This window comes from Ascidiella aspersa, chromosome 5 (assembly GCF_963924565.1).
Source record: "Ascidiella aspersa chromosome 5, kaAscAspe10.2, whole genome shotgun sequence".
Classification (NCBI taxonomy): Eukaryota; Metazoa; Chordata; class Ascidiacea; order Phlebobranchia; family Ascidiidae; genus Ascidiella; species Ascidiella aspersa.
In genome coordinates this window covers 24,455,041-24,512,188 of record NC_139451.1, presented here as the reverse complement: position 1 = coordinate 24,512,188, position 57,148 = coordinate 24,455,041, and the positions used below count along the sequence as shown (strand labels likewise).

The following is a 57,148-nucleotide window of genomic DNA, read 5'->3' as shown; positions in this document are numbered from 1 at the left end:
TAATCGTGTTGAACTCGGGTCGGACATCTGGCGCGATTTTTGACTAAGTGTCGCCGAAGAGAGACCGAGCGTTTTCTTAAAGCAAGAACCGCGGTATATCAAGTTCTCATACAAGAGTGTCAATATTTTTTCATATGAAAATATTAACAAAAGAGTGAGAAGTTTTTCTTTTTATGGAAATATTGCTTAACCAATTCAAAACATTTCATGCGAAAGTTCAATTTTATTCCTAATCAGGTCCGGTAAAGAACGCAATTTTTAGCAAGGTAAATTTTCAAGACGATAAAAATGGAGAATCAGGATTTTAATTAAAGACAAGACGTTTCGATTTCAATTTAATTACTGTTTTAGGAAATTTTAACCAAAACGAATAAAATATAGATTTGGGTATTCCTACAGCACTTTATTTTTGTTTTAAATGTAAGCAATTTACAATATTTTTTCGGTAAATGCTTAATTTGTGATGACTTGACGCAATACAACGAATTTTTTATTTAATACAAGTTACATCCAATCACACATGCTTTAAGAAACATCCACACTAAAAAAGGTCCGTAGCTATAGCTTTTATTTTAGTAATGTTCAACAAATTTAGCATCGCTAATGGATTACAATCAAAGCACATCACATTATACATTTGCGACGCTTTTCGACGATTTTGCGACAAATATTTATTACTTAAACCAGTGCTTCTCAACCTTTTTTCGCGGCGACCCAAATATTAGGCGTAAGTATGACAGCTAAGCTTTGGCGACCCAATTGTTTTTTTCTTGTAAGCGAAATAAAAACTAGCTTCTTGTAAGCGAACAAAAAATAGGCATTAGCACAAAGTAATTAATTGTAAGACATTATCTGTATTGCTTCCTTAATTTTCTTAATTGAGAAATATTTCTCAGAACCAATCTCAATAAACGTATGAACTACTGCGGTTGGCGACCCAACTAAATCAAACAACGACCCAATTTCGGGTCGCGACCCATAGGTTGAGAAGCACTGACTTACACTAAAGCACAATAGTTTTAAAGGCGTCGCTATGCTTTCAATTTATTTTTTAATTAGAAAAGCTTTTACAGCGCTTTATCCAAACTTCCCACACCATACCACTCGAGAATATTCGTCGTTCTCTGACGGCATATTCAAACTTTCATGTAACGCTACGAGCATTGATTTTGCTTAGGCCAAAGAAGGAAACGAAACAAACAATCCCGCCAGCGATTTCGGAATATCGATACCGGGACAACTTCACGAGCGATTTGTGACGACTTTTGACGTGTTAAAGGCAGTGCCGGGATAATGGCAAGTGTTCATTTCCTGTGAGGCAAATAGCATATGTGGCCAACATCAGGTGATTAATCGACGCACAAAAGAAAGCCGCGCAACTTAGCAGCGAAAATAAAAACACACACAAGCCAAATCAAACGGCCGGAGAATCCTAAAACAAACAAAGGCCGGCTAATTGACACCGGGGGAACGGCTGATTACCACTTTCGGGCGTGTGCCACTTTGTTTGGGCAGGAGTTGTCTGTTGTAAGAGTAGAACGCGCACAGTCGAGGGGTATATGCACCAATTGCACACTGTTGGTACAGCGAAAATGCTTCCCGCTGCGCTGCTGGGCGCTTTTACAAAGCGGGCGGGAGGACAATGAGATTCGCGATCTGAGTCGCGCGCGCTCCGCAATTGTGACGTAACAATGGAGATGCATCTCGACATATGTCGGTTGAGGCCGAACAGAACCAAGCACCGCGGGTAGGAAGTGTGTTCGGGAACCGTGAAGATGCACGCCAAGTTAAGGCACATAAATATATGACTCTTTTGTTCAGTTAGGTGACTTGTAGAAAACACTTACAAAATAACGACTAACATGTATTAACCTAAATAGTATAACCACTAACCAGGTATCGCCTTTAGGCTGAATTGAACAAATAAGTAGTAGTTTAAAACAATATCATATCTACGCGACACGATGTGCTTCAAATTGAAGATACACGCAACGCACAAACGTGTCCCTGTTGTTCAGTTTGGCGTAACACTTAACCAAAATAACGACTTATATGTATTCAACTGATTAAATAGTTTAACCGGGCATCAACTTTAGGGGGAATTAAACAAATAAGTAGTTTAAAACAATAATGTAAGCGACACGATTCGCTTCAAAAAAAGATTCACGCTATGTAAGGCACACAAAAAAATCGCTTTTATTCAGTTTAACATTTCAGCAAAATAACGATTGACATGTACTAATTGAATAGTTTAACCTGGCATCAAATTGAAGGTGAAGTAAACAAATAGGTAGGTAAAACAATATAATGTTTGCAACACAATTTGCTCAAAATTCACACGCGTATTGTTAACGTAAATTCAAACCGCAACCCCTATACTTGAAAGGTACACTCAGATCAACTAAGTAAGTACAACTTTCGGAAAAAAACAATGAAAATGTTTGTAATTTTGGTCTATTTTCGGAACGGATGTCTTTTGTATACTCAGCGGGTATATCTATGCGCAAAATGGACGAACATTGATATGTGAGTAAAAACACGTCCTAATTTTGTTAGCCGCTTAAGTGTTAGGAGCCACACGAACGAATTCTAAAGCTTTTGTTTTCAAGTAAAACGCAGGATTTTTTTTTCGATTTCGAAAGTTTATTTAAGCAAACGCAACATTTTAATTGTTGATTGCGGCGGATTAAAAAGGTTGGTGAAAACCGGCGTAGAACGTAAGATGCACAAAGCAAATTTTCCTGTTTCATCAACCTTGAAGCGTAGTCGTCGTTTTTGCTCAATTTTTCAATACAAAGCACCCCGTCGCTTTTTCAGCGGCAGATGGATGACATCTTCGCCGCCGAACGCGCCGCAATAATTGAGGCCAGCAATACAACGGGAGACATATTTCAGGGCGCGTGTCGCAAGATTTTGTTCGCTCGTATGCGCGCACACTAAATCACGATTTTCGTCCCAGACTTGTAAACGGCATTTCGAATAGTCACGCGTCGTGTGTGCGTAATTTGCGGGAACATTTGAAGAATATTGTGGCGATTGTTAATTGCAAAACTGTGTATAAATTATGTATCTATTCATATACAATGGGTAAAATGATTGTAAAAGTAACAAAATCAGGTTAGGCTGTAACGCACTAGGTTTATGTCCATCGTTGTAACATATATTATATTAAAAGTTATATTTGAACAAGGGGTCAACGGCTTTATTTAATTTATGGAAAATAAAAAAAATGATGTGAGGAAATATTGAAGGTAAATTGCACACTAAGTAAATGTACTAATCATCGTTGTAACATATATTAGAAGTGATATTCAAACAATGGGCCAACAGCTTTATTTAATTTATGGAAAATTAAAAAAAATCATGGTGTAAAAATTGAAGATGAATTGTAACACCTGAAGTATATGTACTTACCATCGTTGTAACATATATTAGAAGTAATATTCGAACAAACGGGCCAACAGCTTTATTTAATTTAAGGAGAATTATTTTAATATTTAGTTAAGCTTTTAGATGTTCACAGCTAAAATACGGAGTCGGACAAAGTGATACCTCATTGAAGAACCTTAAACAACCAAAAGGCTGCGACAAAAAGCCGCAGTAAAATTTAGGAGTCTGTTTGTCAAAATCCGATCCAACACAAGACATGCAAACAGTAGCACGCGCGGCGAAATTGTCCAAGTAAGGGTATGTCGAAGCAGGTTTAACTCGTCTTAGCTTCTATATATAACATTTCTCTGCTCTCCCTTGATAGAAGAATCATCCATGGTGAAAACATGTCCTATCGATCGCCCATAGCGTGTGTTCTTGGTACGCCATGGGCATGATATATCACTGGAAATTACGGCTCTGTTCACAAGTCAAGGCATGGTCGCGGTTCTAACCAAATTGACGTCATACTGGTGATGTAAAACAGGCTGCTGGTCAATTCCCGCTATTTTTCAACGACAGCAGCGCGACACGCAATTTATTTCAATACAAACTGACCAGAATTGTACACATTTTTTATCGGATATTTGACGAATACTATAAGGAGCATAATGACTGGAGTTTTATAGTTAGAGATGTTGAATTGATATCAAAGCCCATACGAAAAGAAATTATTTGAAACGTTTCCTAATTTCGAAAGAATACTGAATATGACACTTCTACTTTGACCTAATGAAGCACGGTGGTGCGAAATCTCGCCAAGAATTATATACAACTTGTCTTTGTATAGAGCCACCTGATTACTCTATTTAGAATAAGACAAATAGGGCCATTTACAAAGATTGAATATGACAAGTGTTGTGTTTCAAGCTTCTGTTCGATTACTGTTAAAAATAATTTGCGGTTCGGAAAATCGCGAATGGAACTGGCAAAACAACGCCAGCGTCCAAATCAAAATAAAAGGGTCCCGGGAGCTTGCAGATGCAGCACCAGCGGCCGTTCGATTCCCTTACGGCGTCATTATCTCAATTGTTGGGGCATTACGCGTCATTGAAACAAGTCTAACGGGACCTCGTTAACGGAAAGTATACGGCGTGAGCGTCCGAAAACGACTAGGGCTTTTAGGGAAGGGCCATAGGGAGGGCGATCGGCCTGCGGTTTCCAAAGGTACATCCTGTTTGTTAGGAGTCCGCCGGGGCAGGATATTAAATTTAAATACCAACTCGCACAGTGGCGGCGCTCTGCCACAGAGGCGGCGTAAAGTCGCCGTCATATCGCCGAAATCCAGCCCTTTGAGACAAGTGGAAAGTTGGTCGGTGCGATGAAATGTACTTCCGAACGGCGCGCGGCGCGTCATAAGACAAAATGGCCGAATTTGAACCCGTTTGACTCGGGGTATTCCACAGCAGGAATTAGCTACTCCAACGTTTCCTGTACCGTAAGAGGGGCGGCTGAAATACATGTCCGCCGGGCGGGTTTCAATAATATGTTAAGCGAAAGTTGTAAGGGGCGCGGTTTTAAACTCTCTTGATATTGCGCGGAGTCTAAGACAGATACCTTGCCATGTTTGCCAGATGTGTTGAGACACACATCCGTGTAAAATGCGATCCAAAACGTGGCGCAGAAAACAATAAACTGAGCACCAAAGCTTTACCATAAAATAAAACGTTGTAAGGATTTTCTTTATATCAAATACAGCCTAAATGTGGAAATAAAAATTGAAAACGTTTTCACGAAAATTACTTCATTTTCAACAAAACAAACGTTAAAAAAAGTTTCAATTTTTTTTGTATTAGTGTAAAATAAATACAATAGATTGATTGACTTAACTCATTGCTCAAAGCAATACAGCAAATCGGTACTAAAACAACCAAAAAGGAACTAAAAAACAATTCTTGATTATTTTAGTCGAGTTTAAAAGCATTTGTAAAAGATTAAAATAAAAGGACAAGGCAGTAGAAATGCTGGGGTGATTCTGGTGACATGCGCGATACATATTGCACCATTACGGCTGTCAAAAGCAGGCAGGTGACAGAAGAACTGAAAGCAACACCCAGGGGACGGGAATCGTAAATGCAACTGTCGCAGTGATACCGCATCTGCCCGTTATTACTGCGTATATTGAAATTAAACGTTAACCGTGCACACAATTGTAACAGTTGTTTAAGTGCGATGGAAAGACATTTGCGCTAAGAACATCCGCGTGATAGAAAATTGTGAGCAAATTGAACTTATAAGTTAATCATACCCGTAATTTGCAACCGTTGTTAAAATGCGCTGTACCGACATTTTACAAACAGTATACACGTCCATTGCGTCATTACGAAAGAAAAATTTGCCGATTTTTCTATCTCCCCTTGAATTTTCCCCTCCCGTTCAATTTATTCGTTTTTAGACGCCTGCTGTGATTTGGCCGTCGTTTGAACTGCGCTAAACGCTATGGCTGCTGTCATACTCCGAAAACGGATTGCACTCTGAAACTAAAACCGTCACAATAGGAACATTTTGATAAGATTAGTAACAGCCTTTTGGTTTTTGACTTCGGAAGACATAAATTTTTATTTCGATATTATTTTTGTTTTTCATTTTTCATTTTTCATTGATTTAATTAAAACGCGTTGTTAGTAAATCAATTTTATTTTGCACCGAAACAACACTTTGTCGCTCTAGGCCCTTGAAGCATTTTGATACTATGCTAATCCACACAGCATTTCATAGATTAAATATCATCTTAACACAAATAAAATCAGGCACTAATATTTCTTTAAAACTTTACGTTTCATTTTAATTTGTGAAACATTTTTGTGTTTAAAAAAACGTCTCGAGTACTTTGTTTAAAAAATCCGTTTTGTGTCGTTTTTCGATTTTAATACGTCAAGACTCAATAATGTTGAGTAACGGTTTAGGCGACAATGTTTTACCTTTAACAATTAAGTACTAAGTTGAGGTACTTATAGTGGCCGCGGAATGCCGCCGTTTCGACTTCTCGAGACTTTCGTCGGACGAAACACAAAATTCCCACGAAGTGACCAAAACCGCGCCAGATTGAACCTGCGCAATCGCGTCAAATCAATACGCGGCAGTGACTTATTAAGTCGAAAAACAAACGACGGCCCGGCTAAACTGTTACTTTGTCGGCTTCGACGCCCGGCTCATCCCTTATCCCCGGCCGTAATCGCCTTATTTCCTTTGCCCGTCTTCCCCCTTCTTGTCTGTTTACAAACACAAAGGCACAAGACAAGGAAAGCGGCCAACTGTCGCGCGGCCTTGATTCGGCATGCTTCGGCGACGCGCAAATTTGCGCCCGGGATTTTCTGCCGCTTCCGCATATGGCGTCGGCCAAGTTAAATTAGGAAAAGGGAAGACGCGTGCCGATTTCGTTTTTTGTTTGGGGGGTGGGCTGCTTTGGGGCTGAAGCAAAATCTCGACGCGAAATCTCACATGCAGGTTTCGCATAAACACCAAAAATGGTAAAAACCATGCATTAGAACAGTGTTTTTCAGCCTTATATGGCTAGCGGCACCCCTAAGCGATATTAAATAGATTGCGGCACCCATACAAGATTTTTTGTAGGTAATTCACTATAATGTCGCAATAAATGGAACTGAAGCACCACACAACTCTATACAACATAGGAAGTTACAATTGGATTTATTCCACTCTAATCTTACACAAAGATTTGTAAGAGTTAAACAAAAATCAGATTCCTAAAGATTCTCAAATATCTTTCGGCGCTCTTTAGACATACAAATGGCACCAAGGTGCCACGGCACCCCGGTTGAGAACCACTGTATTAGGAGCTTATGTGTTATATCAGGTCGCTTTTATCAAGCACTCAAAACATGACCCACCAAACAACATCAAATGCGAATGGGATATTTCTCACGCGACAAACAAACTTTGATTTTACGCTTTCTTAAATTTTTACGAAGCAAAAATACAAAGCCAGTTAAATGGCTTTGCATTAAAAAAAAGCATTAGCATTAAAAAAAAAACGCAACCAGTTGTTTCTAAAGTACGAAGTGAAACGTGAAACAAAATGCGGGTCAGCGTCGCTGCTAAAGGTACGTAATGCTACTCGCGGCCCTGAGGGTCAACGCTAAAGGCGGAAATCTGGAGAAAGTCAGTAAAATAATGAGCTTCGTCGTCGCAAACAAAGTTCTCCGTTTTCCTGTCTTGGCAAATAACTCAAAGCTTTCGCTTATTTGAAAATTCTAGTATTTTAAATAGTGTTGGCTTCTCTGATTTTTCTAATAACAATTAGTAAAAAAAAAATTCGCGAAATGTTCTAATCTAACAAATTGGTCAATACTATGTGTCACGATAATTTAACAACAATCCAATATATTTTTTTAAGGTGGAAAACTCTGCGTTAAATTACGAAGCATGAAAATCAAAAGAACTGGTCCAATCGAAAAAATCAGACATTCCAATACTCCCGCTGGTCTGACTTCAATCCCAGCCATGGACGCCCGGAGCTACAGATTGGTCCTAACAATAATAATAAAAAATCTCTATTTATTGCTTGTTGGCTTGCCAAAGCATATATAGTTGCAATTTGTTTAAAAATCTCACTAAATTTTACTACGCCATGTATGGCCTGTAGGCCAGGGGCTTTCTACTCAGGGCGAAAACTCGAATCTTACTGGCATCCTGTTGAGCTTTCTTTTAATCAGTACAAATTCCTCAGAAACAGCGAGATTTTCTGGCGAGACTCAGGTGCGAGTGCAAAGTGGCCATTCCTTTGAAAACTTGCTCTGATAGGAAGCGGGGCGTTATAAGGCGACCACGGGGTCCGCCAGGCAGGATTTGCGGTGCCAGGGCCTGGTATGGAACCTGTCAGCGGATAATGGGCCTCAGCGGGCGGCCTATACGAAAAAACGATAGGCCAGAGCAATGAATCGTCGCGTTTCGGAAGTACATTGTCGGGGTACGCCCGGTGTGACATTAGACGGCATCGTCGGGGTTAGTTCTAAACAACATATAGTGACGTCAGAGTTTCTTTAAAAGAGTGATCCAGCCACGGGGGCAGTGGGTATGACGTCACACTAAGGTCAGGCCTGCCCCGAATAGCACTCCACCTCTCAGAAACGAGAGGTTTTCGACGGAAATATCGGCGGAAATATTCGTGTTATGCAACGGTTTCAATTTTTCTCCCGCGCGTTTCGGTAAACTTTGCCTTCCCCGGCGACGCAAACGGGAGAAACGCACGTCGTCGTGTTGTTTTGTGGCCCCTTCCCCCTCCGGCGCGAGGTTACGTAACAATGACGCAACGCAAAAAACAACGTGAAACGTCTAGTTGAGTTTTTTTGGGGTTAGGGTCGATTGTTAAAGGTTGCGTAGTTCATCGTAAAATGCTATTCCCGTAAGGATGCATAGGTGCTTTAACAGTTAAAGTAAAATCTCAACTGATGTAAAAGTTATCGCGTGGATTAGACCTTTAAAAAAATACAGTAGGGTACATCTATGAGTCAGTAATTTGTCAAAACAATAAAACACCTTGCAGCAAGCGGTCACCGAAAAATCTATTTCCAAAATTACCATTTTTCTGGGTCACCGAAAATTGCATTTGCAAAGAAAACGCGAAAAAATTGAAAGAACGCGGCAAACTCTACTTTGGGGATGAAAACTGCTCAAGAACACCAGAAAGTGTAGTGGCCGGAAGCCGAATTCCGCCGGGCATACACCAAGCACAAAATCGTCAAGCAGTTGCAGCAAAACGGCAAGAAATCTCCCAAGAAAAATACTAAATGCGGCATAAGATGGAGCACAGGCGGGCGCTGGTCGCATCTCATTTCGCAGCGGCGGCCAGTCGATATTTTTCATGTATAATTAATGCGCGCTTGAGTCGCCTATACGCGCGCCCATATGTCGCCATCTCGGCGGCGGCGGCGCGCGCGGCCAGGACGCCCCAAATGCCCCGCCCCGGAGCCCGGCGTGAAATCAGAGCCAGAGGGTTTGGGCCCGCCAAGGCGCTGCGTATTAATTAGCCCGATGTCACGCGAATTTCTATGGCGCATCCGCCGTTTTTTGCCTGTACGTGCCGCCAGGGCGTAGAAAGCGATGTTGGAGGAAAATCGCGTTATGGCGTTATGTGAATCGCGCCGCTCGCTTATGTTCTTCTTCCCCGGCAATTGTTAAGCGATCGAGCGCGCGCGCCTGAATTGGCCGCGGACCAAAATGGTGGCCGCCGGATGCGCGACTATACCATTTGTTGAGCCTTTTTTGTACGCAAAAAAACAGTTCTTTCACATTGATATCCAAATGGTGTTTTTGAACGTGACCTTCGTTAGTTTTTTTGGGTGTTTCTTAGAAGGTTTGAAGTAGACATTCACGATATGTTTGTTTAATAGATTCTATATGACGCGTAACGAGTATTCCGCAGTTTTTCGTCGAGTAGATGTCAAGATGTGACACGAAAGTTTATCTCTTGAATTTTATGGCCTGAAAGTTTCAGAATTTCTTGAGAAAACCCATGACCACTAGTTACGATAATAATGCATAGATGTGGCAAGGATCAATTTATTTAAGGTTGAGAAAATTGCTTTGATTATGTTTGGTTTAAAAGCGAACGTTATACTATGTAATTGTTGCTGATTTGTCTGCGGACATTTGTGGTCGTTTGAAATCTATGAGTTGCAGCAAACGTGTATTTTGTGTATGATGGCCTATATCGTATATTATTATTGATAAAAATGACCTTACGGTTCGCAATCGGTAAAATATAAACAGGGCGAAGTAAGAATAACATATTTTTTCTCAATGGTATGGCCTTAGGATGTAGGCGGTTCGCATTTACGACTGCAAATAGTTTGTTGTGTTGTCTAATAAAAAATAAGCAACACATTTGTGATGAAGTTTATTTGGTGTTAAGATGTCCTCCTCTTCAGACCTTATCTAACTCTAGTTTATACCGTTTCTTAGTTGCTACGGAGTCTATCATTGAAGTTACCGTAACTCTACATATTTTAAACTAAGATCCACAGAACACGGTGCTCTAAAATTGATACAAAATGGTTTAAAAGCAGTTCCCGGCTTCCAAAAAGGTTGCCAATCCCCTGTGTAAGCCGAATGCACCGGCGAGCCGCTTTTCGACTTGGGAGCGCTGGCCGTTCCGGGATTACTTAGCGCGGTTAATCACTGGCAAATGACGTGTGGTAAAGTTTACACGGTCCCTACACGGTCGCGCTTGCCCCAAAACCCGTGGATCGGCGCTAACCTGACCACAATCAATTACACGCCAAGTGGAACAGCGAAAGTCAATCTGGTATCTCGCCCTCTCACCTTTATAGAACACGAAAAACTACTTGTAACGATTCGCCGAATCAAGATTGCTACAGCAAAACAAACGGATAAGCATATGACACCTCAAATTGTATATAATTTCAAGGAATTTTTTTTTTAAAAGGCAAGGGTCCTAACCAATGCGTATATAGCATCCTTGCACTTACAATTACTATGCATGTAAAACATTTTTGTGTAAGTAAATCATAGATTTTGTTTTACGGTTCTGTGGTTTATATGGTTTTCAAGAGTGGTCCTAGAAAGTATTTTCTTGCTCGTTTGCTAGCTTTGTTATTGGCCCAACTTGGTGTCAACGTAGACGTAATGGTTTGCTGCAGTAATTAATTTGTTCGTTGCAATTACATGCTCTCAACATACCAAAACATCAGCGTACAACTAACTCTTTCATTCTTTCATCTGCAATATGAACAAAGAGGCGTAATGTAGTTTACAATACTACAAACACAATATTGATCGTAATATATTAAATCTCAGTAGGGGAATTTATATACAGCGAGTAAAAAATTAAAGGGTCAATTAACACAAAAAACATTGATTATTGTGCACAATGATATTTTCTTACAGAGGTCTTTCCAAACTATTGCCCACACTAACAACGTTTTGGAGTCGCCAGCCACACTAGTTCAACTCAAAGTGTGTTTTAATGTGAATTGTACTTTTCTTTCAAATAAAGCTATATCTCTAGCTTTAAAATGAATTACAAAGCCAAAAAGATACAAACTTCGATCGAAACGTCTTTATCAAGATGATGTCAATCCACTCGATTGTTTTGAATTTGTAATTTATTGCCAAGCTACGTTACAAATCCGTGCGGAGTTTACTGTGTCCACACACAGACATGTATATTTAATACGAATACTACAAAACAAACGCATTGAAAAGGTGACGTTTGGCGTCGACGCGCAGCAAAAAAGCCAAACAACAAGTCGGTGAAGTGGAAACGGAGGGGGGGTGTAAAGGGGCGGAATTAAATTTGCGAGAAAACGCGATTGCGCGCGCGTGCGGTGTTGGGCTTCTGTTGCTTCAGCGCGGGGCGTCTTGGAAGCACGCGAATGCCGAGCGGCTTGCTTGAGCGAAGAAGCGACAGACGTAGCATAAAAGATTGCCGGTTATTGTCTGCCGCGACCTCGGCCATATGGCGGCCCGGCATCGACAGCATAATCCGAATGGGCCTCGTAAGTGTGCCGCCACCTTGCGGCGCGGCAATACACAAGGTTGGTAAGATCTCGTAGCCTGAATTTTATGGGTGCAATGATTTTCAGCTGCCTTGAAAGGTTTATCTGCTGTTTTGAGCTTCAAAATGCGACAGGTTAGCTTTTTGAGAACACTTTTTTAACTCTTTTTCGGTTTACCATGATGCTGTTCAACATTCTCTTGCAGCCACCTAAATAATAAGTGCCAGTATAACCAAGGCCGTTATATACAGGCGTTGGTATAACAGGAACTTCGACGACCCAGTTCTCTTGACTTAACTTTTGTAAGCTAAAAGTGAACAAAACACAAAAAACATGAATCAACTTAAATTTTATTAATGTTGGCTACGTCTATGTATTGCTGGCGAATTTTCTTGAAGTTTTGAATTTTTTTCAATAAATCCAACCATATAAAGTACTGAAGTCGACGACCCAACCAAATCAAACGGCACCAAGTTTGGGGTCGCGACCCAAAGGTTGAGGAACATTGGTTTACCTGGTCACTTTTAATAGGGCCTGGCATTATTTTTAGGCATTCTACATGCTATCTTTAGAAGCCGTTTTCCACGTCTATGCTACCTTTGGGGACCAAAATTATTTGGACCAAATAAGGGTTGTTGTACCCTCACTGCAGACAAAAACCGCACAAAAACTGCATGAGAAAACGTTTAAGTTAGTCAAACTCGAACCAAAAACAGTCATCCAATGCAAAAAACACCAAGTGATTTTGTCTAGTTGGTTAGCAGCAAAAGATACGAAAACCGCATGTTGTTTCGATACCCAGTCGGTAGCGCAACCGGGTCATGCGGCTAAAATATTACAAACTGGTTTCCGAATTGTATCAAAAAACAACATGTTAAATATAGCTATGTTTCACTGGGCTCATGGTTTTGCGTAGTGCACTGCTTGCATTTTAAATTACAAAAGTCAAGGATACTAACAATACCAAATGTATCAAACACACTGCAAAACATTAAGTTTTTTTGTCTGTTATTACGATTTGGAGTGAATTATTTTTAGAGCTCGACAAGTTAGGTGAGCATTTTGGTTGTGCGCCCAACCCATCACTCCTCGTTTTGTTTTTAAAAATTATTTAATTTAAGACTTTTTAAACCATTGGTCGACAACCACAGGTCCGCGAGGATTTTTTTACACGTCCGAAGGTTCATACTTTAACTTTAACAGATGTCGACCTAGCGTTCGTACTTTTTATATAACATTATTGTTTTTCTGTGAGGTAACTAGTCTCAATGCGTACTTTTAGAACTTTTTGAGGCAAAACTAGCTCAAGGTTCTTAATTTGTGAAAAAAATTCATTACTAAACACTTTTTGTAGTTTGAAGGCCGGCCGCGAAAAATTTTAGTTTTACACCAGTCCACACGGTCAAAAAGTTTTAAATCTTACTATAGCATAAAAACGTCTTAAATGGCACGCGAGCAACAGAGACCGTCAAATCCTGAATAAACATACAAGTACGGCCCAGACACGCGTATGGGACCGATAGTGCGGCTTATAGGGAAGCTTGTATTAGGCTCAATTGATACCCTGATACCACTCAATATACAAATGTGTTTGGACAGCGCATGCTGCGATAATCGAAAGGATATATTGCGCCTCGAGTGGGGATTTGTCTAGCCGTGGAATGCCGTGCAACAGTTCGTGTCTTAATTAGCTTTGTTAATCCGATTAGGTTTTGTATCGACTCTAAATCCAATTGCAAACAATTCGGTTTTCTTTTGGCCTACTGAGGTATAGCGGTACGGTGTGTATTAAATATGAAATACACAAAGTCTGAGCTACCACTCTTTTACCATTACGAATAAGAAGATACGTGCTTTAAATAACTATACTTGAGTTCAGCATCTAATATTCAACTTACATAACTCCGCGAAATATTTATTTATTGTTTTTTATTTTAATCTAATTGAATAAGCTTTGTTAATGCGATTAGGTTTGGTATCATCGTCTCTAAATCGAATTGAACAATTTAGTTTTAATTTTTAATGAGGAATAGAGGTACGGGGTTCGTATCAAATACACAAATTGTAAGGTATTTTTGTTTTGCAACTAAAAATTAAATGATACTTATCTTTAACATGAATATCATGCAGCATAAAACATTGACTTCATGATTCAGCAAAAAAAAACTAAAAAATAAATATTGTGTTCTTTGGTAATACCCCAGTTGATTTTTCGTAACTCTATGATTTATTTCATTACAAGAAATATTGGAACGCATTGTGGTTACGCAATGGCAGTGGTTTGAACGACAAAGACCAATATAAATGGCGAAGAAGCCTATTACTGTTAATATTTCGCCTAATTCTAGGTGTACCTATGAGTATTGTGACACTATAGTTGTCTGTAAGCTTTTTATCGTTTATATAAGTAACACCTTCCGTTGGTTAGAATAAACAAATCAAAATAACTAAGTTTAATAAGGAATATCAGGGCAGCGGCACAGAAGGAAACAGAAGGAAAAATCGACAACACACGTGGGTTGAAAGAAATTATGGAACCGAACCCTCGTGGGCTGGATGAACTAAAATAAAAATAGGCAACTAAACAATTATAAAAAATTATTATACACCGATGTAAAGACGTGCATATATTCTTTTAAAGTTTCCACAATTCACTTTTTCATCTTTTTAAGTGTCAAGCGGTGTTAACAAACATAAACAATTTCCTAAATTCAGGATTGCACAGAGATCCTATAATATACCTTAAGCGAGAAACATGTTGCTTTTAATATATTACTTAATATTAAGATAAATTTATTATCGTAAGTAGTTTCGCGGCCTAATTATTACCTATTAAACCAGGGGTTCTTAAACTTTTTTTACCGCGGACCCGTAACTTTTTTTTGCTTTGCATGGACCCCGGTAGACAAGAAATGCTCCAAAATGACGTCACAAAATAAATAGACTTCATGACTCTGTTATTTCGGTCCGAAAAATGTGAAAGTTAAATGGAGTCTAACTATACAATCAGTGCAAAACCGTTTAATTTTTAACTAAAGTGTTTTTTTTTAAACATTATAATTACTTTAAGTATACACTAGTTTTTTAATTAGGCTTTCATGGACCCCCTAAAACCCCCAGGGGAACCATGGACCCCAGTTTAAGAACCCCTGTATTAAACGGATCCGGATCCGATACATAGTGTTAGTATGAGTGCTACGATAATAGGGTGGTATCGGTGCCGATCCGATAACTAATTAATATAGAATTTTAAGCCACGATTTGCGGTGCAACCAGAGATTTCTACGACGATAGGCAAATTTGTCAAAAAAAATAGGTTAACAAGTAAAGGTAACTAAACTTCTAAACACGAAAGCAAATGTTGGCCCAAAAACAAACCAAAAATACAACTCAACATTTTAATTCACCTAATCTGCTTGTTTGAGCATAGGAATGACGTCATTTTGTATCGGATCGCGATACTCTTTGTCCAAAATATCGGGTATCAATAGCGGAATAGAATTTCGGACATCTCTGTTTCAACATCAACGTATTCAGATTTAATATTGCAACATTACACAGTGACGTAGGCAGCCGAAAATTTTTCGGGGGGGGGGGCAAAAAGTTGGAATTTTTTGTTAAGCTTTTGTCATTGTATTAACTGCCGCAACGAACACAAATAACAATGCTAGCAAACCGTTTCGAGCAGCAACTGACTGGAGTGTTAACGCAATACTCAAAAAACAGTCAAAGAGCAAAAACTGTCTAAGAGTAGTAAAACTACATTATGGTATAGCAAACGTTATATTAACTATATCGTTTGTGACGTAACAATGCATGACAAATGAAGGTGTGGCATGCCTGTGATCGACTTTTGTGGTACTGCTCATAAATGCTACAAAACAAATTATTAAGAGTAAAATATTTATAAATTTTGGGGGGCCATGGCCATTACATCGAACGATTAAAATAGTAGTTTGCTCTACAACAAATTAAACAACCAAATATTTACGTTGGAGTCGATTACTGACAACGTGTATAATATAAATATCCTTTGCAGGTATAAAAGCAAGTTTCTTGACAGTGATTTAATGGATTTAACCAGCAACAACCCTTTGTACGACGTTAAGAATTAGATCAATGTCTTCGGGTTCGGACATTCTGTGCAGACCGTTTTTGCACAAAGTTATTTTGACGTCGTGCTTGCAATTAGCGATATGATGATGGACGAATTTCACCGTATCGGTGTACGAAACTATGTCGTCGCGCATTCCGTGTATTACGTGCATTTTACAGCGAAGGTCGTATTGCGAATCAGGCAAAGGAAAAAGGTCATAGTCGGCAACGCCGTCCGCGAATGTACCCGGGAGACCGGGAGCGCCATCTGGCGTATAGTCTGGCGGCATAATGAATCCGCCAGGTGGCGTTACTTTGAAAAAGCGAATGGAGCGAAAAAACGAAGGAGCGACGCCCACCATGCCCACGACACGGTCCGGATAACGATTTCCGACGTGCAGCATTACATACGCTCCCATGCTGGATCCCACTAGCACCTAAAACAATTTTATATTACATTGATAGGACATATGTAACAATTTTGCAGGGAGTGTATCATGCTATGGTAAGTAATAGGATCGATATTCTATACAAACTACATAATAGTTTAAATTGTAAGAAGAACAAGACAAGTAAACTAAAATGTTTTAAGTTTATCATAAAAATATAAGACCAACATGTAAAATTGTACAAATCAGTGTTGTAGTAACTTCAATGTCTTAACCTAAGTCCACTTATTTTACAGAAAATGACCTGACTAAAGTCATTCATACAAGTCTCTATTTTTGCCTTGACTCGTGTATTGTGGAGAAAATCACTGACTCAAGTCATTAGGACAAATATTTCGCATTGGAGTTCAATATCAAGTGTTTAAATGAAAAGCAATTTTCATAAAAAAATGAGAATATTTACGCAAATTTTCAACATGAGATTTTGCTCGCATTGGTTTCGTTTTAGTTTTTTTCTAATCAAAATTTTGCTAGAAAAAAAAGATAAATATTTCTAATTGGAATAATTGACATTTATTTTTGATGCCAATAATTTGGCTTGTCATTGACTTAGACTTGAAATTAACTTGGGTAATTCATGACTTTAACAAGTTATTTATATAAATGGACCTACATTGGAATTAAATTATTTTGTAAATAGCTTGACTTTGACTTTAGTAACTTTGGAATGACTTGTTTGCAACAATGCTGAAAAGCGTTTGTTAGGTTTGAACACAAATAGTCATCATCCTTCAATTCAACCAGCCTCGAAAAATCAAGCATTCTAAGTGGAATCTAAATATCATTCCAACTTTACCTGTGGGCCTTCTGTTAGTTCTTTGAACACATCACAGGCATCCTCAACCCAGTCCACAAATTTTGGATCCTTCCCTTGAGATAGGCCAAGGGCAGAGTAATCAAACCGGGTGAATTGTCTATCATTAGATCTAACAAAAATAAATTTAAATAAGTTATGTAGTAAAATATTTGTGATCGAACTATGCAAGCCTAAATCCCTTTTTATGTTTATTTGTGCTCACAAGTTTTGTATTTAATGTTAGACTTATTGAATTGACAAAAAAAAACATGATTGTCCTTGTGATTGACTGCAACTGCTTTTATATTCTGTCACTGTGGAAAGAATGGCATGAGAAAGTTTTTTGTTTTTTTGTCCATGGCAGCGGCATAGGTTGACAGTGCAATGTATGTAATGAAGAGTGAGTCAGAAAATTATCAAGTGCACCCAAGGTGGACTTTTTTTACTTTTGTTGGCCCAGTCACCCTGATTTTTTCGGTCGTGCACCCGTGAGATCTCGTTGAAAGACAGGGCTAATGATTGAAACTTGAAATAATATTATGTGATTGGGATAGCCACATAAAGCAAAATAAAGAAACACTTCTGTAGGTAGGCAAACAACATAGAACTTTTTCAAAATCTGTCTTTAGTGATTATCACATTAATATATATTTTAACCACACAACATATAATTCAAAATTAGGTTTAAAATGTATGTGTCATGCCCACAGGTTTAACAAAAAATCGTATATCAAATTTGGGGTTTACTGTAAACTTGCCTGCACCATTCTTCTAAAGCCAAAGCTTTACCGCCGTTCATGTTCGACATGAATCCTGGAAAGAACAAAACGCCAGGAGATTTTAATCCAACTGTTTTGCAATAAGCCAAAGCAGGTTTTCCCGCTCTCTTCAAAAAGCTTGTCATGGTGATTAGATCGTTGGCCCGATAATATATTTATTTGTGCTTATGCTGATGTGCAATGTTTATAAGGAAGAGGTATTAAAAATATGCCGTTTCGTGCACTTTACTTACATACAACAACTTCTTTAATCAAAATAAAAACAAGTTTTATAAATTGGAAATCCCCTCTATGGAGAGTAACATAGAGATTTAACATAAAAATAACAATGGTGAAAAAATAAATGACCAACGCAGTTGGCTTAACCTTCGGTATCACTATTATAGGTCAACAATTAAATTGGTACTTCTTAAAAAGTTTTTAGCGTACCCTTCGAATTATAACAAACTTTACTGCCTATCGCCCTCTTCTAGTGTACGATTTTAGAAAACGTTTGTGGGATAGGTCAATATTAATCAGATTGCACTTGTATGTTGCTAGTTTTTTCGTTGCAATCCCATGCGTATTGTACCAATATATAGCATACGGTTGTTATTGACTCTAAATTTGTCGATCATTGGCTTGTATGCTCTGGTTAACTGGAGATGTAACTGCTCGAAGAAAGAAGCGAAAAATGTGAAAGATTTATCACAGCAGCTGACTAATCAACATGACAATCCAAAGTTTGGGTATGTGGGTTTTGATCCTAAAACGCCTTATATTTACGCCATCACACCTACATATGCACGATGGACACAAAAGGCTGATTTAACCAGACTTTCCCAAACTTTACTGCACCTTAAAAACTTCCATTGGATAGTGGTTGAGGATTCAGATCACCAAACAGACCTGGTTACACGATTTTTGAAAAATTGTGGAGTGAAATATACTCACCTCAATGCAAAAACAGAGCAGAATTTTAAATTAAAAGATAAAGACCCCAACTGGCTTCTACCCAGAGGTGTAGCGCAGAGGAATACTGGGCTGGATTGGATTCGAAAACATATTTCCTCACAAACAGATGCGTACCTTTATTTTATGGATGATGACAATACCTACTCTCTACAAATGTTTAAAGAAATACGGACTACAAAGTTGGCGTCAGTATGGCCTGTTGGTCTATCAGGAGGTCTAAAATTTGAGGGCCCAGGAGCTTGTAAAAATGGCAAAGTTTTGTCATGGTACACAGCCTGGAAACCAGAAAGACCATTTCCAATTGATATGGCAGGTTTCACGGTGCATACAAAGTTGCTGTTTCAATATCCAGATGCGAAATTCTCAAATCATGTGCCAAGAGGCTATTTAGAGTCTGATTTTTTGACTGGCTTGCATTTGTCCATTCATGAAATGGAGGCGAAAGCCAATAACTGTTCAGAAGTTTTAGTGTGGCACACAAGAACTGAAAAGGCAAAGATGAAACAAGAAGATAAGTTGATAAAAGCTGGAAAAGGGTCAAATCCATCAATGGAAGTTTAATGCTATATTATAAAGGGAAATTTTGAAAGAAAATATATATATTAAGTGTTGAACCAAACTTATACTCCCATATTTGTTAGGTGAGACAGATGTCCAATCATGATGCTTTTACTTGAAATGCCATTTAACCTACTATAGATTTTTGTTTTTATTTATACCTATCACTATGAACTTATTTACTGACATTACTTTTACTATATAATGTTTATGGAGATATTGTTTTGTATGTTCATGCATAAATACGGTGCCACACAGACCTGCTAAATTCTGTTTGACAGCTATATGCTTGTGTGCAATTGTTTAGTGCATTTTTGTATTTACATTATATGTAGAATAAAATCACCTGCTATTTTGTTAGAAACAATTAATGTGCTACTGTTACTTTAGTAATAACTAAAAGTAGCAATTTTTATGTCTGAAATTTTACAGGCCATGTAGCATGTTTAGTTCATTAGAGCAATGCAATGATTGGTATGCTCATTTTACTACTGTTGTAAACTGTTGTACAAAAGCATTTAAAAATACAACTCCTGTCATTGCCATAGTAAGTCGATTTCAAATGAAGTCTTTGGCATTAAAATAAAGTACCCAATTACAAGCAATATTTTGCAAACGAAACAGATAGCCAAAGCTTTTGATGTGTAAAAAGTGAGTTTAATTACTCATTAAAGAACATGTTTTCAATTAAAAAAACACTTTTAGAAGTTAAGTATTTTGCCTAAGACCAAATCCAAGTCATTTGCCAAACTAGCCACACATTTTCCCCAACGTATTAGGAAGGCAATTTAAAAACATTGACTTAATCCGAGACACTGACTTAATTCATTACAACACTCACATATAATGCGAGACCAGCCATCATTCTGCCAACATAAAAGTTGTTGTACATATTATATGTTTGTGTTGAGGTTAAAAAAGGAAGGATAAACCTATCACTCCTTACAACAAAAGTTGTGAATTATTAAAAATGGCTTATTGGTTTTGATGTATTTTCCTACATTATCAATTGGGGACTGAGCATAATTTTTAGGCCACACTTCAAAATGTCAGGGATAATTAACCATTATCGTTCACCAAACATGAAATGACGTATTTTAAAAAACAAGGTAGTTTCTTGTTGGCCTTTAAAAGTTTCCATTTCTAACTTTTTTGACAAACAGAATCAAACATAAAGAAAACATGGTTAAATTCTCATAGTTTTGGTGTAGCTACGCCAATCAATTATTTATATTTTTGTTTTGATGTAATAGTTTTTTGCAGTACCCAACAAAAATATTGATTAGTTAAAACGGTTAGCTAGTCAAGGAGGCATAATTGAAAGTCGAGTCAAATAAGGTATAATTGGAAGTCTATTTAGTCAAGCAAAGTATAATTGGAATTTGAAAAGTACATTTACAGGTTACAGCTAGTACCTTGTCTTTAATAAAAAGAATGTGATTTATTCTTAAAATAGCGATCGGTATACGCCGTAATTTAACGAAAGGTTAGATCGTACTATGGTGTCCCGGTAACCGCACACACATTTGTACACGTTTGCGTCAAAAATAGAACGTTTGCCGGAATTCGGTATCACGAAAAAGGCACGGTCAGTACTTTGTCTGGTTTCGATGTAACCGTTGCCAACACGATTCGTGAACTGGGAAAACATTTAGCCCCGAGCTCTTTCAGCCTTCTGGCTTCCGATTGGTTCGCCACCCCACGTGACAAAACCGGCCAATGGGGAATAGCTTTTGACCTAGGGAGATCCCCAACCGACGGCTAAATAGTGTTGCGCAACCGTGGCGCAATACCACAACGCTAGAAAACCCTGCCACAATTTACGCTACGGATCTTCATTGCGAATTTGCCAGTACATGCGAAAATACTGCTATAGAGGTACATCAGCTAAAAAGCTGTTAAAAGATTTTGAAGCTTCATCGATCTGCGGTACTAACCCAGATCGAAACGTATTTAAGTTTACTTCGGTTGCTAGCTCAAGAGAGTTGGTGACCTTTGCCAACTGTATCAGGTGTAAAGACCTTTCAAAGTGATCCCGAATTTCTACAAAAGGATTCACACAAGGAAAACAATTTCTTCTCAGCAAATCAACGGTGGTAAGTTAACCTTTTCTATATCTAGCCTAAATCTAAATTAATGGTAAGTTACAAACAGGATACATTGTCAATGTACGTTTGTAACACTTTTTCAGAGAACGAAATTTATTCTTCATTGAACCAGACTTCATCCGAAATTTCTTATTTTGACTGTGTTGAAACTTTCACAACAACAGGTAAATAGCTATCACTAGTTACATGTACCCCTATTATTTAAGCATGTTAGATTCCAACGGAATAATAACACTTCTAGCATTTACAGCGTTTGTGGGCTAATGTCATAACTTTACAGTTTGCCTATATCAAAGCGTTGTATTTTTGCTGCAAATAAAACGTTTGGTTACAGCTGACATTTATATTGTTTCACAATCATTTGACTGCATTGAAAACAATAATTTTTGTTATTGATGTTAGCGGTACTTAATTGGGAATGCTAACGCTTTACCATTTGTTGTTGTTGTTATGGTCAGTTGTTGTTTTAAGTTTTGGGTCGATCTGTAGGGTTTGACTGTATTTTGGAACGCAGCAATTTCAATTATCGGAGCCTTTTATTGCAGCATATTTGGACTTGTGCTGAAAATTGCTTGTTCAAACTGGTTTTAGCAGGTTTACAGCGATGTTAATTTTTGATTGCTGCGGTATGCTTCGTTTTTTGTTCATTGAACCGTGTTACTCGCTACGCGCAGTGGTTTATCGATTCGGCAGCATGACTTGCACATTTGAAGCGGTGCCGCCATCTTGTTGTTATTGCTGCGGAATTTTCCATGACATCACGAGCGCTGAAGCACTTCGTTCGACAAACGTTTGCTTAACGTTTTACGATTTGTAGTTTTGGGTCGAGCATAACACAATAGTTGCGCGAGGGTTTTTGTAACCGCAATTGATAGTATGTCTACGCATTAAGTAAGTTGTACGGTTTTATTTAATTTCTTGGATTTGAGCGATGAATTCCTACATAATTTGTGTTTGTTTATATTTAGCAAATTCCACACCCGGGTGGGTTAACTGCGTTTCTTAAATTGCCTCAGTTGTCTTTAAAATTAGAAAACGTTTTTGTGGAAACTGAAAAGAAACCACACTTCCGTTTTTTAATTTAAAATGTTGTGTAAAGCATTTGTTAAATTCCGTTAACTGCAGAAGCACTGTATTGTAATAAAAATAGAGATAGTGATTTGTACGGTTATTAAAACGTGTCCTTGTAGCAGCGGTCGTTTTAAAGTCGTTTTGCTCGCTGTCTCGTGATTTCGTGACGTCACGCGTTGCGTAGTCTTGCATCATCCATTTGCTTTCCCTTTAACCGGCGTGTCTTTTGTGAGGTCACATTGCGCCTGGTTGTCGGCGAGTGGGTAACAGTCGAAGCTACTAGGAAATTGGAATTGTAACGTTTTCAAAAGTAAAAGTTGTAGTTAGCACTTGGCAGTTTACAGTTAGCAGTTTAATGTACTAGCAAACAGAGGTATTCTATTTTTACAAAGCTACGGTTACAGTTAATGTTTAACTAGACGCTGATAATTGCCAATAGGCGACAAGTTGGCCCTGGTCTAGAATCCTACCACAAGCGTTTGGGTTAAGGTGGGTCAAGTATTATTATTAAATAAAGAATATAATAATACTTGACCCACCCACACCCAATAACCGGCAACCTAACTCAATTTTGTGCGTTGATTTCATAACTGTGGTAGGATTCTAGACCAGCGCCGAGAAGTTACCTAGGGTCTGTTTTGTTATTGCTATACTACCCTTTGTTGGTTTCAAGGTACACAGCCTTTGTGTTTTATACGGCTTTTAATACATCTCATTAAATGATTTTTCAGCTACATAAGAGTATATTAACTTGTTAGACTTTGCTGTTGTTGTTGTTGTACTGAGAAAGTCCCCTTTGCCGCAAAATTCCTACGTGGCCAGTCCTACCAAGTCGCTAAGCTCTGTGTTCCCAAAGACGGTTCCCCAAGGCTTTTGACAGTTTTTCGATGATTCGCTGCACTACCGTTGACCAGTTTTCAGTCTCAACCAGCACCATTTCCGGTTTTACTTACGAGCCCATTTTTACAAAAACTATTAACGACTTTTCGGACGACGTTTCAATCTCAAAATCTTGGTTTTATTCGATGGGTTGGCGCTGCCACTGTATGAATAACACTAAGCCTAAGTCCCATCAAAACATTTGCTGTAATTATCGCTGTTGCTATTCGAAGAAAATGATGAGACTTCAGTGCGCCTAGGCGTCGCTGAAGTTTACCAAACCTCCCTCACCGGGTCGTTAAACAGCCGAAAGGCTAAGTAATTAATTCAGGTGAGCTTTTCAAACATTGGTTGGCTACAAAGCAGGTCTCGTTTTTTTTTTAAGTGTCCATTTCGTAACTTGTACAATTATGCGCTTCTCCATTTAACGATTTTAAAGGAACTGCTTGTTACAGTTACCCCATAGTGTAAACCGGTTTAAATTCGAGAATTTATTTTTTCTAAATATCGAACTTTTGTTTCCTTTGTTCCACCTGCCAACAAAGCCCAATTTAAAGGTGGTTTTCTAATAAAGTTATTTAAATTTAAGGATATTAAAAATGTCAGTAGTTGTTTAAATGACTCGTGCAAATGCTTATAGCCTTTGAAAAGTAGTTTTGTCATGAATTTAGGCGCGGGTAGACGGGAAACTTTAGATGGTTTGATTTAGTATTCTATTTAAACTCTGAAAATAAAGCACATTTTTTAAAACTAGATAATACTTTTTTGCCTTCACGCAACCACTGCAAACTTTATAATCTACATTTTTAAAGAGTGCAGTACGATAGCACACGTTGTACCGTGATCGTCGATGTATTAACAAACAGCCCAGTATATTTGTTTGTTGTGGTAGTAAAAAGGATTGAAATTTTACAATTAAGATCGAAAAAAACTTAAATCATACCACGCATATGTATTTTTGTGTTTTTTTTGCAATGACGCTGCAACGCCAGGGTTCCGTAGAAACCCCCGACTGCAAGCTTTGCGTGTGCATATCGCGTGGTATTTAGGCGCCAAACGCCAATGGTTCCCGCCTTTTGAGGAGCGATTGATATTGCGCGTCATACGCCGGTTATTGCGCAACACTTGATTGTTGTGGTGTAACCAGGAGCGGCGACGCCGGCCGGGGCGTTTCGTGGGTGTGAGTTTGAACCTGCGCAAACAGGTTTCGACCCGTTTCTCCCGTCCAAACCGGCAAGTCTTTCCGTCGGCATTTAGAAAGAATTTTTGCGCTGTTTTTTTGCACTGGCAGTGACAAGCTATTTTGAGTTCGGTTGGATATTTTTGGTTAATTGTGTGAAGTAAAAAAATGTTGAATTTTTATATTAATATTATGATTTTAAAAAAATGTGATTTAGGGAAGTAATTTAAATCGAATCATGTGATTACTAATCAAATCACTTTTCCTAGACATTTTCTCATTTGCTTGGTTGTTAAAAACGAAGTTTTTGGAAATCTTTGAAATATCCTGAAATTTGTTGCAATAAGTGTTTAAGCGTTGTGGTGTTTTACTTTTCGGTACTCTCCCGACTTGTTTTGTCCAAAAGCGCCGCGTTGTCGCCTTTTACGTCACAGTCACGTGCTTCAGCGGGCATGCCCGGGCCGGATCGCAAGCGAGAGAAACAGGCGAGAAAAAAGGGGGGGTGCCAAGAAACGAGAGAACCCACGTGATCGATTCCCGTGTGTATAAATACGGACGCGGGTCCTTAATTGTTGGCACTTGCTGTGGAGAACCAGCGAAGTCGGACTAAAGGGAAGCGACTCGCTGACACTTTGCGTAGCAAAATCGACAAATACGAAACATGATTGACGAGAGGATACCGCACGCCGCTGCTGGTACATCTCTTTTTCCTTTAAATAACGACTTAGGCACGCGTGACTGACTCTGTTGTTGTTTAAGCCTCTTTGATTTTTTGAGGTACGTGACGAGTTTGCGTTGTTTGGTTTTAAATTTGTTGCTTTCTCCCTACTTACATCGAATACATCTTGTTACTGTTTGCATAATTTATGCGCCTATTTATAATAATCCACACTTGTCATTTCAGAATGGTTGCATCGAAATCCAATGCTCAGCGCATCTCGCGTCACGCCAACACCTACAATGTTGAAGAGCGACGTCGCTATGGGGCAGGGAAGTCCCCTCAACCCGACTTCCCCCATCCAGGACCGGATGGACCCCTTGGGGGACACTTACCCCTTTTTACCCAGTATTGTGGGTAACGCCATGCCAGGTAATCATGAAATCAATCTTTAAATAATGAGTTGCCTATTAACTAATAAGTGTAACAAATTAATCGTTTTGACAGTTTGCTTTTTTTATTTTACTTGTCTTGATATTTCACTTTAACTTATGATGTTACACAAGTTCGATGTATTTTAAGAATTTTTTGCATATTAACAGATGATAACTTTCACAACTCTGACATGGACTGGAACACCCCTGACGACCTGGCTTGCTCTTTTATCCCGAACAATGGCAACATTAACGATCTGAACTCTGTATCGGAGAGAAAGAAAACAGACTCTGACCGGACCCGCATGTACAGTGGCTCCTGGGCGCCATCTCCCTACAGTGAGTTGGAGGACCTCCACATGTCTCCCCTCCCTGCTGCTTCCCAGCAAAACTTTTCCTCTTTCCCAATCAACAAGAACCTTGACGTTGCTCCCTGCATGGGAAGACAGACTTCTCTCAGCATGGCTATTGAAGTTCTGGGTAACACTGGAATAGAAGACACTGATCTTCAAGATTCCCCGATCTCGACTCCGTTCACAGACGGTAGTGAATACCTACTCCATCCCTCCCCTTCTTATTCCCAATTTGAAGGGCCCAGTTCCTCTGTGGCGAGACATAGAAACATTTCCTGGCCAAGCGATCTGTCACAGGCTGCAATGCACAGTGACACAAATCGGGCAAGATCTGCATCTGAAGACGCTACGGCTCATCAGAACTATGAAGTCGACATTGAAGCCCTGCTGCAGGAGACCTTTGCCGCCGTTGGATGCTCAGAAGCTGGTAAATTATTGTTAATATAACCCTTAATATAACAAAAACCTATACCGATATTATATGTGTGCATGTGCTGTCTTGGAATGCTGTTAACTGTTTTGATTTTGTTAGCGATAGGTTGTCAGCCTTTACTAACTCATTTTACTTACATTCTAGAATCGCAAAGTGAAGCGAACACTAACAGCAACAACAACAGTGTTGTGAGCACCACCAACGAGGAGACCTGCTCCACCACCACCGCCGCCGCTGTTTCTGACAGCTACACAATATCAGAAAGTACCTCCGCGCCTCAGCAGACCTTGCTCATTGATTCCCTGCTCAATAACCTCCATGTTCCACAACAAGAGGTAACTATTCGCATTCCATTTTTGTCAAACAACTTTTATTAGTGATTTAATATATATTGGACATTTTAAATTATTTAGTACAACACACGTTAAACTTGAAACAACTAACACAAAATAAGTCACAGTCAATATGTTTTAAATACAGATATGTGTATGAATGTTTTAGTATAGGCAACTGCATTTTTATGTTTTTTTTATTAAAGATGGCTAGCAGTATTTTAATTAACCTCTGCATATCCAGGTACTGACATCCAACAATGTCACCTGCATCGTGGTTGAGTCCACCGTCGAAATTTCTGACATCCAGGAAGAATTAAACGACGAGGCCCAAGCGGAAACCATAGACTTGACCAGCGAGGCGCCGTCCACCTCAACAATGACCTTTCCGGAAATGACCCGCACCCCTTCTTACACGCGTAAGCGAACGCGCAACAACGCCGCCTGCAAAGTGTCGCGTAAAAAGAAGAAGACCCAACAGATGGAAGCTGAGGAAAAAGTCGAGCGCCTCGCGACCGAAAACGTTGACCTGAGAAAGATGATTGCAAATCTCGAGGTCGAAGTCAAGAAGACGCGGGAGACCCTTCTCCAGCGTATGACCGGCAAGAAACCCGCCGCAAATTAAGATTATGGAGAAAGTAAAAGCAACTACTTTGCTTATGTTTTTTCTCTTGGCTCCGACTCTTCACACGGCGATTGCTTGATAAATTGGTATCATGCATTTTTGGGTATTTCAATAACGTTTCAACGGCAATTGTTGGTTACTGTTATTTGACACGCACGTTTGTTTGACAATTACTAGTAAAATTGTAGTAAAGTTTCAATTTTTATAGCTATTTATCTCTTCGTTCCCCTATCTTTCTGCTGAAGTTCATATCTTTGCATTGATAACTGATCGTTTCTTCTCTTTTTCGCTTCTGTGCGAACATTGGCCTTTACGCCTCAAAAAGCTGGTCCTGTTTTTATCAGGAATTTTGTGTTGGAACAAACTAACGATTGATTGTTTTGCGTGTGTACAGCGTTTTTTGTGTCATTGCAAGTTTTATAAAACAAAAAAAAAACGTCCTAAAAATTACAAAAACGAAAACCCTGCTATAAACATAATATAGCATTGCTTTCACGTTTTATTCGTATGTGGTTTATGTACATAATCTTGCAATGGCCTTTTCGCGATGTACTACTTGGCAAAAATCGAAGTTTCAAATAAAACTGTAAAAAATGTACTTCAAAGTGAGGTTTTTTGGCTACTATTCGTGGGATCAGAAAACAAATCTAGGGTGAATAACGTCGAAATGTTCACAATCGTGACACATGTACCGATAAATGGCAAACAGAGCCACAGAAAAAAAAAACAATCACGACCTGCACGTAAAATTGAAAAAAATCATAACGGAAAACGTGACAGTAAATAAGTGCCTGTACAAAAAACACGAGCTTTTGATTTTCAGTAAGATTTTTTTTATAAAATAGTGTTACAAATTTACGAACTTAGTTAATCGCTAACTTACCTAGGAAACATTTACCTCTGTATTTATCATCTATCGAAAAAAATGCCTGAATTGTATTATAGCCTAAGCAATTCAATAATTTTGGTGCATTTTTATTTTTGGGTGATGGGTTATCTATTTGCCAACTCTGCACTAAAATCGGCGCTTTTAAATCAAAAACACAGAATCGTTAAAACATATAGGTGTAGTGGTTTTGTGGCCAGTTTTTATTCAAGGTAACTTTTTATGCCACCCCGGGTACACTCCGTAAAAAAACAATATCCGTACATAATCCGCTTAAACCCCGCTAAGCTAAAACCTGCACAAATGTATTGCGCCACTCTATCGCCACTTAAACACATACAAGTTTCTGACATGACGTAATGTTTGAATTTGGCGAAACTAAAGATGTTTTGCAGAATCATTTGTGGCGTCCATACCTTCGGATTGGTTGAATCTGCTGCTAGCATTACGTTATACACAACAGAAAAGTTAGGTAGTCGACTAGTCGTAGAGAACTATATGGTATTGAAATAAATTCTACTTTAAATTTCGAAACAGAATAAACAAGTTTCGCAACTACGATTATCGCAGCTTTGCAGAAATAACTATCGGCATTATAGCGTTAGACCGGATTCTCAAACACTCATCCTGTTTTTGAAAACGTGCTGACTCAATAGGTTAACTTTGGATATTACCGAATTTTCTATATTCTGTATTGAGAACGAGAATTTCCAACCACAAAACTCAGCGGAAAAGTTGCCTCGTAGTTAAATCTATCGTGTCATGCTTGTTCTTCAAGCGAAATTATTGAGGAATAGCGATTTTTGTTTGTTGATATGCTTACGCCTAGGAGATTAGCCTTAAAACTTTGGTTGCAAGTACAGTAATAGCTCCGGCGTCCCACGACCATTGCATCATTTAACGTTTTATTTCTCCTAAATGTAGTATTTAGCGTAACCACATGTCGGGAATTACCACGTGCTAGTTTCGAAAAAACGAAAAAAGATTTGACAGAAGTTAGAAAATCAAGTTTAGTTTAGTATCCTTAACGACGTTGGTTCATATTAACAAAATATTGAAACTCTAAGTTAAAACCGTTTTCTCTGTTGTAATAAAACTTTGTTTTTTGTTAATTGTTGAGCAATACCATCCGCTTTATGATGCAACAGTTCTGAACGTGAGGCAGAATAGTGTTTCATTTGATAGTTGCAAATAGACATCGATAGCTATGCTGTATATTTAACTACTTGAAAAAAAGAGATTAGTTTTTAGATAGGTTCCAATATTTTATTCCTATTATAGAGATATCAATTTAAAACCAATTACTGCTTTTTCAGTTATATGTTTGTAAAAGTTTAACTTGTTTTAAGTCTGTAAAAGTTACTGTAGATCTGCTTTTGCTAATATTAGACTATGAAAAGGCGTAGATCATCGCTGCAAAAGGCAATTGAAGCCTTAAAATGTGACGATCAGTTTAGTTCCCCTATGCAAACTCCGTTTACCGAGAGTTATTTCAGCGCATTTTCTCCCCAACAAATGCAAACTTTTGATGATGCAAGCTGTTCGACCACAAGACTTAGAAGTGAGTTTTTACACGGGGAATTACCTCAAGTAACCGGGACCAACAGTTACATTGAAGTGGAGGCACCTCTGCAAGGGCAATTTATGGAAAGTACAGCATACTTAAGACAAGGTATAATGTGTAGCTGCTGAATTGCTGTATACGAAATATTTTTAGCAAAATATTGCTGTATTTTAATAATATGCAAAAACGCTACGAAAGTTTTTTAATACAGAGTTTCAAGATTTGCACAACAGCAAACCCACTGACCAATTCCAAAGATCAAATCACGCTAAGCTTAACCAAGGCAAAATTTCCACTTCTGGTTTATCGAGCTGCGCAGACGCGATGCATCAAAACACGCAGTTTGTTGAATTTTGTTTAGAGGATTTCCTTTTTCCACAGCCACAGGTAGGCTAAGGCTAAGCCACGGTTCGTAATCTGGCACTTTTTATTGTTATGTTTAGTTGTTTACTGCTCATTGGTATTCTGTATCTCTAGTGCATTTACAAAAAATCATTTAAAAAATAATGATTTATGAGTGTATGACTAACAGGCCACATGCGGTATTACAGAAAATACGGCTTTAGGGCAAGCACTTGTTGCTTTTTATTGCTTGTCAACCTTACCTTTTGTCGGTTTCTCATCATTTAATTTAATGGCATTTATAGTATAAAGTACAATACATCATGTTTTATCGTGTTTACGTATCTGCGGAGTCGATCATTGTCAGTGGCACTGTCCGCCAGACCCAAAAACATTTTCCTACATTTTTATTGCTTGACAATTTAAACGCTTTTAAAGCCTTTGTATAGGATGCTAACATGGAAATAGGGATGTCATGTCGCACAATATTGGCAATAAAATACCCGAGCGGAGCTATCGGTGCTCGTCTGACTGATGGTAATCTGATACTATACTGAATAGGCATTTGAACCATAGTTTTGCGATGTGATTTATTCCTTTCTTGGGAAATTTGTTAAGTATAGTAAACTAACAACTGGATGTAGTAGCTTAACGTTCAAAACTTTTAGGAAATTTTGACAAAATTACGTGAAAATCAATTTATCTTAGTTGACTGTGATAATAAAAATATTTTATAGCGGGTCGGACGGCCGTACTTTTTGCCGGAAAAGTCGCGAATTCGTTAAATCGAACAAGCAAGTTACCCAGCCACTTCACTGCTTAAGTATCAAAAAAAGTCTTATGAAATAGCTTTTAAAATTATGAATAGCTTTCCGCATTTAGGTGTATACGGAACACAATCCGTACACTGCCGCGTCATCGGCGACTCAACCAGCCAAAATCCAAACCCAAAACGTCGCTTCGCCTCGCAGCGAGATAGTCGACCTCACAGCTGACATTCCGTCCACATCAAAATCTCCCGTAGCAGAAAAATCACCGTGGCACGCGCTAAAAAGATCGCGAAACAACGCCGCCTGTAAGGAGTCCAGGAAAAAGATGAAATGCAAGCGGGACTGGCTGAACGATCAAGTCTACCAACTGACCAAGGAAAACGAATCCCTCCGTCGCTTGGTCTTGGAACTTGAGGTAAAGGTGGACGCGGCCAAAAAGAGTTTCTTTCGGAGTGTGAACAAAGGAAAGAAGTGACGTTAACAGCTTTTGTCGAAAGCGCGATTTCGATGCGTGAACTGGACAAGTATTTATTGGCAAATAAATTTTGCCTGTTTAGCGCAGGATTTCTTAAACTGAGAGGTCCATGGACCCTTTGGGGTACGTTGACTAGTTCCAGAAGTCAATGAAAGACTATTTAAAATCTATTTTCAACATAAAAAAAGAGAGTTTAAATAAACAAAACGCATTGGTGACTTCTCGTTAAATGTAATTTGACTTCATTTCAGTTTTTTCACATTTGTTGGACTGAAAACAACAGCTTTCCGAAGTCTGCTTGTTGTATAACGTCATATTATGGCGTCATTTCGGAAAATTCCATGTCGACCCCACGCTTTTAACCAAATAAAGTTGTTAGAGGGTCCGTGTTAAAAAGTTTAAGAAATCCTAGTTTAACGTTTCCGTTAATGGGTATACGTCTTCTGTGAGTGACACCTTCGTTTATTTTTGTTGATTGTATTTTGTTTTTCATTTTTTTTTTAAATTAACCTCGGTCTTATTTTCTATCTCGCTTCTGGTGCCTTTATCTTGCTTTTCATTCAGGTTTTACATTTTTATGATTTTATACATTTCTCACGCATATAAACGTTTTACATTCTCTTTCGTCGTCGGTAAATATATGCTCGCTTTCGTAAGGTTTGCTAAACTCAACATATAGAACGGCAAGTAGCAATGCTCAATATTTTTCTAGAATACAATACACGATAATTTTTGCAATACACGATAAATTTTGTTGCTTAAGGTGGAATCGCGAATCATTACAAAATGTGACCTTTGCAGCAAAAACAGTACATTTTTATGTACTTGATAAGTATGTTTTAAGTTTCAAATTCGAAAGCATATTGGGTTTTCGGCTCTTCAATTTATTACGTAACGTAAACCAGAAGCCTATAGACGAAAATCAGCCTCTCAAATGATCGTCGTGTATTTTTCTTGCTAAATTCTTTCGTCATTGATTAAACGAAATTCAGGCGAAAGGTAAAAACAGCGTTATGCATCATGTCGTCATCCTAAATTCGGTGATAAAATAACGATTGTGTTTGGACAATGACCCGGCTCTGTGCTTCGCGCAAGATATAAGGCAATACGACCTTTTAAAGGTTTGTTTATATAACCGCGGTATTTACTGGACTTTGTTCGAATGGAGGATAGCGTATTGTTTTGGCTGGAGTGTTCGTATTGAGATAAATGATGGAAATACGTAAACATGCAGGGGTCTAGTTTGTACGGTTCAAATTATTTTTATTACCCACTTATTTATAGTTGTAACAACAAGTTACAATTTTAGAGTATTACCGTAACGCAATATATTTGCTATTAAATATCCGGGCGTTTTAGACCGGGATATTGAAGGTCTTTTTATTTATCCTGGTAAATTAATGAACGCTTATTATGAAAATATTAGTCTATAGTTTGACATCTTTCGCACTAATCATGGTTTTCTGCTTTCCAAATTCCCGACGCCAAAAGGTATATTTGAATCCTTTTTACCTATAAATCAGGTTTCCGACTAAAAGACAATATTGTTTTCCGTTCTTACCTAGAAAACCACCGTGTCCCCGTAGTTAAGATGCGGCGAACCTATAACGTCTTCAGGTTTCAGGTAAAAAAGTTGCGACACCATTACGTTTCACCAGTCATTTTAAAATTAATGCTTTGCCACTGGATACCGAATGCAGCCCGACGTTTTACATCTATTTCGTCGACACTAAATAAAAACGTTTTGCAAAAACATTCGTTATTTTGGTTTACTAAACTAGGAATGTAGTACGGCAGGTAGCAATACACAATATTTTTCTGACATATGTAACACGATAAAATGTTTTGTTGTTTTCGGTGGAATTGCGAATTGTTACACAATTCAATATTGTCAGAAACTATATCTTAGTCAGCTACAACGCTACAACGTTTGCTTTGTAGCAGCGCTTTGCTCGCATGGGGTTAAAATTCAAAAGCATTTGGGGTTTTTGGAGTTTTTTAACCCGGTTGGCGGGCCAGATATGGGAAAATGGAGTACTTGGCGGGCCGGATTAAGTACTGCCAAATCTTGCATGTTTTGTCGCATAATGGCGGCTAATGTGGTACTCTTTAAATACGGCCACACTTTCATTGCACATTAAACATACTGATTACTTCCCGACTTAAAGAATAAACTAGGTGCAGAACTTAGTAAACCGAAAATCAGTTTGTTTGGAATTTGACGTTATAAGATAGCAACATTTCGCTATTAAAAGTATCATAAGTGTAATGATTTTAGTAGCGAAATGTGGCAAAATGTTGCCGCGGGCCGTATGTTGCCCTGCCATAGACCTACGAAAATAAGCCTTTTTATTGATCGTTTTGCATATTTATTGCTAAAAAATGTTGTTATTGATTAAACGGAACGAGATTCAAGCGAAAGGTGAATAGGGGCTTTTGCCACATGTCGTCATCCTAAATGAAGCAATAATATAGTGATTATGTTTGGATAACGACCCGGCTCTGTGCCTTGCAAGAGATTTAAAGCAATACGACCTTTTTTAAGGTTTGTTTGTATAACCTCGGTATTTACTGGACTTTGTTCGAATGGAGGATAACGTACTGTTTTGGCTGGAGTGTTTGTATTGAGACGTGGAAGAATATTTAAAATACGTGAACATGTGGTTTAAAGCGTTTGCACGGTACGAATTACCATTGTTTTCCTCCTTTTTTAAGTTTTACTTTGGTCTACAGTATACAGTTGTAGCATTACTGTGACCGAATATATTTTCTATACTATTGACTGCCTTGATGATTCTATTGCTAAATTGTTGAACGCCTATGAGTAAAAGGCTAAAGGTTACGAAGTTTATTTAAATTCTTATCTAAAACCCGGATTCCGACTTCAAAGTTTTAACCCATAGAAACACCACCGTGTCCCCGGAGTTAATTTCATTGGGACGGCAAACCTACAACGCCTTCAGGTTTGAGGAAAAAATACGTTGCGACACAATAAAGTTTCACAAGCCATGTTGCAAAACCCAACGCTTTGCCGCTCGATACCAAATGCAGCGCTTTTACCGCCTGCCCCTCTGTATCGGGTTACCAACGTTAGTTTCAGCAAATCGAGCGAACCCAAACATAGATTGCGCCACTCGCGAATCAGGCGAACGAAAATCTCGTTTCACCCTTACGTAACCAGTAAGCGTCTTAAATTAGGGTCACTAGCGCTACCCTGCGGGCGAAAACTTTGGACTGAGAAAATACCCAAACATGGCAAGTTGTTTGAAAAGCGACCTCTTTAGATAAATATCAGTCAGTGAGATATTAGTTTTGAGATCGCGATGATTGGTTTGCTCTAGGCCGACGCGATTTTCTATATTATAACAATGTTGTGCAATTTATGGTCGCTTGACTAGCCTATAGATAAGCGTTCAGACTTTCTAGCCTTTTATTTACATATGACAAATTAAATGCTAAAAAGATTGTATTTTTTGTGCATGCAAAATAAATATTTACTACAAATCTGAGTACGGTACATTTAGACCCTGTAAAATAAAAAAATAATTTATATGCATGGAAAGTACACATTACTTAAATGTATCACTACGTTTTGAAGGTGTATATAAACCTGTTTGTTTCAAAACTTATGCTATAAAGTGCATTTGACGTTGAAATACGAATTATTTCTTTTTTTTAACATTATAGGAAGCTCTACGAAAGTTAACCTTAGTCAGTAGTACGTGTGAGACATATTATTCTATTGAATCAAAGTTCACACCGAACAAACCGTATTTAAAGATAAAATAAACTAGTTTCCCTAAATAGTTACCAAAGTTGTTATACACAAATTTACAAGCAGCTGTGTGGTTTGGTGACTCGTTTGGAAGCTGTACAAAAAAATCCCCTAAAACAGATAAATGCACATTTTTAGATGTTGTCCATTACACCACTTTAGAATTTATTTTCCCTTTTGCGCAATCTAAGATCCGCCGAATGTTCAGCAGCTGTTGTTTGTCTGACTTGCAAATCCATTCTCTCGCACAGCATAAAGCGAGCGCTTAAGGGAAAGTCCCCTCTACACGAACCAACTGTTTACAGTCGCAAAAATTCAAAAACAACGCAATTTAATCACAAAAAGTTGTTAAACTGGAATTGCGGTAACTTTCGCAATGGGAGAAATGTAAGCCACTTGGACCATGTGGTTTACAAGTACCATTTTGCAAAATTTTAGTTCAACTGTTACGCCAAACTGCAGGATCTCTATACTTACGGCCTGTCGTATGCCAAGCGCTACACTACGTGTAATTAAGCGACAAGCAAAACAATAAAGCAGGAAAGCAACAAAAAGTGGCCAACGCCTAAAGGTGGCAGAACGGTCAATTACCAAGATTTCTATATTGAGGGGAAGAAATGATAGTATGTACAACAGTATAGCTTGATCCACGCATTTACGGATAAAGGTTTGATAACAAATGAAATAAATATACATATTTAGGGTAGATTTTTTCAGTATCACCCCTAAGAAAAAAGATTTTTGATACAGGTTTGACTAAACAAGTCGTATAAAGGTCATTTATGTCGGTTCCGTAGCACGTTTCTACATTGCCTTATTTGGAAATTCGAAAACAGGACTATAGCAATATTAAATAAATCCGGTAAATTTGTTGGATAAAATAACGCATTTTAAAGTAAAAAAAATACCGATAGGCTATCATATTACATGTAAACATGTGCAATATTTTGTGAGTAGTACGAGCGCTATTTGTTTCACTTGTAACTATTGGTTCAAACATGGCCCAGCTTAGCCCTGGTGATATCAAATTCGCCCTATAGGACCAAGCCTAATGTGTTGGGTAAACTACAGCGAACCCTTTAGCGCTATCCATTGTTAGTGAACAATGCCACAATCTAGAGATGCTCGTCGTGTTACCATTTCTAAAGCACAATGGATCTAAAATGTTTGTAAAAATTCCAAATTAGGTATTAACCATTTACCAACAGAAATTCTGTTACAGTCAACCCCGGCATCGCCCCAGCCATATCGAGTACACGAAGTCCTAGCAGCAAGCCTAATAAGCGGCGTTCACTGTGCCTACTATTGTTGCTAAAGAATTCGGCGGCGTCTCTGTTAAATCTAGCTGTTTGGCATTAGGGCTTTATACCGCTGACGTAAGAATCGTCTCGTGGAATTGGCGATTACCTAATATTCACGTGCTACTGTGTTCGTGCTTCTGCTGTTAAATTGGCGAAGAAGGTTTAACAATTACGTAATTCCTTGGGCGTGGCATTTGCGGTTTTATTATCGCTTTGTCACGCGATGTTGTTTTGCTCCCATTTGCAGGTGTTTCAGGTTTATTGCCTTATAAGTCACCCCTTTTAGCTAGTTTCAGATTTAGCAAAATTAAGTTTTAAAAAAACAATTTCATTCAACTACTTAAATTTTGAAGTTTCAAAATACGACTGACTTAGGCATACTAATATATAGGCAATCATTATATGACCGTAAGTCGTTTCATATCTTGTCTCGTTACTTAAGTTATTATTATTTAGTCTTTTTAACGCAAAGCGGAGCTGCATAGCCAAATATGGGGTTAAACTGACTTAAACAAACCAGTCCGGCTTTCCATCGGTTGTTTAACGGTATCGCGCAAAACCGCAAATGGAGAATAGCTTAACTCCACGAGAGAAATTGCGCATACGACCCAAGTCTTAAAAACCACCAGCCCAGCGACACCTTAAGAATTCGTCGCTCGCAAAGGTAAACACTCAAAAGGCCATATAAGCCTTTGCAAATGCGTCTTATCGGACGCAGCGTACACAGTACGAAGGGGTGGGCGTCCGACTTGCTAGCAGTATGTTTGGTTACTAAAAATAGCGGATTACGTAGCCCGCCTACTGGTGACAATAGAACCGCAGGCGGCAAAGCGATGACCCTCTTAACGCTACGTGGCCCCGAGTGAATGTATTGTACCTACTACTTCGCTCGACACGCGAGAACATTGCGCGTTCGTTCGGTAATCTAACAAAACCATTGTTGTTGGCAGCGCTCAATTGCTTTTTCGTTTCGCGAAATCACCTCGAAGCGCTCTTTGTTTGTCCGCGTGATTGTTTACATTGGCAGGAATTGCCGACTGCAATTGGCACTCGTGTCTCAGAGGGGAGTGGGGGCAATTCCTGATCGATGCTGTCACACAATTTATTCGCCTAATTTTCTATTTGCGGCATGTGTAGTAGTGTGCAGACGCTTGTTCGACTTTTAAACACAAGGCGTCCTTACACGTTGCGCCAAAAGAGGGAACGCTGCTCTTCATTACGTCAATTACATTTTGACATCCGAATTATTTTCGCCACGCGCGTCCTTTTCGAAAATGGCTATTAATAGTAACACGCGCTTTAAAACCAAGGAAGATGATGAAGATTACATAAGAGGCTGAGGGATGTGCGAATTCCACACCACTTCGGGTTTCTCTTTACATTGCGGTCTATTGAGACGCAAAATACTCATAAACGAATAAATAATGCGCCGTTTCTCATTCGATTAAATTCTACCTTTTGTGTGTGATGTTATACGCGTGGGCTAATCTTTTTGCGATTTTCTCCTATCTCTGGTGTTTTGTTTTACAATACAAGTAATTGTGCGCAAAAATAATGCTTTATTCCTATATTAATTTTTTTTTCTAATCTACCATTGCTAACATTTTATTGATTTAAATTTTAAATTATGAATTTTGGCAAATGTATTCCCAATGTTTTAAATATCAGAAGAGGTTCAAGACAAAATAGTATAACTTAATTAAAAAGTGTCGCTAGTTGGCAGTAGTGGTTCAGCTTATTTGTTACTTAATTACCTCAACTATCCAATCTACAAAATAATGGCACTATAGGCTACAACTAAATATACTTCGCAAAAAGATAACACTTTTGCAGTGTTCCGCACTATATTAAACATGTTATCATTTATACTTAGTCGTGAAAAATGAAAATTATTAATATGAACAAACGTGACTCAACTGTGAAGTCATGTAGATACCCAAAGCTCACAACTTCATTGACGTGTGATTCGTCAACCAAATGCATGTGCCATCATTACGTTCGGTGATTAATCACAAATGAATGACCACATTACTTTCAGAAATAGACAATCGGGAGAAAATTATACAGGCTGCCTAAGTTGCCTTGGATAGGTTAAATAACGGGGAAAAAATAATAAAGTTTATCTAATAAATATATATATATATATATACATATTTGTTTAATTTATCCGGTTTAAAATTGATGAGTTCAAATTCTTGCTTCCGGGTATGCTGCTGTGATTACAACCCCGTGCATATTGCTGTTTGAACCGAAGGCGCCTACTCCACGACTGTACGGCACGCTTGCAGCACGCGTTTTTAGCACGATGCTCGAAAATGCTTATATACGAGGCTATAAACCGAATGCGCCTTTTTCTTGAGAGACTTTGGCCAGCGCCAAATTAGGCATTGACAAAATCTAAAACCGTCGCTTTAACTCGACTGGATTATCGCCCAGTATCGCTTCTTCGCAGTAACAATTTTGATACTGTTTTGGCGGCTAAATAAGGAATGCCTTCTGGTGTGTTTTCGGAGTCCCAGAGAAGCGAATGTTGCGCTGGGGAATTGCAGCTTTATCACGCCGGAAATACGGATTCGTGACTGTTGAAAATATCGCCGAGACGTATTTGAAATCAAACACTCTAAGCACGGCCATATTAGGTAAACGTTAAATTCAAAAAGAGACCGTGAAATTTTCACACTGCTTAAACCACAAGAAAACTTTGAAGCGGTTTACGCAAATTAAATCCTGATGTTTGTTGTTATGCCTAAACACGGCAAAACGGTTGCGTAATTGTCACGTGAAACACGAAACACGCGTTTTATGAATTTACGAAAGTCTGGTAAAATATACGCTGCGTTTTCCATACGGCACCGTGAGCTTGTTTGGTGTTATTTATTTAAACACCTTTTTTGGCAAATAAATGACATATTTTTCCGTTGCCGGAGGGTAATGACATTACGCTGAAAGCTACGTTAGTTTCTCCTTTCACAAAAAACGAGAACTTATCACAAAAAAAACAAGAACTCAACAAAGCGATTATTTACTTTTAAACATAATTACTGGATGTTTAGAGCAATCCAAAAATCTTGATTGTTTCCCAAAACTAATTTAACTAAACCTAAAGCCGGTGTTTAATCGCTTTTAAAATTCACCGAAACGTCTTAATCCTGTGTGCAAGTCTGTAGGATAATGAGATCGCTTTATCCTAGACTTTATTCAAATAAAAAATGGTCCTGCATACTTCGCATCGGTTGCTGTATATTATTTAGTTCGCCTTTTACGGTTACATAATCGACGGAAGTTGTGAAGTTGTGAGACGTAAACTCTCTATTTTGTTAATATCCTCCATCCAACTAAATATCGCATTAACGATGACGTGAGACTGTAGGTAACGTTAAAAGCTTAAAACGTAAGGCGGTAAACGTACTTCTTTATAGGTTTACGTTTTTTAATATGGCATTGCAATTTGCGAGTATCATAATTAAATGAATCCTTTTGAAAAATCAACTTTATCAAGATATGTGTGACATTTTTACGCGTATTATGTTTAACCATACATGAAATTTAGGCGTACTATACTCGGTTCGCCATTAACGTGTTCCGCCATACATTTACGCCATTCCAAAGCGTTTTAAGCACCTCAACGATGCGAATCGATATTCGCAGCCGACCGTTGTGGAAAGCTGAGTAAAATTTTCAGGGAATTCTGCTCCAGGCTTTCCCCTAAAGCTCTGAATTTTTTTGGGAACCTTTTTTTGCCCAGTCACGGCGCGGATTGCAAGCGCTTAACGAATCCGTGTGGTGTTTCACCAAAGTTCGCCTTCATAAACTGGACGCTTCTGTGGGCAAAAACATCCGGCCTTTGTTGGTGGCGTTGTGCGGAAGGCTTTAATTTAATCCAATCCACACGCTAAGGAACTAAAATCAGTGACTTACAATACAGTCTCGTGCTCGGTGTTGCGCTACAAGCGTGGCAATTTGCAACTATTTGAATGGCAGTCTCCTGATCAGCCTATCGCGCTATAGTCGTTGTTATTGTTGCCACCCGAGAAAGTTGACACGTGCCGCTGGACAAAGGATGTCCTTGCATCAGGCGCGCGATTAGGGTAATGATCACAAGTATTTAAATCAGCACCCATTGTTTCCTGCGGCTAATGTTTACTCGATTTTTCTTCCAATCCAGCTGAGAGTCCCTGCTAAACCACTTGTGCAATAGTTACATATTTTTGTCTACCGTTACAGGGTTGTCATGTCATCTAAGTGTTACTCCAAAACCAATAAGTTGTCAATCTTTGGAAATATGGTTCAAAGCGTAAATCTGTTTCTTTGGAGTGGTCGTGTAAATTGCAAGCGCATATAGTAGACGCTATTATACCCTGTTATCATTATCACTCGGAAATCAGTGACTTTTTTATGTTTTAAGATAGCAATATTAAGGCCACTACTCTCACAAGCCTGTTGTTGCTTTCACTGCGTAGGCCTATAGCGGTCAATTGGATCACGTGACTGCTGATGTTGCACACTTACGGGTCACTCGGTCATCAGCCACGCCTGCGCTATAACTGAATGGTTCAGAGGTAGGTGTTGGGCAAACTTTGGTTTTAAATTGGTCTCTAAATATGTGGGAGGAGTTGAGGTGGAATGTGTGAGTATTCTTTGACGCTTTACCACTTCTGTCTGTGCGAAACAGAGAGTAATGCATTTATTATGGAATTCAAAGTTGGCATGATTTTACCGGGGTAATAGAAGTTATTTGATCATCCTGATTTCCCCATAGGCAAACAGCCTTACCAACATTAATTATTTTTGCATCTCCAAGCTACTATCAGCCACTTAATTGCACATGCGAACTATAGTTCTAATTAATCACAAAAATATATGTTTATTTTTCAATCTTTCAACGTAGGAAACTGTAAGCCTAATATAAGCCCACTGGCCTAGGGCAATTTAATATTTAAACTAATCAAAGGTTCATAACTTGTAGGAAAACCTTGTTTAAATTATGGCCTGAGACTAGTATGGAAATTTGTTTTTGTCGATTGCAAGCATGATCTGTAGATCATAGAGAATAACCGCTCTCATAAGGCCTGTCTGCATGCTCGTTTTAAATCGCAACAGACTTTTTATTTACCACACTTTCCTTTCTTAATTAGATAACATGGTCACTTAGAAAAAGTATTTCATTTTTGAAAAGGTAAAATTTCAGACAATTTCATAACAAATGGGACAGCCAGTAACCACCTGTAGAGGCACTAATAATGTACTATGTATATTTTGCTTCTATTGATTAAACCCCAAGCACAATATTTCATTTTTTGCAACTTTATTTGCCCAGGAAAAGATTCCCTCGTGGGCTCGAAATGTCTAGTATTCCTTCACAGAATTTACGTCACCTTGTTACGTCATACCATGGCGTCACAAAGTTGCACCAAAATGTGACTTTACAAAGTTACATATAAACGTGAGGTTATTAAAAGTAAAAAAATCTAAGACTTTTCATAGATACATAAAAAGATTCATTTTTTTGAAATTACTTATAAAGTAGGCAAAAATTACAGTTTTGGTCATACCCCCCCCTCCCCTTTTGAATTCGCCCCTGCCCCTATCATGTCCGGGTAAATTCGGACGTATGGCAACCCTAACTTAAAAAATAGGTTAAAAATGTGTTTTAAAAGCAAGTTCAAAGTTCGAAATCGGTCGCTTTTGAAACCGTCGTGTCATAAACCTGCCCTCTGTATTTACACACCCCATCAGCGCCATAAACTTTTATATGCTCCTATTCAAGCGCCGATGCGGTTGAAACCTACGAGAAAAACATGCGTGCGAGCAGAATCGCATCGGCTGCCACATGTGTTGCTTACACTAGCCGTTCATGCAAACAATCGTAATATATTGCTGCGTGGGCAGTGTGTGGCTCTTCGCTGCTGTCTTCCCGGTCACGTGACATAATGTTATTCGATTGCGATTGGTTGTTGCACACGAACGTTTACATAATAGGTTTCCAGTGAGGTAAAATGGTCGTATTGCTATTAAGGGCTTTGTGCCGCGGCCACTGTGTCGGCAATGTCAGCACTTGAGATGTTTTTTGTCTTCCTGTTCACTTTTCGTGGTTAAAGCGTTATAAATTAATTAAAAGTGCGCCATGGTTAAAGTCCGATCCCCACTCATTTGCCGACACCAAACGTTTTGCGCTTACTGTAAATTTAGCCTATTTTGGAACCTTGCTGCAAAGGCCGATAAGGTGGCCTATAGTTTTATTCTACCTCTTTTGCGTATAGGATATAAAGCAAAGGCCACACCTGATAGCCTACTAGGTTTTATTTACACAATTTTTGTGCACTTGGTATGTGGGCGTTGCAATTCCAATAACAAAAGTCTAGTTTAATTGGCAAAACTAAGCATTTGTGCGGATGACGCTTTTCAAAGTAAATTCGCCACTCGAATCTGTACAATATAGGGAGAATTAGACTTTTCATTATTCTCTGCTTGACGATCTGTCACTGACCGGATGTCGCACTCCAATAGAACATATGTGTTTATTATCAGTATGGCCGTGTGGCGCGGACGCCAACACCAGACTGATTCTGTAGCACAGGGAGCTAGCGTTCCCAACTGCACTATATTACAGAACGCCAACAACTAGCCTGCGGAGTTGTTTACTTTTAGCAGTTGCAAAAACTAAAGAATTGTGCTTTACATTAAAACAAAGGCGGGAAACCATTAGTTGTCATAAGTGGAAAACGCAAATGCAAAGTCATCAAGACAAATAAAGTGAAGTGAAGATAATTAAGCAAAACAAGAGAAAGTGAGATAAAGCAAGTCAAATGTGTAGTTTTGCATTACATTAATACACACCACTCCAAAAAATAACAATGCATCATTATATCAGGTACTGCGTAAAGACGGGGAGGAAATTTAAATGTGTTCTTGACACACTATTACGAGACCACTCTATGATTTCGCACATTAATTTTATTTCCACAATGTTTGCGCTTGTCGACCCATTTAGCTACGAGCTGTAGGTCGCCGCCCTTAACACCCAGGTGAAACTTTGCGCTTTGGGAGAAGTGTGCTTTGGGCCCACGCACTAACCACTTCCAAATAAAAAACACTGGGGAGGCAAAGCGCCAGTTTAAAAAAACACTTTCTTTGTTTTACATGGAACGACAACTATAGGGAGTGCTTTGTGAGTGTGTGTATTGTCTAAAGGTGCTTGGACACAAAAGAGAAACAAATCCGCTCGCTACTCTAAACATTTGCAAATCGTGCGATGATTGTGACTGCGTGGGCTCTGGAGCAGTTAAGGACGTCAGTTTTGTCGTTTGCAATATTGGCTTTGCTTGTTTTGTTTGTTCGCCAAGGCCTGAACGTGCAAGTGTGCACGCAAAACTTTTATTGGAGAGTAAACTTGAGTCGGGAAGCGCTGTAAAAGGTCGCCATAATTTCAATATAGGGGTAATCCACTTTTATCAACCTGTAACCCTCAATTAAATTGAACAAAAGTTAAATTTGTTGTGAAATTTTATAAAAATCCAAGGTTATATGTTTAACCGTGACAAGTTTGCAAATAGTTCAAGGATTTAACCCTTCAAGTATTGAGAAAAGGTTGCCCTCCTAAGGAAAATTGTTGAACGATTGACACAAGGGTGAAAGTAGAATCAATTTCTTCTTCGATCGATAAAATTATTTTTTACAGGAACGCACGACAATTTTCAGAGATTACGTAACACAGTTTAGTCATAACATATATTCAAGAAAATAGAGGGATGGCCGGGGAACAACAGACCACTGGATGGACCCTTCAGAACTCCCCGCACCTTTTTAGCCCAAATTCATTTGCCACCGCTATTGCAGAAAATAGAGGGATCCTGTTTTGTATTAACAAGCCATTATCGTAACGTTTTTGGTTTGGCGTGTAACATTATAGTTTAACAAAAATACATGGCAAAGTAGGTACAGAGTTTTAAATTAGTACGTCTTGCTTCTTAGGTCTGCGTTTCTCCGTACCGAGCAAACGGTCCATCGAAAACTGTAATACGACTTCCTGGTATTATATTAGCACGTCCTTCTGATGACCTCTTGAAAGCGGCTTCACGATATTAATGACTTTCGTCAATGCACTTGTGCGAGACAATGAAGGCAATTAACCCTTCTACGTCAGAGATAGCTTTCTGTGCATAAAGAACCTGTGTTTGATTAAACTGAACCCGTCACGCGATTGTTTTAGCGTTGAGCGCGTAGTCAGCAATTGAGATAGACTATAAACTAGTGCTTCTGCGTGTGCGATGACTTTTATAAATGCGGGTTATGGCAGGTCAGGGACGTATACACTCAACGCACCGTTTCTTTGGTCATCGACCGGTATGTGACTTTCGCATTTGCGGGTAAATTCCGCAACGTGATTTCCTGGTATCACTTCAAGTATTGCAGCAGCAACAACAATGACAATACCGAGAACAACAGTAAGCAAATAGAACAGAGATGGTCGAGTCACTGTGTTGTTTGATTAATATTATGCCTGGTAACAACAGCTTATATTAAGTAAAATGAGATAGAAGTAATTCCCTTCACACTGCAAAGCATAGGAGACGGAATTTGCAGCGTAAGGAAACAATTTGTTCGTTTATCAATATGCGTGTGTTGTTAGAAGAACCACATACTGCATTTGTCACTATTACCTACGATCACAAACCGGGAAATATTAATTTATACTTTATATACTTTATAGCCTTAGTCAAGTAATAATTAAAACCACAGTTTCTCTGGCAATTATATCTCTACTCCAACGCTTTAAATTCTTCTCCAACACAACCTATTCAAGTCGCCTTCTTCACAGTGAATGACGTCGAACGTTCATAGTACAACTTATGGCAAAGACGAGATGTGTTGTTTAATTCATAATATTTTCCCTGGTAACTACGGTTTATATTTGGTAAAATTAGATAGATGTAATTCTCACACTACAAAGCATAGGAGACGGCATTTGCAATTTGTTCGTTCCTCAATATACAAATGGAAAAGGGGGGAGGGGGAGGGGGAGGGGGGAATCTTAACACTTTAGCGCTATGCCTCACACGACTCGGCTTTTCAACCCACTTTTACTAATGCAATGACCAAAAAAGGGTTACTTATGCAATCAACAGCGATCGTAGAGTGTATTTGTTTGACAGAAATTATACACCAGATGACCACTTATGACTGTCCCAATAATTCTTAAATGTGAACATTTTTAGGCATTGTGGCAATCAAATCGCATGATTAGGTCATATACAGTAGGTTACTAATTGATACCAACCCCTTTTTAAAATAAATTATATTTTACAAAAAAATTTTCAAAATTTCCCATCGACTGCCCACGAAATATTACACAGCGGATTTTAGGGCAAAATTACGAAACATAAAACAGCGGCGCTTAGTGCAAGCAGTACAAGGCCGCTATGGGTTCCCTTTATGGGCCGTAAAACGGATCACCTTTGCAAGCAGCACAAACCACCCACCAGGTAAATCACCGTTCGCTGCTCTACGCGCAAGGCTTCCACCTGAGAGGGACATTACCCACTGAAAACGGCACCGGACTTTGCACAAGCGACGAAAGGCCATTTTCCGGTGACCTTTTGCGCGATAATCCCGTGCGCGCGGCATTCTTTTAATTAAAGGTTAAATAAATTCGGGATGATGCAAGGAGTCGTCAGCGCTATAAATCACGAGCGACTATATGCTATATTGGAATTGTCGAAAGCGCCTGCTAATGTCCTTTGCGTCCGTTATGACTAACGGTCATGAGTGAGTCTCGCGTCGCTATAGGCGCTTGCTTTGCATATTACGTCACCACAAATGCGGGCACGCGTTGGTCGCGTGATGCTTGCAAGGCCTCGTCGTTGTGTGCTGAGCTGACCGGACGTGGTGGTGCGTTGTCTTGTGCAGGACACCGTGTCTTGTGTATCCGCTTTCGAGCCTGCCCAATTAGAGAATGTGGCTGCTGTTTAGAATCACGGGCGTTGCACAACAACGTTATTTGTGTCCACGGTTAGTGGTTCCATCGCAAGACTTCCGTTCACACCTTTGAGATGTCACCCTACCTCCGATTACAACAAAACCACGTTGTGCCATGTACACTCGTACAGTCTTTATTGATTGATGGCGCTGTATTTCCTCATATAATAAGCCTACCTACAACTATGTTCTTATACTGTTTATGTTTGCAAGCATAATAATCGATTATGTTGGGATTAGCACATTGTCGCTATTTGTCTGCTGCGATGTTTCAAAGGTTTAGGTTAGGAACATCTCTCCATTTTTTGCTGAGAAATTATATTAACGGGAGCCCATTCTTTTCATTGATTTCAGTTAGAAAATATAATTTTACATGTTTTATTACAGCAAGTATTGCTGTTAGTATTGATTGGAAAATCGGAGTAATGATTTTACCTTGATTTTTTTTTTAACTTTTCTTTTTTAAATTGATAGGGCTTACGTTGATTCAAGGAAGTAAAACAGAAGTTTGAGAAACGCGGCTCCAAGGCAAGACTGCCGTTCACAATTTCATATTGGCATAATTCTAAAATTAGAACCAACCTTCACAGGTTTGCGCTATATTTTCTCCGAATTAACGTAAGCCCCATCAATTTAAAACAAATGAAAGTCACTTATTACCCAGCCATGTTGGCCATTGCACAATTACGCTCATGTTGCAACATACCAAACTTATTAAAATAGAACAAACCATCAAATGAATACAAAACTTTTTTCAGCGGTTGTCGTTGGTTTGAGCTATATTTGCTCCAGAATGCCAGAACGGCCTAAATCAGTATCTTATTTCTATTTATATAATCCCACCCTACCCACTAAGTGCAAAATCGACGTTAATACTATATTACAAGACTTTCTTTACTATTTTTAGATATGAACTTTCAAAAATAGAACACAAATTGGCGGTCGTTAAGAACAAACAACCTTTCATTTGCGCTATATCTTCAAAATGCCCAAATATATAGTCGTCACTATTTATATTCTTATATCTTGCGGCCATTTGCCTTTTAGTTTATTTAAGTCTTTTAAACAAATGAAAATTAAGCGTTTTCATTCAGCAGTTTGTAATTAGGTTATTTAGGTTTTGCACATGTCATTGTTAATTGAGTTATTGCACATAGTCGGACGATTTGACCTGTTTAATAGTTTAAAGTTTTAGTTTTATGACTGGGACTTGACTTGAAGTTGACTTGCTCTAATTATGACTTGGGCAACCGATGACTTGGACTGGGACTTGACGTGTTATTATGGGACCAATTCAAATATAAATAGCAGTATCCTCAATCTTAGAGTATAATGTCCGGTTTGCAAAAACGCGCAAAAAAAAACGAAAAATTTTGTTGGGGAGATCCCCTCTCGGTAGCGCTGGCCACAACTTTCGGTTCGTTTTGTATACGTCACTTAGAAACGTCTGGAACGTGTTTGTTGACCGTAATTGAGGTCGGTATTTGCCTGAAAAGCGGAACTCCCTGCGTCAGAATGTGCCTGACAATGCTTCGGACTATTCAGGAAAACGAAATTGATATGTATTGATAATTCTTAAGAGGGGTAGATTATTTTCGTCTTTAAATATAATGAAAAAAATGCAAACAAAATTATAATGGTATAATGTTTCACCAGACACACTAACATATAAAGCTAATTTAGAGTTTTTTAGTCTATCATATTTATAATTTGTGAAATGTTTTTCTTCGCGTTTTCGGTTTTTCTTGTGAAACATAAAAACAGTTTTCCATATTAATTGTGTTGGTATGGCCTTTAAAAAATATAAATAACTATCCTACAATATTCCCAGTTTATCTTTAAAATTTATGGATATCGACCCGGAATCAAAGTTAAAGCGAAATATTTATACTATAGACGAGACCATCAATCTGTAACAAAACTTTTGAAAGAATCACCTGAGAATAGTATCTATGGATCCAAAGTTACACTTTACTTTGATCGTTTTTTTTCAAAGTTGTAACGCTTTAATGAATATTAATCCTTCTAAGGTGAACAACCCACGTGTCCAAAGCAATGCACTCTTTACAGTTCACAGCACCAAATACGACCTTTCTAGTACAAAGCATTACCTTTCTGTGTTGTCGCGTTTGTCAATTTTTTTTTTTTTTTGTCTATCTTGAGTTAGCTTTTCCAAAAGACTGTTTCGTTTCGGTTTCCTTTGTGGGTGGAAATATTTAATGAGCTTATGGTATGTGTTCAAGAACCACGAAGCAACCTGTGTGAAACATTATCATTTAAAGCCCCTTAAAACAAGAGTCAGAAAGTTGGTATGTTATCAAAATGTTATACTTCTGTCAGAGATACAGTCCGAAACTGGGTCCATACCTTGTTGTAAGTCATTATAAAATAAACACAATTCCCTCCTAAATGTTATATTAAGTTTAACCCGACTTGCCAAATACATCTGTAGCTTTTGTACAGCTATAGCCTTGGTCAAATACTGCTATACACCCCTGCCTATGTTTATTTTACAAGGGAACTATTGTGATTGCTGCAATCGGAATTCCATCTGAAGTTTTCCATGACGAGACATTTGCATAGTGACGGCACAAAGCAACCACGTTGTTACTGGGTCCAGTTTCGGTCCGACGGATTTGTAATCGTGTACGCTAAAGGGGCGAAACTTGTAAAATAACCCAACTGTATAAGCAGCAACCCTAAAAACTTTCCCATTTCGTTGAACTGCGAATACGCGTCTAAATATTAAAGGGTAGTCGTTTTGTGCGTTTCTTTTATGTGTATATAGCGAGTATTCTTAAATCAGTAGTTCTTAACCGTTTTACGTTTGTTACTGCTGGGAGGCCAAGACGAACCAGTTGGATTTTTGATACCCCTTAAAAAATATTAAAGGTATTACTTGTTATCATTGAATGCATAAACACACTAGCTAGAATGACCTAAATCATTGCTTTTTATTCAACATTGAACAATCTAAAAAAATATAGCCTTATTATCCAGTTGATTTTCAGCGTTCACGGATACAACATCATATTAGTGTTACAATGCTTAGTCCGCCTATAAGTATACTTCATGCTCTCAAACGATATAGCAACGTCACGTTTTTATTTACGGGCAGAAGTTTAACATTAAACCAGTTTGTTTTCCCCCTTGTTAAATTCAATGCAATGAAATTAAATCCCTGTTGTTACGAGTCAAACTCTCTTTGTAAAGGAGAACAATGAGCACCCAGCGATTCAAAATAATCCTGAGATGATTCGTCATGTGGGTGTGTGACATATGACGACAAAGAGTATACACGGGCGACTTTATTAGACATCGGATTTGAGGTTTTTATATGTCTAAAGCAGGGTATATATGAATCAAATGCAACGTATTAAGACCATTTTAAACAATATGGGGATATATTTGTGAAAATAGAAAGAAATTCATTTGACACGAACAGATTATGGCCCCATTTTTCTATATGCAACTATCTTGGGTAATTATTACAATTGCAGAAATCAACTGACAAGAATCAAACTATATTTTGCTTTCAACCAAAGTCTAAAAAAGTACTTGAAATGAAGATTTTCAAGTTTCATACCTTTACACTGCGAAAAGCACATTGGAGGAATTTTCGCCTCAATTTTACCTAAAATATAATACTTTTAATAATAAAAATAAACCTTTTAATATAACAAAAGTGGCGTAAATACGCTATACCAATTGCAGGCCAAACTATTATAGGGTTTATTACAGTGGTTTTACTAAGCTCTAGGTCACAATGCCCTATAGTTCATAGAATTACCATCCATTAAAACATGTTCAAACTTCGCCTATTCTTAACTTAAAGCCTTACGGTTTGGCAGAATAACAAAGCTCCCATCAATCGCATCAGTCAATAAACATACGGGACTACCGCGCACGCCGCACGACCCACCTGTATAAATACGCGAGATATCGCCATAACATGCTATCGATGGGCGTTACCTCATAAATTGCTGTGATAGGGTTTCAGACTTAATTATTGCCTCCTATACCCAAACATCACCCGATCATGTCCGATACCGCATCAAGAACAAAAATTTTCTATAGAAAGCCTATACGCGTCGGCTGCAGACACAACAGCGAAAAAGTTCCACAGGGAAAGTTTAAACTGCAAGTTCATAGTGCTTTGTGTAAATTGTTAATCGTTAAAGATCAAATTTCGACAGGGGCAACACATTGACGTTACGCATTACGTGACCACGGCCAAGCATTCAATTTCTATTTTGTTCTCAAAAATCTTTATCCCCCATTATTAAATTTAACTTCAGGTCTAATACACACAGGAAGCTGCCCCAACAGCGTGGCTTTTTTATTGCATAAGATCGGTCATAAACATTTTTAACATCAGCTGAACAGTCGAGTAGTTTTTTTTTTGTCCTTTTGTGTTAAGTCTTTCTATCGCCGTTTTAGCACACGAAGCACCTGCTCATTTGCAAAATAACTCCGTTAATATTGCATGACAACTTTGTTATCTGAGCAACCACCCGTGATGTAATTAATATTCCAATATTTCATCACCACCGTATTTGCATTGCTGCTGCTATATAGTTTTGGCCTTATGGGAAAGTGTTTTTTTTAATGCTTTTAAACTGAAGCAATCAACAGTTCTTGAAACAGAATTTCACATAATATTTTATGGAAATTTTCAGAAAATATTCTATGATAAAATATATTGGTATTTATGTTCGCCACATGTGCTTCGTTTTTAAAATAAAAATCAGTAGCCGGTTGAGACTTTTTACCACATTTGTTACATTGATTTGTATAATAAGTTACATTTCTGACTTTTTCTGCTCTAAACAACCTAACTACAAAAAGTATTACAAAACACATTTGTCAACTATTTGTTTGTTTTGTCAGAGCAACGTTTTTTCTTATTTCCAGAGAAATCAGTACAAGGTTTTGTGATGTCACTATATGCCGAACTATTTTACAAGGTTTTGGAAAAAGTTGGTCGGTGACTTTGTGTATGCCGAACCGTATACTGGCCACCAAGCGCCCCTACAATAACGGGAGCAACGCGCCGCTGGCACTTCAACCTAGGTCATTAACTCAAGTCAAAAAGCGTCGTGCTCGCGCGAATTAGTTTTATTGCCGAACCGCTCGCTGACGTTTCTCGGCAGCCGAGACCGCGGTCCTTCGCGCGCCCTGTTTGTTCTGAGAACAAAGAAGACCACCGCAGTTAATTCCAGGTGTTCCCCGAACGATTTCGATTCGCTGCTGAAGCAACAGGCCAGGTTTCAGGGCCGCTTTGAAAACGCCCAGGGCTTCTTTTCTGGCCATTTTTTATTTCGTTTTTAAATGCCAAGGATAGTTGAAGGCCGCTGCTGCTAGGAAAAATCCAAATGTGTGTAGTTTCAAAGTTACGCAAAATTATATTTTTTTCGGTACAGCTATATAGAAAAGGCATGAATTTCAAAATATGTTTTTTTATACGACGCTTGTTTTTACCAACAGGATAGTTTACATAACTTTTATTCGGCAACGGGAGACAAGCTCTAATTTTTCGCAACATTTTCTGTATTTTACCACCTGAAGCCCAGTTTTATCGACGTTTCAAAAATCACTTTTTTTCGTTTTACTCCTATCTCTGCCCCTATGATCAGTTTTACATCGAGTGATTTGAAAGGGCTCCCTCCAGTTTATTAACAGAACCCCGCAATCAGGACGGCTGAGAAAATGCCTATTGAAGTGGCACCATTTATAACGTATCAGTTTTAACGAACAAAATAACAATACAGAAGTACACAAGTGTACATGATCAAGCAAGCCTATGTGGAAAAAGTCGGAACTAATAAAAACGAGCATTAAATCCCCCCAAAACACCATTTACCTTTTTAACCCCCTGGTTCAAACGGAGGCTCCGTCACTTCTCTTAATAGGACGCGTAAGCCTGCCCAACGACCACTAGTTCAAGCTTCATTAAAGCCAGTAACGTGTACTTTGGCTGCTGGGTGGGCCGATGATTGGCAGGTTTACAGCAAGGCGCATATATACAGTAGGCTTGCTGCTTGCGCGGTGCAAACGCTATCCCACCCGGGGGCCATTAATCAGCACGGCACCTCCTCGATGCTTTCTGTCTCCGCCTCTGTGCCAATATGCACGGCTGCACTGGAAACCGCAATCCGCAGGGGAAAATGAAGTGGCCGCCTTCGTGAGAAGAACGTAGAATAGGGATGGTTACATTTGGAATAACAAAGGCCCTATATTGACCTTGCAAACACGCCTGTCAGACAGCGCACCCTTCAAGTAATAATGCGCGACGATAGTCGATTGTTTGACTTCAAAGTTCAACAACCCGAATGATCATCGTTATTTTGCCCTGTTATAGCCTTGATACACCGCGTTGCTAAATCGGAGGAGACACACCCCGATGGTAGTGAAATTAATTATTTCGACATCAATTAGCATTGCTGCACTTCAGTTTAATTAGATCAATTAAATCCCCATCAATTTTCTTCAGCTATAACGCGACAGAACAAAGGCTTTAGTTCTGTTGTGTTATTTTACAGTATTGATATATTTTAAGTTCCCAAAAGTGTTAAAAGAGATTTTTTGTTCAAGCGTGTATTTAAGTATACAGTACATATTATTGCTTTTCAAAGTAACCTTTTTTCAAGTCTGGAATGGTCAAATTAGTTCATTAATGTGTGTTTATCAAGAACACAATTCAACATTTGATTTTCGTTTAACGACTTTTACAAAGGTTTTCTTGGCATAGGTTAAATTTTGCAATACGTTTTAATGAAACGATGTAAATTTTTAGTAAAATTTTGTATGAATTTTTTGGTAAAAATCTGAATTGTTTATACATGTCATTGTTTTTTCATGCGGCGTTGAATGCATCCAATGGTTAAAATCGTTTGAGGGACACAATGGCTCACAGACAAAGGAGCTTGAATGTTTTTATTTGTTAGGTCCTAAATCGAAGCAAGTCTGTATCTGTTATTGAGAGTTAGTAAAATAAATTGAACGAAACCTAAAACCAAGCAGAATTTCGTATTTCTTTCAGAAAAGAAGTAGAAATGAAAATCTGAAACAAAAAGGATTTCTAGAGCTGACCGAAAATATTCGAAAAAGTATTAACGAATTACGAAACACAGGGAAGATCCTGTCACGCGGTGTTGTTAGGTGTGTGCTGCGGATGAACCGAAACCAGACAGTAGCCGACATCAGCCTGTGGTTTAGGCCTCCTCTTTGTTTTGGGGTTGTGTGTAAGGCGAAGGTAGCCTTGGAAACTCGCGTGGGCGAGGGCTGGTTCCTTTTGGCAGGTTAAAATGCGGCCATGGCGCCTGGAGTGAATTAACATTCTCGAACCTTCCGAAGCCGGCTTCCCCGTTTACGAATCCTGGTGATTTCCGATTCACCGTCGGGGGCTTCCCCCGGTATTTGGATTGGCGGTTCTGTAGCTTACCGAAGCATGCCAAGGGACTTGGTAGGAGGATATGCCTATACGGCTGTCTGAAGGTTAACTATGGTAATAGCGTATACTGATACACATGACTGTCCCATTTCCACAACAAATTTGTGTTGTAAAATTTCTAAATACTATCTTCATGGCTTTGAAGAATTTGAAAAAAAAACCGTTGCCTACCTAACTTAGCTCGTTTATACACTAACTTCTGGGATGGAGTTTGGAAATCTTGTAAAATTTCGTGTGAGAAGCACATCATTGTCACAGGTGTACCAACGATAAACAGTTGCGATACAGACCCGTTTCCATATTAAGGTATTTGTTTTTAATCAGTTTGAATTAATTTGCTGGTTTTGATATTGTATTTGTCGGTCTCTTAAGCCTTTTAGGCTTATACATAGATATCATTTCGAAAACCACATTTTTGTTGCCTAATTTTTATGTTTTTGTTTTTGTTGACCCAGGTTGCGTGAAACGGTGCAACAGTTATCCTTAAGTAAAGGCTTGATAAGCATTTTCGTAACAAATGTCAACTTTATATTGCAGAGATTTTATAATATTGTTGAGTGAGTCCAGAAGCGTTTTATAATTTATGAAAATAAAAATAAACTATAAATATCTTCATAGGCATGCAGGCAAGCATACGAGAAATAAATGTATATTAGGAATTTTTTTTTTATATACCCGATGCTGTGCGATGTACTAAAGTCGTTTGCAAAATTTTGGTATTGTTGTTTTTAAGAAATTGTGTAAACAAACGTGCTAAACGTTCAACCCTCGCAGTTCTTACCACCCCCGTATTTTTGTTAAAATTAAACCACCATTTTCAAACGTTAAACAAACACCCGACTTCGCACGAGCCATCGCTTTCGTTTCAATCATTAAACACGAGACAACAAAAGCGCGGTAAGGCCATTGGGGTCTTTCCAATTTCCATCGCCCAACTTTTACGAGAGGCTTTCTCCTAAACTTTAAAAGGGCCGTCGCTGCACCGAATTAAGTGCGCCGAAGTTCGAACGAGTGGGGTTTGTTATTTTAGGCGCGTTGAGTAGGTTTGGTCAATATTGTAAAACTGTCGGTGTGCAGGTTTTGCAAGCGCGATTTCGAAATTGCCGAAATCACTAATAAACTTTTATTTTTTAGTCGAATCTGATCGTGGTATTTTCATTCAATTTAAACAATAAACATAGATACAACTTTTTATATATATGTTAATTAAATTTAATGACGCTTGTTAATCTACTGTTAAACTTTACGATATGACTTGCAGAAAATGAGGCAGAGCGCGAAAATCCGTTTTGGCAACAAGAGACTTTCCCATAAACCGATTAAAACCGAGTATTACCGTCCCTAACCAGACTGCCCAGCGCACACGCTCACACTCAAGTACACACTCGCGCACGCGCACACTCATACGCAAACTCACGCGCGCACACTCATACGCAAACGCACGCGTGCAATTCAGCCCGACGCAGCGCCAGTTTTACGATGAGCAAGCCGTAGCTTTTTGTAAACATTGCGTTACGCTATTGCGGAAATTAATATGGACTCAAGATTGCGACACTTGGCGTTGCGTCGCTTTAAGAGGGAGCATCACACACACACGCGCGCGTTTGGCGCAGCTGACGTGTCACAATTCAACGTCGCGCCATATCCAAGACAAATCGTGTTGTTTTGTTGACACGCCGTTTTACTACGCCTTGCAAAAAATCGCAAGCGCAGCGTTTTATGTTGGCGGTGGCGAGATTCGGGCGTACGTTGCACGTTTAGCTTGCGGCGCTGTCGTTCGTTTTTCGCCGTAGGGGTCCCGGACCTCCCACGGTAAGTTTCCACTCGCGATTCCCATCTGGAAAATGGCGCCATTTCGAAAGCGACGAGTCAGCAGCCCTATTTTTTTCGGCCGCCGCCGCTCAAAGCCGCAAACCAGTTTTTCACGAAATGCCGCTTCTCTTGCAACTTGTGTTTGCAGCAAAAATGGTCCACGGACGACGCTTTCGCGTGGTTTCAAACTTGAGATTAGACGTTCAAGAAATATTACAAACTACACTTCGTTTTCATCTGCTACGGTTTCAGTCGACTGGCACCTTTGAAAAACCTTACGAATGACAGCGGTTTATTAATCATAAAACTGCTTTCAAATACTACATGTTAACGTTCCTTTTAATTTTCCACCTGACGAGCCTGTTTTGCCTCCTTAAAATATTGTTGGGACACATAAACTTATCAAAAAAGATATCTAAAATAACGCTATATCAAAGACCCTATCATTCAATATCGGGACTTCTGCATACAAGCTGTCGAATGATTCGTTCATTTTCGCAAGCTATACGAATAAAAAAAAAATCGCCGTGCCTAATAGCTTTAGATTATTTTAGCTTTAGATTAAGTTGGTAAGAGATACACGCATTGCGGATTTAAAACACTGGAAAACTCGCAAATGTTGTTAATTTGTCCGTACGCAATCTTGTTGTTTTTTTGCATGCTTGTGGTCGTGCCTATACATACACAGTTGAATTAAACAGTAAGTTCATCCAAAAAAAACGCGGACTATACTAATTGCAGGAAAACATGGGAATCCTGATGGACACTTGTAAACAATAAGGTCACGAAACGCTGACTCGAAAAATTTGTTTTTCGACCTTTACATATACAGTGCATATTTCCAGTATATATTAACGACGACAATGACAATGTGTAGGAATCTCTGTTGTATATTCGCTGCGTGATTCATTAAGTCGCGCTACCGCCGCGCGTCCAAAGGTGGTGTTTGTTACGTCGGACTAGCTAAGAGTTTCGCCCACAGTGAATTGGACCAGGTGTCAATCGAACAGATACGGAATAGTGCATGGGCGGAGCAAAATAAGGCGTCAAGCATTGCTGTAGGTGGAAATGCAAACACATCGGCTTTCTTACCTCGGTACTCGTAATAACTACCACGGTAGGCGACAGTGGGGGTGTTTGTCTCGCTGTACTTTCAACCTTAATGTGTCAGGGTTAAATAAA

At 38.7% G+C, this 57,148-nt stretch overlaps 3 protein-coding genes across 3 annotated transcripts; 2 read left to right on the top strand and 1 right to left on the bottom strand.

The window, feature by feature from the left end:
• Positions 1-14,862: 14,862 nt before the first annotated feature.
• On the bottom strand, positions 14,863-18,242 carry LOC146145548 (palmitoyl-protein thioesterase ABHD10, mitochondrial-like). Its single transcript, XM_083390000.1, has 3 exons — positions 18,008-18,242; positions 17,250-17,379; positions 14,863-16,441 (listed from the first exon to the last, which is right to left on the bottom strand). Exons 1-3 carry the CDS (start codon positions 18,151-18,153, stop codon positions 15,986-15,988), a joined length of 732 nt encoding a protein of 243 aa, XP_083246126.1. The 5' UTR covers positions 18,154-18,242; the 3' UTR covers positions 14,863-15,985.
• A 131-nt stretch (positions 18,243-18,373) lies between these two features.
• Positions 18,374-20,078, top strand: LOC146145547 (galactosylgalactosylxylosylprotein 3-beta-glucuronosyltransferase 3-like). Its single transcript, XM_083389510.1, has one exon. It carries the CDS (start codon positions 18,587-18,589, stop codon positions 19,541-19,543), a length of 957 nt encoding a protein of 318 aa, XP_083245636.1. The 5' UTR covers positions 18,374-18,586; the 3' UTR covers positions 19,544-20,078.
• A 3,890-nt stretch (positions 20,079-23,968) lies between these two features.
• On the top strand, positions 23,969-28,211 carry LOC146145546 (uncharacterized). Its single transcript, XM_083390608.1, has 5 exons — positions 23,969-25,473; positions 25,683-25,868; positions 26,039-26,650; positions 26,801-27,027; positions 27,218-28,211. Exons 1-5 carry the CDS (start codon positions 25,440-25,442, stop codon positions 27,611-27,613), a joined length of 1,455 nt encoding a protein of 484 aa, XP_083246734.1. The 5' UTR covers positions 23,969-25,439; the 3' UTR covers positions 27,614-28,211.
• Positions 28,212-57,148: the final 28,937 nt, after the last annotated feature.

Coding starts and splice junctions, on each gene's coding strand:
- LOC146145547 (XM_083389510.1), top strand. CDS start 18,587: ATGCGTATTGTACCAATATATAGCATACGGTTGTTATTGACTCTAAAT.
- LOC146145546 (XM_083390608.1), top strand. CDS start 25,440: ATGATTGACGAGAGGATACCGCACGCCGCTGCTG. Junction 25,869..26,038: donor TGTGGGTAACGCCATGCCAG/GTAATCATGAAA, acceptor GCATATTAACAG/ATGATAACTTTCACAACTCT. Junction 26,651..26,800: donor CGTTGGATGCTCAGAAGCTG/GTAAATTATTGT, acceptor CTTACATTCTAG/AATCGCAAAGTGAAGCGAAC.
- LOC146145548 (XM_083390000.1), bottom strand. CDS start 18,153: ATGACAAGCTTTTTGAAGAGAGCGGGAAAACCTGCTTTGGCTTATTGC. Junction 17,380..18,007: donor GCTTTAGAAGAATGGTGCAG/GCAAGTTTACAG, acceptor TATTTTTGTTAG/ATCTAATGATAGACAATTCA. Junction 16,442..17,249: donor AACTAACAGAAGGCCCACAG/GTAAAGTTGGAA, acceptor AAATTGTTTTAG/GTGCTAGTGGGATCCAGCAT.